General features: G+C 44.2%; 2 protein-coding genes across 2 annotated transcripts; one reads left to right on the forward strand and one right to left on the reverse strand.

Annotated features, from left to right (window-relative positions):
* Nucleotides 1–384: 384 nt before the first annotated feature.
* LOC130114459 (high choriolytic enzyme 1-like) lies at nucleotides 385–4076 on the reverse strand. Its single transcript, XM_056282340.1, has 9 exons — nucleotides 4034–4076; nucleotides 3425–3490; nucleotides 3250–3299; nucleotides 2046–2127; nucleotides 1840–1954; nucleotides 1526–1698; nucleotides 1363–1444; nucleotides 1132–1253; nucleotides 385–389 (listed from the first exon to the last, which is right to left on the reverse strand). Exons 1-9 carry the CDS (start codon nucleotides 4074–4076, stop codon nucleotides 385–387), a joined length of 738 nt encoding a protein of 245 aa, XP_056138315.1.
* Nucleotides 4077–23627: 19551 nt separating this feature from the next.
* Nucleotides 23628–28083, forward strand: zcchc9 (zinc finger, CCHC domain containing 9). The gene is made up of 6 exons (XM_056282150.1): nucleotides 23628–23745; nucleotides 24214–24623; nucleotides 24756–24906; nucleotides 25012–25104; nucleotides 26131–26199; nucleotides 26409–28083. Exons 2-6 carry the CDS (start codon nucleotides 24216–24218, stop codon nucleotides 26519–26521), a joined length of 834 nt encoding a protein of 277 aa, XP_056138125.1. The 5' UTR covers nucleotides 23628–23745; nucleotides 24214–24215; the 3' UTR covers nucleotides 26522–28083.
* The last annotated feature ends 22768 nt before the right edge of the window (nucleotides 28084–50851 follow it).

Consider the following 50851-nt stretch of genomic DNA (forward strand, 5'->3'; position numbering starts at 1 on the left):
TGCCATGCCAGCCACCTGCATGTCCTCCTTTACCACATCCATAAACCTCTTTGGCCTTTCTCTTTTCCCTCTTGCCTGGAAGCTCCATATTCAGCATCCTTCTCCCAATATACCCACCATCTCTCCTACACACATGTCCAAACCATCTCAATCTTGCCTTGCTTGCTTTGTCTCCAAACCGTCCAACCTGAGCTGAATATACTCGTTGCCAATCCTTGAACTATGCCCAAATTATAGTGGAATTTAGTCTTAGAGATAACAATGTGAAGACTCGGGCTCCAATCAAGGGAACATTGTTAAGACCCACATCAAGTGGAGGTTATCATCTGCAACTGAGTTAAATCAGTGATGTGGCAATTTTTTTAATTTAAAAAAATCCTTCCTCTAATCTGTTGAAATTGGAAAATGTTTAGAAATTTCAGGCACATCTTTAAAAGAAAACAACTGGTCAACAATTTAAAACAAGGCCCATTGAAAGGATTTGTATCTGCAGTGTGCCCTTTATTTAGAGGGTAAGAAGACACAGGCTTTGTTTCTTTTCCATTTGTACAGAATTCAGCCAGTAACAGGTTTGAGTAAAAAAAAAAGTCTGAACCTCTTCTAGAGATACATAAAGACTTTTCATAGCTTGACATGCAAAGTCATAACAGCAATGTAACTGGATCCTGGTTGCAGCTCACAATATGATGGCTCCCCTTTAGTATGTTGCTGTGTGATGAGAGACTGTGATAGTATCAGATACTGTGAGGACAACTTTTACCTGAGGATGGACTTCAGGGAGGAGAGCCTGATTTTTTCCAGTGTTCTGAGTGAAAGACTAACTAATAAGTTGTAAAGGAGTCTGGCTAGTTTTCAGTAGCATCCCACTCCATTTCTGGTACATGTTCCTCAGGAAAGGCAAGTCTTTTTCCTTTGTCCTGTTGTCCATCATTGGTAGGTCTTAATTTTGTTGGTTCCCATCTTTAGCCTTACCTTCTTTGGCATCTAGCAGAAGGTAAACAGGTAAAGGATGGAAAGCATTATATATTGCCATGTGGATACAATTATAGCATTGCATGTGGTTAATAGTCTAAATATCCAAGAATACTTAAAACTCAAAATGTAAAAAAAAACAACAGCATTTTGACACACCACAGTTGTACAGGTTGTGGACCCTTTGTATATCCAGCTTTGTCATGTGCGTTCTCTGTCCCATAGCTGGCTCATTTTTGGTGGCTACAATGGTGGGCAAGCCGGTTGCCGAGAAAAAATCACTGTCACAGAAAAAAAAAACACCATTTTACTCTACATATTTACAACAAATTGACAATGAATGTCTTTATTCCTAGTGTGCTACTGGGTTTTATTCTGAGCCGTGTTTACCTTCCATAATGCAGGATAGATGTAAGGTCATAAGGAAGCTGAAATGTGTTACCATTTTTCACTCCGAAGTTTTTCTCCATGCCTGTTAACAGTCAAATATCTCTTTACACCATCCTTGCTGTAAATGTAAGTAGCAACTCTGTCATGAATTACACATCAGTACCTTCCATAATGTTATGAGGAATAATTGTAATGTATTTTTCACGGTCCATCCTTGTGTGTTCATGGTGGAAGCCCAGAGCATGAAGAATTTCATGACAGATATTGCCCATCATGCAAGCTGGCCCAATAAACAGAGGCTGTGCTCCACCAATGCAGCCCACATGTGATGCACAACTAGGAAATTAAGAGTTGGTGCACATTTTCATTACAAGAGTGTGGAATCAAGTTTGTCATTACATATAAAGTGATGAAAAAAATAGCAAGACAACCAACGCAGAATTGAGGACATAATTCATAATTCAAATTAGCTCTTACCCCTTGCCGTTTTTGAAGTACATGTAGTTGGGTTCTGTGGTTCGACTGTGGAAGGACACACAGGTGTGCTCCGACACCATTTTCATGGCTGACAGGATATCATGAGTCTTCTTCACTGAGAAAGGTACACATTTGTATAGTCAAAAAACGGACAAACTATTAAGAAAACGTGATCCACATACACACCATCACCGATTACCTCTTACCTATATCTGAGCTGATGCGATATGGTACTGACACGTGTCCATCCAACTCTGGCCATTTGTTAACCACTGCATTCCTGTCAGACTACAAGAGCGTATGGATCAACACAAAGACTCCTATGGTACATTCAAGCAATCACGCCTCTTAACAGAATGTGCAGCACAGGATCAGTAATGTTAACAGACACTAGAACGACCGGGATTACACTCCTCCCTAAAACGACCATTGGCGGTCAAAATGACCGCCGGCTTTTAAACTCTATATTCTGTCAAAATAAAGACCCAATTGAGATATTAATGCATTGCATATGTTAGTATGTCTGTTAGGAAACGAATGACACCAAAATTAAAAATTTAACAACTATAATACTATTTTTAAACAACGTAAACTTCAGCGACATGGTCGAACTTGAATAGCAAAATTGAAAAGAATTACCTGAAAAACAAAACGGAAAACATATTCCTAATATAACAAACGTAACAAGGCCTATAAAACGTGAAATGTAAAATAATAATAATAATAATAATAACTGAAACGGTCCCAAACAACCACCGGAACTAAAAAACTACCACAACGGTTTTTAAAAACTCTATATTCTGTCAAGATAAAGACCCAATTGGGATGCATTGCACATGTTAGTGTGTCTGTTAAGAAATGACTGACAACAAAATCAATGTTTTAACAACTTTATTATTTTTCAAGCAATTTAAAATGGCCGCTGTCCAACGCCTGTAAATACCGCAACGCCTCGGTGCTAGTCATGGTGCGTCTGTAACCAGACATGTTGGCAATAATCAAAAATCAAGTTTAGACCATTATTCTGCACTGGAGAACTACTGCTACTTATATGATCCGCATATTTGAAGAATATGCGGATCATATTCTCATATTCTTCAAATATGCGGGTGGAGAACTGGAATAGCGTTCTCTAGTGTGTTTCGCGAAGGAAATGACGCGCCAAACACGTCATAAATAGTGACATGACGCGCAATTCACGAGCATCTTTTTTGATCGCTTATGGTCGTTTTAGGTAGATCTTGTTTTTTGTGCAACTGATCTGAAACTCATTTTAATGCAAATATGTGCAACTTTAGGTGCATTCAGTGAGCAGCAGGTCTGCATCCCCCCCCCCCCAATTTATTAAACTCTGAAAATCCAAACCCGTAAAAATGGCGGCCTTGGCGGGTAAAAGGCAGACTCACTCACCGACATTATTATGTCTCCTTCCACGATTGCGACGTCGTGGTTGATTAACTCTGTAGGAAGTATGATGTAAATATTACAGTAAAACACAGTAGATACTACCTTCACCTCACCATTCCACCCACATACTCACAGAAGATGGAAAATAACTTCATGAAACGACAACTTAAAAATGTACCCTCTAAAATCTCTGGGTCGGACTTCATGTACTGCAACGTTTTGAGGAGCCAGTTGTCCTGAGAGTCTGTATCAAATATAATGAACGTTTTACACGACGAGAAACACCCGGGAACAGGCTGATTTAAGGTTTGAAAATTTTAAAAAATATATATCATTCGGTCAGTGGCGAACCTGTTTCAACTCCTCGTACGGGGCCGCAATTCACTGCAACAAAATGGCGATAGCTGAGATCGAATTTCATTGAAATTAAAACCAAATCTTTTTTTTAATTGAGGATCTGCTTACCATTTCTGATCGCTTCTATGAGAACGAGGGTAATCAGCTGCAAATAAAACATGACCAGGCGTCAGCGTACCGAAGCAGCGCGTCTGTGCGGTTGAGAGCCCCTCTGTTAGCCTCGCCTCGCCGCGCTAATTAACGTCACCTGAGAGCCTCTGACTCATCAATGGGCGCCAGACCCGTTGGCGCTGAGAAGCTTGAGCACACCCGATATTTTGCACCCGTCGCCCGCCTTCATCTAGCTATCTAGTTGCATGACACGACAAAGAATTCTGAGAGAATAGGGGTTCAATACAATGGTATTTTTGGACTCCATTAATTGACTCACTTGAATAAGTGATTCGGGCATTGCTGTTGCGTGTTTCTCCCATGGTGCCTATACTAAAGATTGATTCATCGCATCTGAACAGCCGAAGAAATTCGTCTGAGTCAGGAACATTTATTTGTCGCGTACATGAAATGAAACGGAATATCGTCCCCCCCCCCAAGCCCACAGCAGTGCAACACGAAGACAAAAAACACACATCCGGAATCTACAAGAACAGAGTATATCCAAACTACTGTAACCGGTTATTTTCTTGCCCGGTGCGGGATTCAATACGGGGTGTACTGCACCACAAGGCGACATCACTAACCGCTCGGCTAAAGGGTCAGACCCGTTAGCTAGGGGCTAACGTGTCTTATTAGTAGTTTACACTACCAACAAACAAACATAAAAAATCCACTGTCCAAGGGAGCGAACGCTAGCCAGCCAGGATGACTGCCGGTCTGCGTGGGCTAGCAGTTAGTTTAGCCCGTCCCGCTTCCGCTTCCTGTCAGACCGCCCTCGGTGTTTCCACTTCGGGCGCAGCTCAGGGCAGGGCTGTGGTCCCTGGGCCCACCGGATACAGCAGACCAGGCTCCCCCCAGACCAGTGTCGGCGCCAGAACAAATCTGACGGCCTACTGTTTTCACGGGGGGGGGGGAGCATGAGCATTAGGGCTGTCAAATTTACATTCTATATTTGAATATTCTTCTATTGTGACTTTTTTTTTATTAATTATTTGCTAAATTAACCCTCGAATGTGCGCTTAGAATCCTTACTCGTGCTCTGCTCTTTCCCCCCGTTGTTTTCCATTCGCGCACAGACGCTACAAGCAGATCGCGTGAGCTTACTCGCAGCAAACAGTCCTGTGTGTCACACGCAATTACGCCCTGAATGGACAAAATCACACACTGATGTTCCGCTCCGGTGTCCTGCTAACCCCGCTCCTCCACAATCACGAAATTTAAGCATTTTATTTCATTGATTATTATTATTATTGATTATGTATTTAAATGTGCTATGTGCATTAATTAATTTTAATTTTTACATGATGTTTAAGTACTAATTTTCACATCATCACTGGGTAATTGGCGGGGGGGCACAACTTTCATTCGGGGGGGGGGCGAGGCCCGGCCAATGCCCCCCCCCCCCGTAGCGCCAACACTGCCCCAGACGACCCAACGCTACCTCTCCCAACCAGGCACACTCGAGTCGGATTTACCTATAGGCTTGGCAGTCTTAAGCCTAGGGCCTCACAATCTAGGGGGCCTCCGGCAAGGTATGTAATATTTTTGACACTGTCATAGGCCTTTCTTACACATGCTGTCCTAACTCTATGTATCCTCTAAACAACCCTTCAGTCATTTCCTTGCATTCCATTTCAGAATAACTGTCTTAAGTTGATAACTCGACACTAGCATTGATTTCTGTGTTGATTTTGTCCTTGCAGGAAAGCAGGGAGATAGACAAGTTGAAAACACAGCTGTGCAAGTATCTGCAGAGGACGTTGCCATTTTCATCAGCCAGGTTGGTAATAAAACTAAGCTGATTTATAGCGTCTTTGTTAACGATAGGAAAAAGCATACTCGTTTTGTAAACTGTTTTTGGAAGCAGATTTGATTCAGATTTTGCAATGTAATTGTTAATAAGGAACGATTCTTTAAGAAAAGTTGCCCAAATATTTACAGAAAAAAAAGTTAATTTTGTGATTTTTTTTTTTACTTGGCTTGAGTTCTTGGTGAAAAAACCTCTCATCCTCAAACCAGCATCCAACAGGTGGTCTGCCGGCATGCCTTGTGTCACCACAATGGCTCTCGTCTGGAGAGGCAACACATCATATTAATCTACCTTCAACCTCAAAAATGGGTTTGTGAAATTTCTGTCTGTGTAATGAAGCAGCTGGTGAGGGATATTAGGTGACTTAACCCATTCAAATTCTTCCCACCAAGGGTAGAGGTGTCTTCCCAGGAACATTGCTGCCATTACACAGCCAAGGGACCACATGTCTATTGCCTCTGAGATTGGGAGGCCCAAGACAACTTCTGGTGCCCTAAAGGTAGGGAGACAAGGACCAAGCACAGCAAACATTACCAAGGACCCACAGAACAAAATCAGACATTTGTACATGAATTCATCCATCACGTACACCTATAATAAAAGATTGTGTGGGGAAGAGTGAAATTGCTTTTCCTAAGCTTGATATATTTCTATTTTATCCATTTTTATATCTGCTGTGTGTGTGAGCCCTGTGTGATGGCCTGCCGGTCTGTCCAGGGTGTCTCCCCGCCTGCCACCCAATGACTGCTGGGATGGGCTCCAGCATCCCCGCGACCCTGAGAGCAGGATAAGCGGTTCAGATAATGGATGGATGGATGGGTGAAGTGGACCCCATTTTGTGAGAGCACCCCTTCATGTTTTCCTTTCTAATAACTGTTGAAGATTAATTTTACTTTTTATTTTCAGATTCTAATCTGAGCATGAGTAAAAGATTTGAAAGTGGTGCTAGGAAGCGCAAAAGAAAGAGACTTGAAAATAATGTGGTAAAGAAGTTAAGACCAATCACTGCTTCCTTGCATCAGCCACTGACAGAGGCAACAAGTGCCAGCGGTGAAGCAGGTACATTAATACTAACACAAGGAAATCAGTGTGGTGGTGCTGTCCAGCCCACTACTGACATTCAACCAGAAGAAAACCTCCCAAAAACCGAAACAGCTAAGCAGGACACGGAACAGTAAGCTGAGGAAGCAGCCATGATGCCGGCTCAAATGAAAATTTAAAACTAATTCAAGAGGCACTTACTAGACAGGGAGAGGCTAAAGAGCCACAAGAAAATAATGTGGATAGTCAGAATTTTCAGCTCACACCTGGTAAGACGGGCCAAGCCCAACGTCTTCCAGACGCAGATATACAGTGCATCCGGAAAGTACTCATACCCCTTCACTTTCCCCACATTTTGTTATGTTACAGCCTTATTCCAAAATGGATTAAATGCCTTTTTTCTCTCATCAATCTACATACAATACCCCATAATGACAAAGCGAAAAAGGTTTTGTAGAAATTTATTAAAAATAAAAAACTGAAATATTGCATGTACATAAGTATTCACACCCTTTACTCAGTACTTGGTTGAGGCAACCTTGGCAGCGATTACAGCCTCAAGTCTTTTTGGGTATGAAGCTACAAGCTTCGCACACCTATATTTGGGGTATTTCTCCCATTCTTTTCTGCAGATCCTCTCGAGCTCTGGAAGGTTAGATGGGGAGCGTCGCTACACAGCTAGTTTCAGGTCTTTCCAGAGATGTTCAAGTCTGGGCCACTCAAGGACATTCACAGACTTGTCCCGAAGCCACTCCTTCGTTGATTGGCTGTGTGCTTAGGGTCACATTGTCATGTTAAAAGGTAAACCGTCACCCCAGTCTGAGGTCCTGAGCGCTCTGGAGCAGGTTTTCAAGGATCTCTCTGTACTTTGCTCCATTCATCTTTCCCTCGATCTTGACTAGTCTCCCAGTTCCTTCCGCTGAAAAACATCCCCACAGCATGATGCTGCCATCATCATGCTTCACTGTAGGGATGGTATTAGCAAGGTGATGAGAGGTGCCTGGTTTCCTCCAGACGTGATGTTTGGCATTCAGGCCAAAGAGTTCAATCTTGGTTTCATCAGACCAGAGAATCTTGTTTCTCATGGTCTAAGAGTACTTTAGGTGCTTTCTGGCAAACTCCAAGCGGGCTGTCATGTGCCTTTTACTGAGCAGAGGCTTCCGTCTGGCCACTCTACCATAAAGGCCTGATTGGTGGAGTGCTGCGGAGATGGTTGTCCTTCTGGAAGGTTCTCCCATCTCCACAGAGGAACGTTGGAGCTCTGTCAGAGTGACCATCGGGTTCTTGGTCACCTCCCTGACCAAGGCTCTTCTCCCCCGATTGCTCAGTTTGGCTGGGCCGCCAACTCTAGGAAGAATCCTAGTGGATCCAAACTTCTTCCATTTACAAATGATGGAGACCACTGTGCTTTTTGGGACCTTCAAAGCTGTAGAATTTTTTTGTACCCTTCCCCAGATCTGTGCCTCGATACAATCCTGTCTCGGGGGTCCACAGACAATTCCTTTGACTTCATGGCTTGGTTTCTGCTCTGACATGCACTGTCAACAGTGGGACCTTATATAGACAGGTGTGTGCCTTTCCAAATCATGTCCAATCAATTGAATTTACTACAGGTGGACTCCAATCAAGATGTAGAAACATCTCAAGGAGGATCAGTGGAAACAGGATGAACCTGAGCTCAGTTTTGAGTGTCATAGTAAAGGGTGTGAATACTCATGTACATGCAATATTTCAGTTTTTATTTTTAATAAATTTGCAAAAAAATTTTACAAAACCTTTCTCACTTTGTCATTATTGTGTGTAGATTGATGAGGGAAAAAAAGGAATTTAATCCATTTTGGAATAAGGCTGTAACATAAAATGTGGGGAAAGTGAAGGGGTGTGAATACTTTCCAGATGCACTGTATATATATATATATATATATATATATATATATATATATATATACACACACACACACACACACATATACTTAACACAAAAAGTAAGGAAATGTGTGTTTGGTAGATTATTTCTTTGTTGTAACAATGCTTCTTGGCAATAAATCTTATACCGTTGGAAAGCCTGTTTATTTCCGTTTTAAATGGCGCCACATGTGTAAGGGACATGCATTTGTGGGATGAGCAGTAGAGCTGAATATGTGGGCTGCGCCCATGAAAATTTGCTAAATCTTCTCTGCCAATGCCAAACAGCTTATTTTGCTGCTGCTATTAACTCTTGTTTTGAGCTTCTGGTACCCCAGGTGCTGACAATCAGCTGCCTGATATAAGATTTACTGCCAAGAAGCATTGGTACAACAAAGAAATAATCTACCAAACACACATTTCCTTACTTTTTGTGCGAAGTTTATACATATAAAACTTTGTTAAAAGAAATACTCCATGGTAGGGAAAGTGCTCAATAAGAAGCAAAATAATCCAGTGAGTCAAGTAATTTCTTTATGAGACAGTACAAGCCTGTTTCATGCCATAGGCAATCATCAGCTGTCCCGTCCATCAGCTGATGATCGCTGCGGGTGGGCAGCCGGATGTGGGTGTATCCTGGTCGCTGCACTTGTGCCCCCTCTGGTCGGTCGGGGCGCCCCCCGGATCGGCAGAGAGGGGGTGGAGCAGCGACCGGGACGGCTTAGAAAAAGAAAAGAAAAAAAGAGCGGGGTAATTGGCCCAATGCAATTGGGGAGAAAAGGGGGGAAATTGGAAAAAATAAATAAACAAACGGTCATTGACTGAACGGTCTTGTGGCTGTCACAGAAAGCACATAGCTGAGGCCTGAGAAATGAAAAAGAAAAATGCATGTAGTGTGTAATTGTTTGGATGAGTGGTTGTTGAGAAAAACAAGAAAATCGAATGACAGACACAGAGGCTGGAGAAATATGTGTACTGTCTCTTTAACTGCTGGGGCGTGGCAGTGTATAAAAGCGCTCGCCCTCAGTATGCTTCAAGACTTCGAGAGAGCAAGATCGCGTTTTGAAGAGCGGCGTTAAAGATTTGAAGAGCGCAACCTGCATTGTTTTTGAGTTAGACATTGCACTAGTCCTTCACGAAAAGGTATTTGAATGCTACACGTGTTTATGTGTGCGTTTGGGCGGGGCATAACTAACGATGTATCTTAATACTGTGGCGAATTCGGGGGTCAGCCCGGCCGGACCGTCACAGCCGGGCAGCGAACTCGTGTATTCCGCACCGCGGGCGACAACGTTAACCACTCGACTCACGGTCGCACCGTCCCGCTTCTGACACCAATCTAGCCAATTCAGCCAGGACGCGCACCCGTATCTCCTGCATCGCGGGCGACAACGTTAACCAGTCGACTAAAGAGTCCGACTATTCGTGTACGTTACACTTTCCCGAGAGGGGGGGGGGTGTAGTCGAGTGGTTAACGTTGTCGCCCGCGATGCGGGAGATAGGGGCTCGCGCCCCGGCTGTGGCGGCTCCCGCGGCTGCCCCCCTCCCCCCCCCCCAACACGCCGCGCTGGCGTCAGAAGTGGGATGTCGCGACCGTGAGGTCATCGGAAGCGCGTGCGCTCAGAGGCGTGAGGGAGCTGATACGCTGAAGTGCGGGGACGCGCCTCCCGAAAGAGAGAGGGGGTAATGTAACGTACACCAGTGTTTCTCAACCCAGTCCTCAAGGAACCCTTATCCTGCAGATTTTCTTTGCAACCCCGAATAGGTACCTGTTTGTAGTAATTCAGCAGTGAATGTCAGAGTTTGCACACCTTGCATAATTAAGTGCTGTGAGATGATTGGTTAAGTACAAGTAGAGCTATCTATGCAGGGTTACAATGAAAATCTGCAGGATAGGGGGTCCTTGAGGACTGGGTTGAGAAACACTGACCTACACGAATAAGTAGACACGTTAGCCCTTGGCAACGGGTCGGACCCTTCAGTCGAGTGGTAAACGTTGCTCGTGGTGCAGGAAATACCGGTTCGCGTCCCGGCTGTGGCGGTTCCCGCGGGTGCCTCCCTAAATCGCTGCAGTACATGGTGTCAGAACGGAGAAACGAATTAATTTCGTCAATCGCCTGACAGAACGGCGCACAAATGTTCTTTACAATTGTGTGACGTTATGATTACTGTTATGGATTGTAGTTGCATCTGTTGTTGTAAAACCTGATGTAATTGTCTCAGAGATAGTTGAGTTCATTCAGTCGTTAAAAAAAACGATTAAAATGTAATAGTTAAAAGGTGTAAGGTTGATTAATTTTTTTTGAAATATAACAGGGTAAAATATCTTTAGTTAAAAAATGTGCCCTTTATGCAAGGTTTATTTGACGTTAGTGTAACGGGTCACATGACCAGAGTTTCGTTAAGAGCATAGCCGTTGCATTATGGGTCAGAACCAACATAGATGGAGAGGAAAGGCATCTCCGTATACAGCCCCCAAAATAACTATTCTACACGTGGTTCAAGAGGCCCACATGGTAATTGTCCTTCATTTGTTTTGTATTGTAACGTGCACGGATAAGTAGATGTTGGCCCTTGGCTAACGGGTCGGACCTTTTAGTCGACTGGTTAACGTAGTCGCCTGTGGTGCGGTAGACACGGGTTCGCGTCCCGGCTGTGTTGGCGGTTCCCTGGCGGCCCCCCTAATTGGCTACATTGGTCTACAAGTGTAGAAAATCTTAGCCCTGCATATGAAGTTACAAAAGTTGTGTTCACACGGGTGCTGTGTACGTTGTGTTTTTATGATGTAAGGTGTAACATGTCCATATCCATTTTTTTCCAGATGAATTCACCGATGCAGTACTCATCTGGTGGGCAGCCCTCTACCATTCTTCCATCAGACCTCTCTCAGATAGCAAGAGGTGATGTGCTGTGTAGCAGGTCCTCAAATTATCTGGTACAGGACTTGCTGGGGGTCGGCACCTACGGAATGGTTGTCAAGTGTTTAAAGACAGACAGAGACAAAACTGTGGCTGTGAAAATGATCAAGAAGGACCCGGATTCAACCGATCCAGAAAAGCAAGAGGTGAAACAGAATTTGTTTTAAAAGTACAAGCCCTGTTTTTAATCTGGATTTACAACTGTAAGAATCTCTCTTCGACCTCTACTGTATTCCTCAGGTGGCCATGTTAACAAGAGTCAGGTCTTTGGATGCGGAGAAATGTAACATCGCGAGATGGGGTGGCCGTTTCCTCCACCTGAGCTTCGCTTGTCTAGAATTTGAACTGCTGGACATGAGTCTTGAGGACCTCATGAAGAAGAGAGAATATAAACCTTTGCCCATGAAGGAGATTAGTAACATCCTGCATCAGGTCAGCTGTTCTCCTGCTAACATATTGATACAGACGGAGCCTTGTAGGACCGCTAACCTTTGGTTTTCATCCAGAAGGGAAAACTTGAAAAATCAAGTTTTTCTTTTTAGAAGAGTTTTGCTTTTTATTATTCAAATGAAATTTCACTTCACTGTTTCTAATGTTTTTTAAGATTCAATAATGAATCACGTTCAACATTATGCATAGAAATTGCAAAAAACAGATGACACATATAACATATCTGACTGATGAACTGAATGTAATTCTGCATATCTTTTCAGCTGGCCACAGCGTGTCACTATTTAAAAGGCATTGGAGTCATTCATAGTGATATCAAGACTGATAATGTGATGCTGGTAGACCATTTACAAGAGCCGCTGAATGTCAAACTCATAGATTTTGGTCTTTCCTGCCATGTGACCGAGGTGGATATGGACAAGTGTGGTGGTACCCTGTGTTACTGGTGAGTGACAGACAACATGAGGAAGGGAGGTGTGGTTTTAGTTTTCATGACTGATGTACTGATGTGCTGTAATATTCTCTTGTTTCTCTACTCTCAGCTCTCCAGAGATGCTGCTTGGCATCCTCTACGATGAGTGCACTGACATCTGGTCTCTGGGTTGTATAGCTGTGGAGCTGGCCCTGGGGAAGGTGCTGTATCCTGGGAGAAGCGTGTATGACATGGTCAGTGCCTCAGTTAAACAATGCAATAAGTCCATTTTTAAAAAGACATTTAATCTATATGTTGTGTGTTTATAACAAACAAAAATCATAAGTAGAAATGTTTACACTTGTTTTCACCAAAGATAGTTGTTTATTAGATATTTTTTGAAGGAAGTGGCAATGGCATCAAGTCAGACATATCACTTGTCTTATTCACAGATATATGATAAACTGCCAGATTAGCGTCAGTTGTTCATGTTGCATTTCATACATTGTACAGAAATAATTTTTTTGTTTGCAGTGGTTGTCTGATATTTTTTTTTAATTGCATCTATTGTGTTGTTCTTGACAATTGTTATAGTGTGCTAATGTGTTCCAAATGCAATGTTGTGTTTTGTGTGTAGATAAGATACATGGTGGAGATGCAGGGGCAGCCACCTGACAGGCTCCTAAACTCTGCAATAAGATCCTCATGGTTTTTTGTGAAAAACGCCTCCTCCTCCTCCCAGCAAGTGTGGAGATTCAAGGTACCATCACTTACCTTTCTACTCTGATGGAGCTGGTCTCAGACCTAGCAAGCTATCTGCCTGTGTGTCAGTCATACTGTCTGTTGGTCTGCCTGCTTTACTGTATTTAGGAAAGATTTAATGTAGAACATTATCTCTCTGTAGACACCAGAGGAGTATGCAAAGGAGACAGGTGATATGTCTGTGGCCAGAAAGTTCAGCCCTAACTCCCTTGATGAGCTTAAGGATGTAAGTGATCTCTTTTGAACACTAAACATTTAGGATCTGAACATAAGGACATTTTACAAGGATGTGTTACAATCTGAAGAACCTCATGTACTTCTCATTATGTATAACCATTGTCATTTTTTTACCCAGAAGAGTGATTTGAAATATTCTTGACTCTTGTTGCCTAATGAACTTGCAGCTCATTCAACATCAACATCAAGAGGAAGGGCCTTCTGTCGCAACAGGCACTGAGATAGAAAATTTTGTGGACTTGGTGAAGCAAATGTTGGAAATGGATACGAGCATAAGAATAACACCCAGTCAGGTTCTGCAACACCCATTCATCACCATGGACTGCTCTCAGGACAACTTCCCCAACAACTCCCAGTAAGTGTGTTACAGTGCTCTGTGTATCTGTGGGTAGATCTGGGTGGATGCTTGCATTTATCAAGAAGATGGAAGAAACAATGCACATTATAGATGTGCTTCCATTAAAGAGATCAAAAAAGTGTCTAGTAATGTCAGAGAACCCTCTTATATTAACAGTAGGATGTGTTATATTTTATAAACAGTAGGATGACAAGCATTTTGGACTTTGCAGTGTTGCATTTACAACCTCCTCTGAGGGAAAGGCTCTACCGCAGTCAACATGTGTCTCCAACAATGTCACAAACGAAGCCAAGGGAGGCACAGCCTCCGCTGATGACGATGAGGCCACGGGAGCAAGAGACATCCAGCCTGGTCAGTCGGATGTGTAAAGGATCAGAGTCTCCTTGTTTTTAGCTGAAGCACAATACTGACTGACACTGTTTTTATGATTTTTCAGAGGTTGTCGTCAAGGGCCGTATGAGATGCTTCTTCAGGAGGGTGATGAAGGCTCTATGCTGCTGCTGTTCCAGCACAGATGATTAGTCTTGAGACCGTTTTCCCTTCAAACCTGGCACTGAAGACTAACAGCCCCTCACCCGAAATAAAATAATCCATCTCTGGGGATTTTATTTGTATTATCGGTTATTTGTGGTCCTTATTTAAAAGTTTGCACATGAGTCAGAGTGAAGCCATCTTGATTAGCTGAAAAGCTAATGCTACTCATGCCTGTACATTGGAATGAATTTTGTCAATTGCAGGTATCCGTGTAGATGGGTCGATGTCTTGGTGTGCCTTTTTGAAGTTGCATTGAAATAACAAATGTTTTCATATTAGCTTATTTTATCATGTCATACACCATTCTGACAAGGCCCTGTGACGGCCCGGCGGCCTGCCCAGGATATATACCTGCCTGTCGCCCAATACCTGCTGGGATAGGCTCCTGCATCCCCATGACCCTGAGAGCAGAATAAGCGGTTTGGATAATGGAGGGATATATTCATTCGTTCATCTGACTTGATGCCATTGCCAGGACGGAATCCGCATTGTTCCTCCCTGGGTAGACTTTCCCAGGGAGGCTGAGCAATGTGATGCCCCGATAATTGGAGCACATCCTCTGGTCCCTCTCTTTAAATATGCGAATTACCACCCCAGTCTGCCACTCCACAGGTACTGTCCCTGACCTCCATGTGACACTGAAGAGGTGTGTCAACCAAGACAGCCCAACAATGTCCACAGCCTTCAGCATCTCAGGGCGAATCTCATCCACACCCGGCGCCTTGCCACCGAGGAGCTTTTTAAGTACCTCAGAGACCTCTGCCAGGGATATGGGTGGGGCTTTCCCTGAGTCTTCAGACTCTACCTTCTCCTCTGAGGACATGTTAGCCGGGTTCAGGAGCTCCTCAAAATGTTCTTTCCACCGCTTTACAACATCCTCAGTCCGGGTCAACAGTTCCCCTCCCCGGCTGAAAACAGCTTGAGTCGAGCCCTGCTTCCCCTTCCTGAGTCACTGGATGGTTTGCCAGAACTTCCTTGGGGCCAACCAAACATCCTCCCCCATAGCCTTGCCGAAGTCCTCCCACACCCGAGTTTTTGCTTCCGCGACGACCGAAGCTGCAGCCCTTCCGGCCTCCCGGTACCTGTCTACTGCTTCAGGAGACCCCTGGGCCAGAGCCCTAGAAAGAGAGAGTTACGTCAACTCCGTAGACGTCAATGGGCCAATTATTTAACAGCAATGGCGGATCGTGGGAGCCCCGGATAGTTCCAAACAGTGCGCATAGAATGTGTGTCACGTTGGAATATATATCTATATATAAATGTAAAAATCTGAAAATATTGGTTAGTAGTTACCAGAAATCGCGGCTAAGCAGTTCATTTAAATGAGCCGCCAAGCTTCGTTTGGAACTATTCAGCGGCTACATGAACCACGTGACCCTCTCGCGTTCTGACCCCTCGTTGACGTAACACTCTCTTTCTCGGGCTCTGCCCTGGGCCAACCAAGCCTGAAAGGCCTCCTCCTTCAGTCTGACGGCTTCCTTCACCGCTGGTAGGTTGCCGCCTCGACAGGCACCGATGACCTTATGACCACAACTTCTACCTGCCGCATCTGCGATAGAGACTTTGAACGTGGCCCACTCAGGCTCCATGTCCCCAGCCTCCTTTGGGATACACGAGAACTTCTTTTGGAGGTGGGAGTTGAAGACCTCATCGACAAGGGCCTTTGCCAGACATTCCCATTTCACCCTCACTACACGTTTGGGTTTGCCAGGTCTGTCTGGCAGTCTTCCCTGCCATCTGATCCAACTCACCACCAGGTTGTGATCAGTTGACAGCTCTGCTCCTCTCTTCACCCGAGTGTCCAAAACGTACGGCCGCAGACCGTACCACAAATTTTTATCATCGATCTTTGGCCTAAGTTGTTCTGGTACCAAGTAGACTTATGAACTACCTTATGTTCGAACATGGTGTTTGTTATGGTCAATCTATGACTTGCACAGAAGTCCAATAACAAGGCACCACTTGGGTTCAGATGGGTACGCATCCCGTTTGGCCTAACACACACCCCAGCTGCCTTTCAAAGGTGTATGGAAAAAGCCATGGAGGGCATCAGAGATGAATGCTGTTCTCCCTATCTTGATGACATTCTGTGCTTCTCCAAAACTTGCAGTGACCATGTTGAAGATATGAGGTGAGTGCTTCACCAGATGCGCAACCATGGGATCAAACTTGGGCCCAAAAAGTGTGAACTGTTTAAGCAGCAGATCAGGTATGTTGGCAGGATGGTTTCTGGAGAAGACATTCATATTGACCCAAATGAACCAAAAACCGTACGTGAAATGAGAACCCTACTTGGATTCCTCAGCTACTATAAATCCTTTATTCAGGATTTTTCACAGCCGGCCAAGCCATTGTTTTAGCTCCTTCAAAGTCCTGGTTGAAGCGACAGTAACATTGGCATAAAAATCCAGAGCACAGGAAAGAAGGGAAACAAAGCGCAGCTTCCATCCAAAACTCCTATCAAGTGGACTTCCGAACATCAGGCCGTAGTGTCAAGGTTCATGAACATGCTCACTCAGCCACCAATACTGGCCTACCCAGATTTTAACCTCCCGTTTGTCTTACATACCGATGCCTCCAACTAAGGTCTAGGTGCAGTCCTTCACAACATCAGAGTGGCAAGTTGCGTGCATATGGATCGAAAACTCTAACCCCCGCAGAACGCAGCTACCATCTGCACTCAGGAAAACTTTAGTTGTCTTGTTTTAAGAAAATACTATTGACATTTTCTTAAAACAAGATTAAATTGACCAAAATCAAGAAAAAACTTGAAATAAGCAAAATTATCTGCCAGTGGAATAAAATACCTGCACAATTTCTGTACAGGTTACATTAGAGTGGAGCACTCTTCCCACATTTACCCCATTCGACGTCTGCAGGTCTATCAGTCCTAGGTGATCCGTGTATGGTGATTTATTTATTTATTTTTGCTATATAGTATGCTGTTCTAAAAAGTTTTAGTAGAAGAGAGATGTTCCTCCTGTAACCTGAAGAACCTGGAATCTAACTCATTTTCTGCCTTTTTTGTGACAATCTCCTCTGCTAGCTTGTGGCTCTGGGAATCATTGTGTTCATATATTTTCTTTCTTAACAACCTTTGTTATTTTTCCCTTGTGTTACCATATGGAGAAATTTTACAATTTTGCCATTCACAAGAAAATGGGTATCTTTGGGACCCTGTTCTATACACTCCAAGGGACACTGCATCGTTGCTGCTCTGGGGCTGTGCTGCTCGGGGGCTGTGCTGCTCTGGGGCTGTGCTGCTGTGCTGTTCTGGGGTTGTGCTGCTCTGGGGCTGTGCTGCTGTGCTGCTCTGGGGCTGTGCTGTGTGATATTCTTAAAAACAGGAGAGAAAAGAGGTAATTTAACAGTATTAAATTAAGGGGATACATGATGCTGGAGGGTTTACCTAGCTTGTGGTAGTAAAATGAATCATTGGATAACATGCTCCTGTAGCCTTAAGAAACCCAAATATAACTAATTTTCTGCTCTTTTTGTGACAATCTACTCTGCTAGCTTGTGGCTCTGGGAATCATTGTGTTTGTATATTTTCTTTCTTAACGGCCTTTGATATTTTTACAAAAACTAGAAAATTAGTATCTTTGGGATCCTGTTCTATGCACTTCAAGGGACGCTGCATCTTTGCATGTCTTGCATCCCAATTTTTTTGTTACTAACTGTGAGGAATGGAAATGCTTTTTTAAATAACTCTAATAGATTGTTCCAACAGTCTGGCAGGTTTTCCAAACCTGGGTTATCTGTGGCTGCTGTGCTGCTGTGGGTGGGGCTGTGCTGCTCTGCTGTTGTGCTGCTCTGTGGCTGTGCTGTGGGATATTCTTAAAAACAGGAGAGAAAAGAGGTAATTTAACTGTATTAAATCAAGGGGATACATGATACTGCAGGGTTTACCTAGCTTGTGGTAGTAAAATGAATCCTTGGATAGCAAGCTGCAATGCTTCTGAGGCTGGCTGTTCTTAGATGGGTGAAGTTACCCCTATTTGTTCGGTTTTACAGTTTCTCCACAGTTAGCTAGTTTTAGTGGTGGTGAAGCTTATCACTTGCCTACCCTATAATTTACATCCTATTTGCTGTATTACCGTGTCTTTTCCGGCTGCTTTGACACAAAACTATTTTGGCCTCTTGAATGTGAGATACTTACTATATAAAAAAAAGTGGAGTCAGTTCATCTTGATACGTTTATGACAGATACTCACTCATCTAAGTGACCTCTTCAGTCTAAACTCTTGTCAGGTGATGGCTAATCCTTTGACCAACAAATGGTTCCCTGCTCAAAGCATCAGCAACTGTTTTCTGAAGACCCGGAACTAGGGTGACCAGATTTTCAAAATCCCAAACCAGGACCCTAAAAAGGTTACCGCATGTTCATCCATGCACACACGCATATGCCCACGCTCACAAGCTTGTCTGTCTCACCGGACATGATGGGGGATGGATGCTCAAAACCGGGACATTTTACTATTTTACAGATATTTGTCAGGACATCCAGCTTGAAACCGGGACATCTGGTCACCCTATCCGGAACATACTTGATGTCGAACTCATATGTTGCAAGCTTCACCACCCACTGCTGTTCACACGCATCCAACTTTGGCTTTGTCAATATGTGTGTAAGGTGGTTGTGATCAGTTCATGCTGTGAAGTTGTGTCCCTTTAACCAGTGGCTAAACTTGTCGCATACAGCCTACTTAAGATCCATAAACCCCGAGTGATGTGCAGGGTACCTGCTCTGAGCCTTGTTTGGTGACTTGCTTGAGAAAGCAATAGGTCTTCACCAGGAGCCAGCTGAGACAGGACAGTACCGAGACCATCAGAGGAGGCATCTGTAGACAGAATGAAAGGGCGGCTGAAATCGGGTTGGGCCAACATGACCCATACAAGCAGTGCGTCTTTCATTTGAGACATAGATCTCTCACATGCAGGAGTCCAGTCAACAGGGGCCAGCTTTCTGGGAGGTGGGCCTTGCTTCCTACGATTTCTTCTCCCCTTACTGCCAGACGTGAGGTTGAAAATTTGCTAAGCTATCACTGAGCAGTTCTCTATGAACTTTTGATACCACATCACGAGGCCGAGAAAGGGCTGTATCTTCTTCACTGACGGTGTGATGCCATCGGGGCACATAATGTCCCTCGTTGTGATGCTGACAATTGCATTGACCTTGTCAGAGTCTGTCAACACACCCTCCTCAGTGACTCAGCGATCATGTGGCCAAGGAACCGCACAGACCAATGCAGGAAGTGGCACTTCTTTGGGGAGAGCTTGAATTTGTCAGCTCTCAACCTGTTGAACACCATTTCAAGCCTCTGCAGGGCCACCTCTTCAGTTGGAGCAAAAACCATGAGGTCTTCAAGGTACACAAGAAGGGACATGAATTTCTGGTCACCAAAAATTGACATCTTCATTCTGATAAAACTGGCCGGTGAATTGCAAAGGGCCCGTGGCAGCCTGTTATATTCATGCAGCCCAACAGGTGTGGTGAATGCTGCATATGTTTTGTCATCCTCATGCACAGGGATATTGTAGAATCCCGAGGTCAAATCCATAGTACTAAAAAGAGCATTACCACTCAAAGCAGCAAGGCAGTCAACCTGGTGGGGTAAAGGGGAAGCATCTTTAATAGTTATTTGATATTGAGCAGGTGGGATACGTCTGTATGGGAGGTGGAAGGGCTTCTCATCAATGAGATGAATCCTATGTACAAACGTCCTCACCTCACCACAGCCAAGAGCATGTCTGGAAAATATATCCTCATAGCTGATGACAAGGTCACAGAGCCTAGCATTCCACTCACCAGAGACTTCACAGTCCTCAAGGACAAGTTTCTCCAATCCATACAGCATCAAAGTATCGGAAAGAGATCCAAGCATGGCTGCCTGCACATGTTGTTTCACCACACTAGGAGCAGGATCGGGCCCAGGGGTCGGCTCTCTGGTTACATTCTGCGTAGATGGGGTCTGATCAGAGTTAACTGTGTTAGAGTTGGCTGTCCTTGAATGCATCCTCCACATCAAGACAAGGGTAAACGTCTGCAATCTTAGCATTACGTCTCAGGGTTACAGGCCTGTCTGTAGGGTTGATGATCTTTAGTGGCACCCAGCCATCAGCCCAGAGAGGGGCAACCACGCGGTCGACCAGGATGTTTCTTGGGGCAGCGCGTGCATTTGTAGGCTCCACAATCACAGTGCTGCCTAGTGGGCCCCTGGACTTGACTGGTAATTTAACCCAGACCAGGTGTTGCTAGCTGGGAGTGTGACATCTTGATTAAGCTTGACTGTGCTGACTAAGTCAGGGACTGTCTTCGTGCCAACGATGTGTGCCCACCAGCATTACTAGGAAATCATCAATCTCTGTTTGAGTGCCTGGTGGTTTTGAGATTAACTCCCAATACTTGTCAGATTCTTTCAGCTTGTGTGTCACATACTTAATCACATTAGTCCCAAGAATTAAATCATCAACCTGGCCAGGCACGATCATAGTGGGCACCACAAATTCACAGCCATAGATCTCCAATGTCAAATCACAAACACCCTTAGGGACTGCACGACTGCTGCCACAGCCAACCAGTACTATATTTGGGTTCTTCACTACTTTCCCAGTCAGGACACCAGCTGCAATGGGGTTGGTTACTACTGTTTAATTCATCATGCAAGCCATAGAACCAGTGTCTAACATTCCTCTCACGGTAAGCTGTTTATTCACAGTGACAGGTGTATAAAAGAGACTGTCTGTGTCATTAACATGCTGGGTATTCTGACATATGACCCTTGGAGGGCCAGAAGGAAGCTTATTGGGGGTAACCTCATCTACACCTGCACATTCCCTCTCTGAATGCAGGCGCTCGCGTTTCCCTGGCTGGAAGTTGGATGGGCAGGAAAGGAATGGACATTCATTGACTGAACTGACTGCTGAATCGCAGTATGTGGCTGAGCGTTGTGTTGGGTCACTGAGAGAGCTGGGCATTTCACTTTGACATGATCCGGGTCATAGCACCAATTGTAACCCTCTTGTATACTTTCAAGAAATCTCACCAATCTTCTGAATTCTGGGTAGCTGCTGCAGGCCCCCTTTATTTTTGGATTTATGGGAAACGAATATGGGAAATTACAGATAAGAAGGATATAAATGTTTTGAACTCCCAAACTGTTGTTTTTAACCTCTTTTGAGGGTTCCAAGTCTTAATTAAGGGGTTTGCCCCCCTGTAATTCGCACCATGGATTTAACTGTAATTTAGCTACAATATGTTCTGTTGGTTAGGTCAGCAAAACCAGCGTTGTTCTGCCCTCAATGGAATGTAACAACTGGCAAACTGGCACTCCAGATGGAGTGCACATATAGGCTATAGCTAACTGATCCTCTGAGTGACATTCATACAGAGGCTCTGCATCTAGAAATGCATTGGAACTTCCAGAGGAACTTTGGGCTTGTCAATCTGTGTTTCACTGAATGTCCTGCAAATGCCAGCAACACAAGTAGATGGCCGCTGGAGTGTTCACTTGCCATTATTAAAAAGTAAAATGTGTGTTGTACGTAAATGTTGCCAAAATGATTGGTTCCTATCAAAGTTTATCACAGTGTTCCCTCTAATTTTTGTGCAGCTGTGGTACTTTTGAGTGACAATTCTACATTTGTCCTTTATCTGTCTATATTTGGGCCTAAGTTATAATTCAAGTCAAGGTTCTAGTGCTAAAATTATTTTAATTATAATATAATAATTATTTCTTAAACACTGGACTATTTTTGTTTTTAGAAAGTGTTAATTTTAATTTCAAATTTTTCTTGAAATGGTGGTAAATTCCCTTGCTGTGGCAGTGAACCACTGCCAAATTAATACTGAGGACACACGGCTACCAGGAAATTTCATAAAAAGAAAAAAAAGAAAAAAATCTGAACCTCCGTTTTACACATGAACCTTTCTGTTCTTTTGTCATCATCAGGTGTGGTGAACTGGAAAGCATTTTCAGAGGAGTATAGAAGAACCTACAGGACCCCATATCTAATCTCCTGTTGCATTCAGTGCAATTTTCTATACAAAGACTGAACACTACAGGGGATGTGGACAGCGAGGAATAGTGCACGAATATCAGCTTGCAGGATACTGCAGCTTTGACCGTTTTTATTGTACTGAAAGTATATTCAGAAAATAAATTTCATTGTGTTCTCTGAAGCTAGTTGCATTTGCCTCATTGACAGTCATTTACACATACTTTGGCTTATTACCCTCCTGAGCTTGTCTGCATAATATTGACAACATAGCAGGAAGAGCATGATTGTCATACATTTTCAGTATTGCCAATACTGACAGTGACAAATTGTACACACATTCATTATGTGCAGTACATTTATTGTTTTAGCCCACAGCCAGTAACTTCAATGTGTGATTGTGCTATTAATGAGGATTTATCTTCTTTATGGATGAGAAAAGTACCCTGCTGCCCACAGAGGGCATACTCATCCAGATATTTATGACATTTGGAAATTTAAACCAAACAACACTTTCAGTTATTTAGTACTCTGTGGTGGAGGAACTCCATGCACACTGTTCTACACAGTTTTGCCGTTCTCCTTTTGCACCTGCTGAGAAGAATTTTAGGTGTGCAGACACTTCAACTCACCAGTACTATAAGTGGTGAAATGACATAGCAACATTTTGATTAAAACAATTTAAAAAAAAATCCAAGCTAGAATTACACTGATCAATAATGCACTCATCACATTTCTTTTAAGCAGCTGGTGAGCTGGACACAAGAGAACAAAAAAAATACTGTTTCCCTTTATTCAATGATTTGATGGATAATTACCGCCACTGGACATAAATAGAGAAAAGCATTATTATAGAAATAATGACTTTATGAATAATTACCACCACTGCACGTAGGGTACAACGTTATTATAAAAATAATGATTTGATAAACAATCACCACCACTGCACATAGAGCAAAAAATATATAAAATGTATCAATTTAATGTTGTGGTTAAGTATAATTCAATCACATGTTGTTTTGATCTGTAAATACTTATATTCTTCATTCTTTGTGCAAATTCTGCATTTTCAAAGCTCACTGAACCTCAAATCTTATTCTTCGAAGTTAGTTTTTCCTTCACAGTTATTTTTCCTTGTAGTAGCTCATTAAGATAGACTTGGACAGATAAAAGAAAACAAGAACGCCACAAAGACAGAGAAAAGCCAGATGCCCTCGGAAGGTCGTTCAATTTAAGAAAGAGGTGGGCGTGACCTGGAGTGGGCGTGACCTGAAGTGGGCGTAACTTGTAGTCCCGCAGGCTACAGCGGGAATACTCTTGCCGATAAAACTTCCAGGACACGATTAGCGAGCGTCCTCACCGTGGAGCTGTTTGACACCGCCCATATGCAAACTGTCCGCTAGAGGGCGGTGTGATTCTTAGTGACAGTTATTCGTTTTCCTCGCTCACGTCGACAAGTAAGACAAAACACTTCCGAGGTAAACACGGACGCGTGTAGCGCTGGAGTAGGAGTTCTATTGAGAACATGTCTTCTTCACGTTGAAAGGAAGAGGAAACGATAAAGGTAATGAACAGTTTGTTGTCGTTCATGAAATTGTCAGTAGTGTCCCATCACCGCTGCTTGCCAACACGTTAATATTAATAATGATAATAATGGATTAAGCGCTTCGCATTGAAAGTGGGAAACTCATTTCAACCACCGCCGACGTGTAGCACCCACCTAGCTGATGTGTTAGTTATCGATGTATCAGTTAGCAGTAGCATGGCGCTTTAAAACCGTACTGCGGGAAGGCTTTTCGGGGTGGCTGCTGGTGATGAACTAGCACAGCTGAGCTAGCCGTTGTTCTCCTTCACCACCAAGAGCTGTCTCAGATGTGTCGTCACTCGTGATTCATATGATTTTAGCCTGCTGGTCACTGTTGAATTTTGTTTGATTCCTCCTGCCTGGTAAGTATAGTGGCCACCGATTACGTAGCTATTTGTCTATAGCCGTATGTAAGATCGTTTTCTGTAAGCACATTTGATTTTCCAGACATGACAAGGTGGGCCAGAGCCAACAACGTTCACAAACACAAGCCGGCGGACGCTACTCCATGGAATCAGCTTAAAGGAGCAGGTCACCCAGGGTCCGCTGACCGAGGTGCCAGCGGAGACACACAGGACCATGCCAGAGGGGATGGACAAGGGAGCTATTTGAGACGGACCCGGCCCGGGAACTCAGCTGTGAAGAAACCCAAACAAAAGAAAAAGGACTATGACAATGTCGATGTGAATGGGTTTCTGCAGTACCTCCAGCAGAGTGGACAAGATCTGCCCAGAGGAAATGGGAGAGGCAGGGAGAGTGAGCAGGGTTTAAGGGAGGAGATCGAGACTGTCCTTAAAAAAGACAACCGAAGAGAGGATCGAAGGATAAAGAGGCAGATCAACAAGAAGAACAAAATGGTAAATGATTGTCGAATCTTATGGAGACTCTAACAACACATTTTTATACAAGGTCCATTGTCTACTTTCCTTTGTCCTTCTTTCTCACATCTTTCTTGTATTCTTTCTGTGCTGTGCCATCCTTCTTTCCAGCTTTGCTTTAACTGTAGAAAGCCCGGGCATGGTTTGGCAGACTGTCCAGAGGCAGAGCGAGATGAGGAGATGGGCAGAGGCATCTGCTATCGCTGTGGCTCAACTGAACATGAAATTCATAAATGCAGAGCTAAAGTGGACCCTGCGCTTGGTAAGAGCAACCTGAGGTTCACATTTTGGTACAGATTACATGTAGTGGCAAATTATTAAAGAAAAAGTATTGTTCAGTATATGTGATTTCTGTTATCTCTGTCAGGTGATTACCCGTATGCAAAGTGCTTTATCTGTGGAAAGACTGGACACTTGTCACGGTCCTGCCCAGATAATCCTAAAGGACTATATGCTGAAGGTACTGTGGCTGTCTCAATTAAACCAAAAGATGGAAGGACACTGTACTTATTCTAATATTATTTATACAATCACATTAAGGGTGGCACGATGGTGTAGTGGTTAGCACGGTTGCCTCACAGCAAGAAGATCCTGGGTTCGAGCCCCGAGGTAGTCCAACCTTGGGGATCGTCCCGGATCGTCCTGTGTGGAGTTTGCATGTTCTCCCTGTGTCTGCATGGGTTTTCTCCGGGGGCTCCGGTCTCGTCCCACAGTCCAAAGACATGTAGGTCAGGTGAATCGGCCATACTAAACTGTCCCTAGGTATGAATGCGTGTGTGTGTGTGTGTGTGTGTGTGTGTGTGTGTGTGTGTGTGTGTGTGTGTGTGTGTGTGTGTGTGTGTGTGTGTGTGTGTGTGTGTGTGTGTGTGGGCTTTGTGTGATAGTCTGGCGGCCTGTCCAGGGTGTCTCCCCACCTGTTGCCCAATGACTTTTGGGATAGGCTCCAGCATCCCCACGACTCTGAGAGCAGGATAAGCAGTTCGGAAAATGGATGGATGGACAATCTCATTAATAATATTGGCGGCATGGTGGCGCAGTGGTTAGCGCATTTGCCTCACAGCCAGAGGGCCCTGAGTTCGAGCCCCAAGGTAGTCCAACCTTGGGGGTCGTCCCAGGTTGTCCTCTATGTGGAGTTTGCATGGTCTCCCCGTGTCTGCGTGGGTTTCCTCTGGGTGCTCTGGTTTCCTCCCACTGTCCAAAGACATGTAGGTCAGGTGAATTGGCTGTACTAAATTGTCCCTAGTTGTGTGTGTGTGTGGGTGTGTGTGGGCCCTGTGATGGCCTGGCGGCCTGTCCAGGGTGTCTCCCTGCCTGCCGCCTAATGACTGCTGGGATAGACTCCAGCATCCCCGCAACCCTTAGAGCAGGAAAAGCGGTTTGGATAATGGATGGAAAGGATGGATAAATAATATTACACCCACTGGATTAATATTTTCTTGAACCAGGTTTTAGTTTTGCTCATTATTGCTACAAACTTTGTTTTCAGGAGGGTGTTGTAAGGTGTGTGGTTCAGTAGAACACTTCCAGAAGGACTGTCCAGAGCACCAGGCTCACAGTAAGTCTCTCTGTTCTTCCTTCACTTTCATGTCTCTCTAACCTTGTATTATTTCCTGTCTGACTGCTGTTGCATTGTGGCTGGTTTCACTTCATTTTTTATTGTTTTGTTTACTAATAAGTATATAATTTGTTACATTTGAGTATCTGTGCTTTGTTTATATTTGACAAGTTCCTAATGTTTACTTTCTGCCTTTATTATTTTTCTAGCTAACTCTTTGACAGTAGGGTGGCTGTCCAACAACGCAAGTGCTGACCACGAGGAATTTCATGTACCTAAGAAGAAAGCTACTCCCAAACAAACTAAGGTGGTCATGTTCTGATCTGCCAAAAATTACACAGCATACAATTGAACAGTATACCAAACCTCTACCCATCCAACAGTGGACTTTATCAACAGTATCTTTCATTTGTGCCACCCTGTTAAAAATATTACTTTAGAGATGAGAGTTTCTTCTGGCTCTGATCGCTTTCTCAGCCACTAGACTTTGAGTAAGTGGAATAATTGATATCATTTATGTGAAATGGAGTGACAATTTAAATTTCACCATTGTCTAATTTGGATTGTGATGAAACACCATAGTGTAATCATGGGTTCATTTCTGTATTACTTTGTATATATTGAAGTTATAAAGGATTGCTTGTATTTCAAAACAACCATTATCTATCAATTTCATTCATTCTATGGCTGCATTACTATTGTTTTGTTTGAGTTTCAGCAAGTCATTAAAACAATTCACTGTGTAAAACACTGTTGACTTCATGCAGTTGTACAACAGATTACGTAGCCATTTTTATATTGGTTAAAAATATCCAATGGAGTTTTCCTTCACCGTTTCTCGCCAAAACACAGCGTTTGTCCTTTAAGCTTAACAAAAGTTTTAAATGCATTTCCTACCTGCCAAAACATTTGCAAAGCCTTTTTTGACATTTTTTGAATGCTACATCGTTTATATCGGCCTGTAACCCTCTTGTTTTTATCGGTGGATATGGCACATTACCACCACCAACTTCAAAAATTGCCTCACCAATATTCATGTGATTTCTGTCTTTGTCCTTTTGTTTTCTTTGTTCTATATTACAGCCGGGCTTACGGTTCCTTACTTTCATTGCAGAAGTTTCGATTCCTCCATTCTTCTTCTACTTTCTTCATCATCATCATCATGTTTTCTGTTCACAGAAATGCTCAAGGTGTGCATGCATATCCTTGTATGCGTGCTGGGAGAAGTGATATAAACAATACGATGATATACTTTTTACTATGCCCTATAGTGTGATTGATGGCGAAAAACTATGTTGGATACTCGTAAAAAAAGCATGATCTCAAATCATGTGTGCACCTTTTATAGCTTTTGGTGTTGCTTCTTTCACAAGAAACTCAGGCAGCATCTTTACTGTCTCATCAAACCCAACCTACTGAAAACAACTCCACTCATTGGTCCAAAAAGTACTATAGGGTTGGTTTCATCCATAAAGATCAACTTTTCTTGAGAATGCAAAGTTTATTTGGAAGCAGTGCTTTGTATAACACTACCGCTGTGGAACATCCCGATAATGACAGCGACTATGCTCAAAATGCATACTACCTCTACTTTTCCGACCTAAATTAAGTATGTAGTGTGTTTTCACTGTGTAATGTGCCGTTTTGTGTATGCAAGAAGTGCACAGATTTAAATAAATTAGTATAAAAGTCTTGAGTGTGCAACTAATGTTACTAGGTGTACATAAATTACCCATAATATGTTGCCACTGTCCAACAGCCATCACTTGTAGCTTGTTGGTATGGATTCCTTATGAAGGACAAGCAAGCAAGTGTGTACTATATTAGGATTAATGTTTTTACTGCTATTTTTATGGCTGGTCCATGTAAATGAATTTGATCTGCAGTGCATAAATTATTAAATCATAAATATGTATGTCCTGAATTTATGCATCCTTTTCATGAAATTGGTGTTTTTTTATCTTGGAAATATGGATTGAGAAATTCATAGAAATAAGTAACTTTTTATTTGTGAGACAGGAGAGAGTAGGGAATCACTCAACACATTTGTGACGGTCGATCACTCAAAAGATGGGAGTTGGAAAGCCACATAACTTGGCAGGCTTGCAAGTAATATTTACCTCAGGCAAGTCTATACCAACAAATACTCTTCTCTGTCCAAACATACAGCTTGGTAAGAAATCTAGTTAGAAACCAGAGGGTTTTTTTTTTTTGCAAGTGAAATGAAGCAGTACAATTTTAGGCCCACTGCGAATAAATAAAAACGGTGTATTCGAGTCTAATGTTGATCGTACGCTCTGTTGAGTGTGCAGTATGTACTAATTGAGTATGCAGTTTTGAACACAGCTTGTGTGTGTACTGGTATGTCAAATTTTGATGCTTATTAGCGAAATTAAATTTGAAGTCAGTATTTGAAGAAGGTTTTTGATTTTGACTTCTATGTCTGCTATTGACTGTGGCCAGTCAGCCGAGTTTCCTGCTACACAAGGCGACACCCCTGTCGTCCCCTGCTGGGGAGACCGAAGTGTTCAGTAAGAAGTAAGCCAGTGGGACGTAGCATGTCCCATTAAACACTATGTGTAGCCCTTGTGATTTCGGGCTACACAAGCAGAACTGATTTAAACAAGTTCTGCGAATTGGAATTTGCAGTCGTATAAACTTAACACTCATGAAACCTCATAACGTGCACGCATGCTGTTTTACTTTATTCACTTTTTCATATACTTGGCACATAATGGTGAAGAAAAGGCTCAGGGGTGGAGCACCGATAAGAAGTAAGTGCTGCGCGTATCCCACTTGTGACACCAATGTAGCGAATTCGGGGGGCAGTCCGGGAACCGTCACAGCCAGGACGCGAACCCGTATCTCCTGCACCGCAAGCCACAACGTAAACCAGTCGACTAAAGGGTCTGATCCTTTAGTCGAGCGGTCAGCGATGTCTCCCGCGGTGCGGGCGATACGGGTTCGCGTCTCGGCCGCGGCAGTTCCTGTGGTTGCCTCCTGAATTCGCTACATTGGTGTCAGAAGTGGGATACGCGCTTTCCCGAAGGAGGGGGGTAGTGTAACGTGCATGGATAAGTAGACGTTTGCCGCTGGCTGACGGGTCTGACCCTCTAGTGCAGTGTTTCTCAACCGGGGGTCCGCGGACCCCTAGTGGTCCGTGGTGTAATTGCAAGGGGTCCGTGAAAATAAAATATCTTTAATAAAAAAAAAGATCCTATGACATTTATAGAAATAGGATTATTTTACTCAAATGTGACTGAGACCTTTATCTACCTAAACTATAAAGGGTAACAGGACTTTTTTCTCTAATTACATCTGTTTCACAAGTGTAATTTATTGTATTTTGATAAAAGATCTCGCTCCCGTTTGCATTGTTAAAAGTTACTACATAAAAATCCTGTTGTTACATATATCTGAAAGTTACTGAATACATATTCTGTTTTGTTACATATATCTGAAAGTTACTGCGTAAGAATTCTGTTTTGTTAACTATAGCTAAGTTACAACTGAAAGCTCTTATTTTTGCCCCAAAGAGTGAATAAATGCTATAATGCAATTTAAAATGCAGTTTCTACTGTTTCTACAAATTGCAACCCCCCTCCCCCAAGATCAGGTGGAGGGGTCCTCAGGGTAGATCAAAAATACGCAGGGGGTCCAGGACCCCAAAAAGGTTGAGAACCACTGCGTCAAGTGGACTGGTTAACGTTGTCACTTGCAGAGTGGGAGACACGGGTTCGCGTCCCGGCTGTGACGGTTCCCTGACTGCCCCCCCCCCCCGAATTCGTTACAATATAGTGGGAGTGCAGGAATGAGGAGACGGAGAACTCGAGTCGAGTCAATTCCGTTTACTCGCCACACAAAACGACACCGATACAGCACAATCTCTCCTGGCAACCAGCTAACCGCTAGGCTGCTGCAAACATGGCTCCCCCCCGGAAACTCTAAGCAGTGCGCCAGCACTCTGAAGGTCTGCCTTAAAGGAGCAGCAGCCCCTGGCCAATCTACCCTCGATTGTGTATCACCACAATATACTCTTTTAATTGAATTAACTCTCTGAATTATGCCATATACTCTGTTGGCAGGAGCTAATTTCTCTACTCTGAATTTTAGAGCTGTTTGCCCCTTTCCTTTCCTGGAGGGTTTGCCTAGAGGTAACAAGACTTACGAATAATAACACAGACAGACACTTTTGTCATTGTACGTAGTACATACAATGAAATGTGTTTTCTGCATTTAACCCATCCTATACTAGGTCAGCTGCTTTGCACCTTTTATTTGTCTCCTACCACTCAAATTCCCTTATTCCTGCTTTACGCGAATGATGGACTTTGTTAAACATGGAAGATTACGGATGCTTCTCCGTTTGTATATAGCAGGAATTAATTAGTCTGATAATTCTTCAATAAACCCATCTGTAAACTCCAGCCTAAGTAAACTGCAGTCCGTGCTACACATAACCTATAAATGTTTGGATTGTCTTTGGATTCCCTGTAAGACCAGAGGGAGACATAGCCTGTCAGATTTTTCAGGAAATGTTACACTATTTGGCATTCAGGCACTGAAAATATGGAAGTTTTTTGGCCTCTTTAGTCAAATGGCAATGCATTTTGCAACTAGCAATAAAATATGCAAAGTGGCAACGCAATCCTCAATTCAGTGTAGCCGGGTGGTAAATCTGTTAAATATGTTAAATGATTTTCCACTTAAATTTAGTATAGTTTAACTGTTAATATATGTAATTGTTACACTGTCAAGCCATGTAAAATGTCATTTGATGTAGTTAAATTGTGAAGCAGATTGTGAGTGTATTTTTATAGTTTTGGTTGTCATTGCATATTTTGACCAGTAAGTGGCAGTGTTGCGGACTTTTATTGTAACTCCGTGCAAGTTATCCAAGTGAATCTTGGGTATTCTTTCTTTTTTTCTTGTGTGGAGCACCTGAAGATTGCGGTGTGACGGTGCTCTGACTCCGCAGTAAGTAAGGGTAAATATCTTGTGAAATATACCTGTAACATTATTCCAAACAATATTGTATGTCGGTAATTTGACAAGATGGTTTGATTTAGACGCTACTGGAGTTGATGTTCGGTGATTTTGGGCGCGAGCCGTCGACCACTGTTCGCCATTGCAGGCATGACAAGGTAATGTTGGCGTGCATAAAGCCACACCATGCCATTGTATTTGGGATGTAAAGGTTTTATGTGCATTTTAATTCTGTTTAAAGGTAACTGACAGAGTGAGAAGTTGCGCGATCTTCAGGAAGTTCCACATGTCTTTGTTAAACCCTGTTTAACATACATAGTCCACTGCCGTATTTTGCACCGTATGTTGTATGTTGTATTTATTTTCCTTTTAAAATCTTTTCTGTTAAACTTGCCACATCTGTGAACATTTATGAGCTGTTTGCTCGAAAGACACAGGAATTTATGCACTCAGTAAAACGATCTGCATTCGAAGGTTCAAACAATAAAATTAAAGCTACAAGAACCCCGGAAGTAATTGTGTCCTGTGTCCTGTGTGGTATCTAATTCCACGGGCTACATCAGTTTGAATTGATGTTTGTCTCCCCTTGACGTAATCCCACCTCCACCTTGTGTCAATGCTGAACCACAGGCTTGGACTCAAAACGCAGACTCAGTCTCAGTTCACAAAAATCAGTCCTTTTAATAAGAAAGAGGTCGGTACACAGGTGATCAGATAAGAAGGCAACACACAGTGTCCAAATCGGCAGGCGAAAGGCGAGGTCAAACAGGCAAAAAACAGGTCAGGAAACTATAGGGTTTAGGAAGCTCACACAAGGGAAACATGCTGGAACGCTGTCACAAGGCACAAGACGATCTGGCACAGAAGGAAGGGAACACCAAGACTGTACACTCTGGAGGAGGGGAGACAATGAGACACAGGTGCAAAGCATTAGGGCAGGGCAGGTAATCACACAGGAAGGAGACACATGAAGGCAGGAAGTAAAGGACCTGAAACGAGACAAGAGGTGAGTGTCAAAATAAAACAAGAAGTGCAAGACAACAAACACTGGGGGAAACAAAAAGCTAACTTAACTATCCAGACGGGGCGTGACACCATGAACCCATCTGTCTTTCCAACCACACACCTCACCATTGTCACACTTCCCTCATACATATCCTACATACTTCTCTGCCACTCCCGACTTCCTCATACAATACCACACCTCCTCTCTCGGCACCCTGTCATGTGCTTTCTCTAAATCCACAAAGACACAATGTAACTCCTTCTGGCCTTCTCTATACTTCTCCAACATTCTCAAAGCAAACATCACATCTGTGGTGCTCTTTCATGGCATGAAACCATACTGCTGCTCGCTGATCATCACCTCTCCTCTTAGCCTAGCTTCTATTACTCTTTCCCATATCTTCATGCGGTGGCTGATCAACTTTATACCTCTGTAGTTGCTACAGTTCTGTACATCACCCTTGTTCTTGAAAATCGGTACCAGTATGCTTCTTCTCCACTCCTCAGGCATCCTCTCCCTTTCTAAGATTGTGTTAAACAATCTAGTTAAAAACTCTACTGCCATCTCTCCTAAACATCTCCATGCCTCCACAGGTATGTCATCAGGACCACCTGCCTTTCCACTCTTCATCCTCTTCATAGCTTCCCTCACTTCCTCCTTGCTAATCCGCTGTACTTCCTGGTTCACTATCCCCACATCATCCAACATTCTCTCTCTCTCCCATTTTCTTCATTCATCAGCCCCTCAAAGTATTCCTTCCACCTTCTCAACACACTCTGCACTAGTCAGCACATTTCCATCTCTATCCTTGATCGCCCTAACTTGCTGCACATCCTTCCCAGCTCGGTCCCTCTGTCTACCCAATTGGTACAAGTCCTTTTCTCCTTCCTTAGTGTCCAATCTCTCATACAACTCACCATACGCCTTTTCCTTTGCCTTTGCCACCTCTCTCTTCACTTTCGCCACATCTCCTTGTACTCCTGTCTACTTTCTTCTTCTTTCTGAGTATCCCACTTGTTCTTTGCCAAACTCTTCCTCTGTATACTTTCCTGTACTTCTTCATTCCACCACCAAGTCTCCTTGTCTTCCTTCCTCTGTCCAGATGATACAACAAGTACCTTCCTAGCTGTCTCCCTCACTATTTCTGCAGTGGTTGTCCAGCCATCCAGCAACTCTTCACTGCCACCCAGTGCCTGTCTTAACTCCTGCCTGAACTCCACACAACACTCTTCCTTCTTCAACTTCCACCATTTGATCTTCAGCTCTGCCTTCACTCGCTTCCTCTTCTTGGTCTCCAAAGTCATCCTACAGACCACCATCTGATGCTGCCTGACTACGTTCTCCCCTGTCATTACCTTGCAGTCTCCAATCCCTTTCAGATTGCACCTCCTGCATAAAATATAATCCACCTGTGTGCACTTTTCGCCACTCTTGTACGTCACCCTGTGTTCCTCCCTCTTTTTGAAATACATAATCACCACAGCCATTTCCATCCTTTTCACAAAATCCACCACCATCTGTCCTTCACATTCTTCTCCTTGACACCATACCTACCCATCACCTCCTCATCCCCTCTGTTCCCTTCACCAACATGCCCATTGAATTCCGTTCCAATCACACTCTCTCCTCCTTGGGTACCCTCTCCACCACTTCATCCAACTCACTCCAGAATTCTTCTTTCTCTTCCATCTCACACCCAGCTTGCGGGGCATATGCACTGATAACATTCATCATCACACCTTCGATTTCCAGCTTCATACTCATCACTCTGCCTGACACACTCTTTACCTCCAACACATTCTTGACGTACTCTTACTTCAGAATTACCCCTACCCCATTTCTCCTCCCACCCACATCATGGTAGAAGAGTTTGAACCCACCTCCGATGCTCCTGGCCTTACTCCCCTTCCACCTGGTCTCCTGCACACATCGTATACCTACCTTCCTTCTCTCCATCATGTCAGCCAGCTCTCTCCCTTTACCAGTCATAGTGCCAACATTCAAAGTTCAGACTCTCACCTTCACACTCCTACCCTTCCTCCTCTCCTGCTGCCTCTGTACATGCCTTCCTTATTTGTATATTGAGCTATACAAATAAAATTGACTTGACTTGACTTGACTTCCCTCTCTCCTTCTCCTTCGCCCAACAGTAACATAGTTCCCACAGGCACCCCACTGGCCAACAGTACTGGTGGCAGATATCTATCTATCTATCTATCGATCTATCTATCTATCTATCTATCTATCTATCTATCTATCTATCTATCTATCTATCTATCTATCTATCTATCTATCTATCTATCTATCTATCTATTAATACTGATATGGACCTATGTGTCTGAAATAAAGTTAAATTGATTTGAATTTGATAGTACCCCCTCACGGCGAAGCCCCGCCGGTTGCTTGTGGACGTTTTAAATAGTTTTCCCTCTCTTCTCTACCAGCGCCCCACACGAGTGTTTTATTTTCAAAAAATAAACAAGGCCAACTAACTCAAAATGACTGATTCACGTGAACAATATTAGTGTAGGATTATCAACTATGATACAAGTATCACGAGTCTCGTTTTCCTGGTTGTAAAGTGAGTTGTTCAATTTCTGTCTGATCAATTATAATTGACCGCTATGCAGCGTGCCTCTGCTGCCTATGTACGCCCCTCGCTGTCAACAGGATCAAACACTCTACTGCCACCTAGTGTCTATATGTATCAATTGCAGCCCCCCCCCGCATTGCCGCGAAGCGATCACTAACGTAGTGCGGCAGCAATTGAGCCAAATGAATGGAGAGACGTCTGTAATTAACTTTTTGACATTACTGAAAGAAGCACATGTATCCCAATGAGAAAGGACACAAAGTAAATTAGAAACAAAGTTGCTTCTTCCTCGGGGTAGACATCAGTTCTTGTCTGCTTGTTCGGGACAAGCAACAGTTTACATCAGACAAATTGAAAGCCTTTGGCAGTTGTCTGATTAGACAAGTAAAAAATGACCTTAAGTGTCAGCAAATCAACTGACGTCTCTCGTCTTTGAGACACCGTCTGTTGTAACAGCTATATCTGCCTGCTGCCAAGTATACTGCCTTGAGTGACACGTGCTTGTCACTAGAAAGTGGGTCTACTCTCCTTAATACTGCAGTGTGTATCTGAAGCACTCCCACCACTGCGGTGTCCAGGCTGGTGTTACCTGTTGTATTGGATTGGCTGATAAATATCACTGCCTTCTGTTACACCATGCTACAGTCAGTTTCACCGTTACAGTTCACTGGGCGAAAACCACATATCTGCAAAAGATAAAGAGCCAGATCTTTACAGGGAGAGGGGAAAAAAATCCAGTTTTACCATTTTATAACCAAACATTACAATTTCATAGGTGTTATAAGCCACCCTTCATTTGTTCTCGAACAACGGGGCCTTCTCGAGCCTTAAAGGGGTGCATATACATATGGTTTATGCTATAAAAAGAAAATCACCCACATTTGCAATGGCCTAATAGGTATGAGAAGACTCGTCCTGCGTCACATTTCAACTCATTGACTCTTTCAGTTGTATTGAATGTGAATTCATCTTTACGGAAAACAAATAGTGGATTTGAGAAATGATATGAGGTAGTCACTGTGCTATAAGACATCCTCCATGGTCTGGTCAACACCAAAACACTAGATAGGATGTGACATCTGCTTTGTCGACAGTGCTGCAGCTCTCCTGCATGGATTTATTATGAGACAAAGTTAGAATAATAAACTATTAGAGAGCTCTATGGTACAAAAAATTAACTTTTGTAGCCCATGTTTTCCTTTCCAATGGAAATATAAACATTAATTTTCACATTTCACTGACCGGGGATTAATAGATGGCCCACTCACTAATGGCTGTGGAGGAGGAAAGACGGAAAAATAATTACGATGCAAAGAGGCAGAGAAAGTTTATCAGAGCTAGTTTGATGCCTTGATGCTCTCTTATAAAGGACAAGAGGGACTTTGTTTCCCTTGGCGAGTTTCCCAGCAAAGCAGACCATAGTGTCCGCTATTTCAAATTGTATGTTATTGTATTCAAAAAAATCTGACTAATTGCAAAAGTAGAAACGTAAATATTTGCTTTTTTTTAATTTGGGCAATATTTTCCATATCAGACAAGTAATTTCACAGATCAGACAAGTAAACTTTTTGTTTAAAAAAGTCAATGTCAAGTCCAGTGACAAACTGAGCAAACTTCAAAGTTATCCACCATCAGAAGAAATTGACACAGTTAACAACCCAAGCAAGAAATGCCGTACTGTGCATACTTATGACTGTGGAGGGCAGCCGGGCAGAAATATATTAGAAGAAGAGAAGAAGTTGATGGTGATGATAATGATGATCCATCCATCCATCCATTACCCAAACCGCTTATCCTGCTCTCACAGTCAGGGGGATGCTGGAGCCTATCCCAGCAGTCATTGGGCGGCAGGCGAGGAGACACCCTGGGCAGGGTACTTGCGAAATTCTAAAATAATTATTGTGATTTATATCTGTGGATGTATGAAATTGTTATTTATAAATGTTGAAATTATACTTAATAACGTTCATACGGCTACCATATATATAATGTCTTTATATGCTATGATCACCGGCCCCCCTCCACCGGGTCTGTGACCCAATCTGGCTGCCAGATTCAAAATGTTCCAGACATGTCCCTATCGACAGAGAAAGTTGTTCACCACGTCCGAGACAGTGTATCTAATATCGCCGTGTTGGTGTTGTTCCTACGCCATTATAATTAATGTTGCTCCAGGAGCATCATTGCAACTGACCATACACGTTGTTGTAGTGTCGTGCCTTCGTTGGATTAGATTGTAGGATAGCTATCGGTTAAATTAAGGTTAGCTATCAGTTAAGGGTAACGTAAGTGTTAGGTTAAGGTTAGGGTTAGGTTGAGGTTATGTTATGTTAGGTTAACTTTGGTATTTTTCCGGTCTTTTGCCTCGTGTCACAGTGATCACATTCAGTTTTGACATATATACAGGTCATGCAGAAGAAAGAAAAGAAAGGGCTGGAAAATATAGTAGTTACCCTGGATGTAACTCCAGTTCTATGAGTATATGTGCTTGGCCCTCTAACAGCCTTCGCTATTGGTTTACCCTTCGAGGCTCTGCCTCGGCACCTGAGACAGATCTTTTCCCTCACCACCCAATCAAGTGGTAGGAGCCACACAGCGCCCCACCACCTATAAAACCCCAGCGTCTCTGCAGCTCGTTTCCCTTTGAACTCAGCAGCAAAGACTGGGGCTAGCTGGGCTAGAGGTTAGAGGGCTACACACGTACTCATAGAACTGGAGTTACCTCCAGAGTAACTACTTTTTTTGTGTTGTACGTACTCCGCCCTCTAACTGACTTCGCTATTGGTTCACACCAAAATCGAAGGCTGTTCGGGATGAATGTACTGGGCCCGACTGACACTAGTTAGACACCAGCCAACATAACACCCTACACAGCAGCAGTCCAATGGTTGATTACTGCCCTTTCTGAGGGTCTTCATGCCATACTGCACCATAACAGTAGTCCAACGGTCGAGCATTGCCCCACCTGAGGGTTTTGTACCGTACTGCAACAACACTCCAAGGGCTTAGCAGATTTGACTTGACGGTTGACTGAAGATGAGGCCCCCTTTGATTGTGCATCTAGCACCACATGGGGTACCGAGTCAGTAGTCATTTCCCTGAGATATGACTGCACAAAGGTCAAAGTGGAGGACCAGGAAGTCATCAAGCAGATGTCTTCCATTGACACTCCCCGTGTGCCATCGAGAATGCAATGCCCCTAGTATACCAGGGAGGGGCATTGCATATACTAGGGGCCCGAGGCCCATAGGGGTGGGGTAGCCCATAGCATCAATTGTAACTCTTGTGCAATGCATCATAAATGAAGTGGGCCATTGCACCGACAGAAGAGCCCCCTGAGCCCAAACCGCCATGGCAGACTGTTCGTCTACCATTGGCAATTTCCTGACTGTCGCTGAGCACTCCACATTAACAACAAAATGCCCTAACCGGATGCAGGTTGTGGAGGCGCTCCTCCTCCTTGTCAGTGTAAGGAGGAGGAAAGAACACTGTCAGATGGATGACCTTCAACCTGAATGAGGAGGTGATGACCTTCGGACGGAAGGACGGGTTGGGGCGCAATTCCACCGACCCCTTGTCGTCACTGACAGACATGCAGGAGGGATGTACTGACAAGACAAAGATCCTTCACCCTCTTAGCCAAAGTAAGAGCCAAGAGAATAACCATCTTGATAGATAACAACTCCAAGTCCACCTGGCCAAGCGGCTCAAATGGCAGTCCAGACAACCTATCCAGAACTGTCTGCAGGTCCCACTGAGGAACAAGGTGTCCATTCGGGGGCCTCAGCCTAGAGACCCCCCATCAGAAGGCGCTTGACCAAGGGGTGGCTACTGATTGTGAAGTGGCCAAACCCATCATGGCCTGCTGTCATTGCTACTGCAAACAGCCCCGAGGTGAAAGCAGCATGGCCACCATCAAATAGGTCCTGTAAGAACTGCAGAAGATTCTGCATAGGCCAGGAATATGGATTGAAGTCCCTGACGTCACACCAGACTGCAAAAATCCACCAGCACATAGAAAATGCTCTGGAAGGGGAAGGGGCACGCACATTCAGAATAGTTGCGACCACCACCTCAGGGATGCCCAAGTCGCTAAACCTCATCCTCTCAACTTCCAAATCATGAGCCACCATTCCAGAACTGGACACGAGAGGATCTCACGTCCAGTTCTGGATCCTCTGCCTATTGCAGGGCCATGGGCAGGTCTAAGACTGACCATGGACCCGTCATCGTCAGCTGAACCAGGTCCAGAAACCACTTGGCACCCGGGTTCTTCAGCATCACAACTACCACCGATAGATGTTATGTCTGAATCCTGAGAAGCAACTGCATCATCAGCCACAGGGGCAGAAATAAGTACAGCTGTCTAGAAGGCCACGCTTGGTGAGCTAATGCGTCTACCCCCAAGGTAGGTCCCAGGGTTTTGTGTGGGCCGCCGCCTTCTTGCTTGCCGGCACCTGGCTGGCATGGGAGAGGCAGAAGAAGTTGCCACACATCTACCTGTTCTCACGCTCCACCCGGGGGAGAGCAAGGCAGGCAGGGCAGGTCTCGGCTTCCTCCTGGTGACGCCAACAGAAGCAAAAGAAGCAGGCCTGAGACATTTCAGCAGAACAGGAGGAGCAGGTCTTGGTAGGAGAAGGCATAACTGCAATACCCAAGGGTGACAGATAGAGAAAAAATCGTAGCTTTGTAGTCAAAGTGGCTGAGTGAAAAAGGAAGATGAGCTGCAGAGACACTGGGATTTTATAGGTGGTGGGGCACTGGGTGGCTCCTAACATTGATTGAGTGGTGAAAGAAAAGATCTGTCTCAGGTGCCGAGGCAGAGCCTTGAAGGGTAAACCAATAGTGAAGCCTGTTGGAGGGCGGAGTAGGTATGACATAAAACTGTATCCTGTCGTTCATCCTGTCGCTTGTTGTATTAAGTTGACATGCTCATTTTAAGGTCTCGGGGTGTAGCCATGGTAATGGAGCACCATGTTGTTGAGGCGGGGTTATGAAATAAAAAAATAAATGACACGCGTTAGTGAGTCAGAGAGAAGTTGTTCGTCTATGTTTTCTTCCAAATTCCACACTGGTGACCCCGATGTTTGTCTGCTGGACGTTTCCAGGCACAGCTCTTCACGAACATGACGACTGATGCAGTTTCTCTCAAGCTGCCGAATTTTGGGAGTCGTCAGCCTCGGCTTGGTTCGCCCAGACGGAAACCGCCGTTTGCATTGCGGGAAATCACCGTGGACGTCACAAAACACTCGAATGTAGTGTCGGCCCTCGGGAGTTCAGCAGTAACCAGAGTGGTGAGCCTCCTCAAAAATCCTCCGCAGCAGGATAAATGTGAGACACTCAAGGCTCACCGGTTGAAAACTCTTGAACTTTCTGACGCTGAGCGGGCCAGCTGGCTCTTCTCTTTACAAGGCCTCGGTAACAGTAAGCCGTCTGAACTTATGGACAGGGTGCTGGATCTCCTGGGAGAGCGTAAGCCCGACTTCCTCTTTGTCCAACTGTTTCTGCGACAGCTGCCTTCTCTGGTACGGGCTGCTTTGGCCAACACCGCCATCACTGACTGTCGTGTTCTGGCCGAGGAGGCCTGAAATTAAAGCCTGGAATTAAAAGTTCGTTTAGGTTTGCACATTTTCATTTCTAACTAATTAGTGTTCTTGCCCTCTACCTCACCGTTCGACACTTCCGTTCCCTGCTGGAGGCTCGCCAGTTCCCAGCATTTGTGGACCACAAACCACTGCCATGGCCAAGCTGGCTGAGCCGTGGTCCGCCTGCCAGCAGCAACAGCTCTCCTACATTTCGGAGTTCACCACAGATGTACAGCATATTGCTGGCAAAACCAACCTCATTACCGACTCTCACTCGCGGGCCATTACGGGGGCCGTCCACTTGGGACTTGATTATGCCCGCATGGCAGCTGACCAGGCCGTTGACCTGGACATGCAGGCTTTCAGGACGGCTGTCACAGGGCTGCAGTTTGAGGATGTGACCTTCGACGATGCTGGTACCATACTCCTGTGTGACATCTCCACAGGTCAGCCCCGGCCCGTCATTCCCACTGGATGGAGGCGGTGTGTTTTTGATGCTGTCCATGGGCTCTCCCACCTGGGAAAAATGCCATCTCAAAGATTGGTGGCTACCAAGTGCATCTGGCACGGGCTCAAAAAAAATGTGAGAGATTGGGCTGACACCTGCATGGAGTGCCAGCACTCTAAAGTGCAGCGCCACACCAAAGCCCCCCCCCCCCCCCCGGCACAGTTCCCGGTGCCTGAAAGGAGGTTCGACCACATACATGTGGACCTGGTGGGCCCCCTGCCTCCTTCCCACAGTTTTACTTACCTCCTCACAATGGTGGACAGGACCACTCCATGGCCAGAAGCTATCCCACTGTCATTGACAACGTCCACCAAGTAGCCCGGGCACTCATCAGGACCTGGGTCACCCAGTTCAGCACCCCATCTGACCTCTCTTCTGATCAGGGTTCACAGTTTACATCTGAGCTCTGGAATGCAGTCTCAGAGAGCCTAGGGGTGAAGCCCCACTGCATACCAGCCGCAAGCCAACGGGTTGTGTGAGTAGTTTCATCACTCTATGAAGGATGTTCTTCGGGCCAGCCTCAAGGACAGCAGCTGGGTCGATAGGCTCCTGTGAGTCATGCTGGGCCTCAGGACCACCCCTAAGAAGGCCCGCCAGTACTCGTTTGCTGAACTGGATTACGGCCAGCTGCTGCAGGTTCCAGGGGATTTTGCTCCAAACACCACCGCTCCCTAGTCTGCTGCCCACCAATGGACCACACTTCTGGATAAGGCCAGAGGTTTTTGCACCGGTCCCCACTTCTCAACACGGCCTCCCACATTCTCACATTCCCGCAAGTCTGCAGTCGTCAGAATACATTTTCATCCACCACAATGCCCACCGTAGTCCCCTGCAGCCTCTCCATGATGGCCCGTTCCTCGTCTTGGAGACCGGGAACAAGCACTTTGTCATGAACGTTGGTGGCAAGGCGGAGCGCATTTCTCAACCGGCTCACCTGGACTTGGACGACCTATTGGACTGGCCCAGCCCCCACGGCTGGGGCACCCTCCTACCTGGCCCTCACCACCCAACAAGGCCCCCGAGGCCCCTCCACCCCCCACCCTACCCCCACACCACCGCAGGGTCCCTAAGGCCTCTCCAGTGGGAGCCCCAGCCCCCGCCATGTTAACGCTCCCTGTTATGGTGAATTCTGAGGAAACGTGTGTAGTGGACTTATAGACATAAGTCACCGTAGCTTCTTGTTGTATTAAGTTGACGCGCTCACTTTGAGGGCTCGGGGTGTAGCCATGGTAACAGAGTGCTGTGTGGTTGAGGCGGGGTTGTGAAATGGAAAATAAATGACATATGCGTTCATGAGTCAAAGAGAGAAGTTGCTTGTCTACGTTTTCTCCCAATTTCCACAATCCTCAAATTCATAAACCATGCTCTCTGATTTGTAATCCATTCCCTGAAATTCAAAAATTGAATTAGTTTTTCTAGCTTTAAAAACAGGTTGTTTCTATCATTGTGCATTTGAGAAGTAACTGGGTGCATGATGTATGAATTCCAGTGAATAAATAACAAATCTGAGGGCACAGATTTATAAACTGCGCACATTTTGCAAATACAGCTTATGAATTAGAGGGTACATTTTGCATAGCATGTGGATGGATTTTCCGTATTCATTTGTTTTTCCCCCGTGGGGGGGGGTCCCATACATTTATGAGAAATTTTATAGATGAATAAGAAAAAAAATCATCCATTTGATTGGCAACTTTTTTGAGCAATGTAGTGATTTAGTCCTTTATCTTGTGATATATTGTAGGTTACTCAATAGGCAGCTGTGAAAACAGTGTGACGCCAACCAAACAGGTTAGGAAGGCTGACCCACAAATATGATTCAAGACACAGTCAATATAATAGTGTTCTGTCAAACTGTTTTCAAGGATGACACTTGACCAGCTGCTCAAAGCATCAACTACATGATGTCCACAAAAGTGGATCTAAAGGGTGGCCAGGGTTGGTGGAGGTCCTCAGTAATACCTGGCTACTTCTGTTGCCATCCCACTATTTAAACCTGGAAAAAGTGGGTGATTTTATATCAATGATCAGGTCACATGACAATAACATTTTATGGTGTCATTATTGGTCTCGGCGGCATGGTGACGCAGTGGTTAGTGTGCTCGCCTCACAGCAAGAAGGTCCTTGGTTTGAGCCCCGGGGTAGTCCAGCCTTGGGGGTCATCCTGGGTCCTCCTCTGTGTGGAGTTTGCATGTTCTCCCTGTGTCTGCGTGGGTTTCCTCCGGGTACTGCAGTTTCCTCCCACAGTCCAAAAACATTGGCCATACTAAATTGTCCCTAGGTGTGTGTGTGTGTGTGTGTGTGTGTGTGTGTGTGTGTGTGTGTGTGTGTGTGTGTGGGCCCTGTGATGACCTGGCGGCTTGTCCAGGGTGTTGCCCCGCCTGCCGCCCAATGACTGCTGGGACAGGCTCCACCATCCCCGTGACCCTGAGAGCAGGATAAGCGGTTTGGATAATGGATGGATGGATGGCTTATTGGTCTCAGGTCAGCATTCATACAATTCTTACACGATACCTTGTCAGAGTTGTGTGAACAAGGCCCTGTGCTTGTTTATAGACATTTCACTACTCCAACATAGATTTGCATGCAAATACCAAACCTGCAGTGCAGCAATGAGAGAGACTGAAAAGATGGCTTTAACACAATATTTTGTGTTAAATTATCCGTTATCCTCTCTATGACTTGAAACACATTTCTTACTCAACGATATCCAATAGTCATTTGCACTACTTTACCAAATTTTATCTCGCCTTCTTGACTCCACTATATTCCAAATCTCATAAACAATTTGAGTGTACTGCCCCTTTCCAAATATCAACTGGCCTCATTCGGTTAGCCCATTTAAAAAGTTCTGAATGTACCGTATATTGTTCCGTCCTTTCTGGCTTTTACCCCCCCCCCCCAGTATAGGCTCGCGCGCTCATTGTGCTGCAATTCCTGGGTGCGGACGCCAGATGGCAGTGACGAATGGAGACTTTGGAGGGAACGGGCTGACTTCAAGGGGAAAAGGAAGGAAGCGAAGCGAGATTATCAACATCACTCGCCGACGTGAACTTCGGCGTGTAGAGCTACTGTGTGAAACTATCAAGGGACCTTCCAGCCGTGAACAGGGAAGTTGACAGCTGAATCTGTTTTCGCCGCGTTATTCCCCGGTAAGTAGCTGAGGGGCTGTATCTTCGCGGCATTGTTTAAAAGTCTCCTCTCTTACGAGGGGGCTACCAGAGTTGGCTTTGTTTCCCAGAAGACGTGCCAGAGGGCAAGCCTGACATTGTTCCATAGTGTTTCACCCCCTCGGCACGCGGGTGAACAAGCGATCACATGGGCGATGTGTCGTTTTAACTGTTGTCTGGATCTGTGCAACGGAGACAGAGGCGCGTCGCTGTATGGCGTCACAGAAGCTCTCCAACGGTTTACTTCACTTTTATGTGTGATGATGTTTTGCTTTTTTGTTTTGTTTTTACTGATTGCCCAGTTTTTTTTGTTGTTGGTCCAGTGACGTGTTGAGTCTTCGCAATCTTGTAGTTAACTTTTCTCACAATTTGTCACGCAAATGGGCGTTCTGGGAGCCTGAACAGTGAGGATAACGTGTATGCATAATCCAAACAAAAAAGAGAAGGAAAGAAGCTCGACTTATTCATTTTAATTAAAGGTCACGACTGAGCTTTGCTCACAATGGCCGTGTTGCTGGTGGCGCCGTAATCACCTTTCACCCATCAAGTCCCCGCGGGTAGTGGGTGTTCACGCGGGTAGCGGGTGTTCACGCGTCTGTCTGTTGGGGGTGGACAGAAAACACAGGTGAAGATTTCAGTCCACTCCCATTACAAACATTCATTTTATTTTATTTTTTGGACTTAAGTTATTCAATACATGACAATGCAGTTTTAAGGTAACGTCAATGTTATCTGTGCTACCCTGGCCTGGCTTGGCCCAGGGGTCAACAGGAAAAAACAAAACAAATAACTAGTCCTCCTCCCCAGCCAGGAGGCTGGGCGGCGGGCTAGCGGACAACACTTGAGCCCAGACAGTAAATGGCAGTCCTGTGTATCGCGCTCAAGCTAGGCTAGCTGTCTTAATTGCTAGCTGCTGGTGATTTTGGTCGTCGATGTCCACTATTATGACTTTCATGTCAGATTTGTTTTTTTTTTGTTTTTTTTTGCAATGTAAACTCGGCATTGTTTAGAGTGGTCCAGCAGATAGACTCGGTACAAATGAATATAACTGTAAACTACTAATAAGACTCATTAGTCCCTAGCTAACGGGTCTGACCCTTTAGTCGAGTGGTCAGTGATGTCGCCTTGTGGCGCAGTACACCCCGTATCGAATCCCGCACCGGGCAAGAAAATCAATGTAACTGGATATCAGGAAATAACCGCTCGACTAAAGGGTCAGACCTGTTAGCTAGGGGCTAATGTGTCTTATTAGTAGTTTACATAACGATAACCTATCCTGGTCTGTTGCAAACTACTGAGGCATGACAATTCATATTGTAGTCACATCTCGTAAAATCATCTCGTGGCCCTCATGTAGCTCCGTGACCACTTGGGAGTGATGGTGATGACGAGTCACCAATGGGTTAATTTAGGTGCCTTGCTACCTAAAGGTGTATTATTTTGGTCACAATTCACAGTGATGACAACCTTCTGAAATGAGAATAAGCTTGATCGATGAGTTGCTCAGTAGGCTGCATAGCCAGAATTGGTGTGCTTTGTTAGTTTCAGAAGTTTGCACTGCAGAAGAATTCGGCTTGGTGGGATGCTCATATTATTTGAACCAGAGTGTGGCATTCTGAGGGGGGTCAATAAGTTTGATTCTGCTGACATTATCTGTTATAGATAAGCATGGCTAACACCTTGTGTTAAATTTCTCAGTCTATTTAGTCAGTTTACATTATCTATACTAGATAGCCTTGGATAACACCTTGTGTTAAAGTTCTCAGTCTATTTTTATGAATTGGAGGCCCCAGTGTACAGATACTCGCATTCCCATTGCATAGGTTGTCAGTGTGATTACTAAGTCTTGTTTAACGTAAGGATGAATGGTTTTGTTAATGACGTAGCTGTGGAGGTTCCTCCGATAACAAGTTGATCACTTGTCTGGTGTAAACTCTTGTTTTCAAGACAGGTTCGGAGATACTTGATACTAAACTTACATGCAAATGAATCTGCTGTAGGCATTGTGCTTTATGACTTTGTATGTTCTTGTTTGCCATCTTATCAGGGATTTAGTACTAGAAGATAAGAGCTAATGAGCCGTTCCTCCCGTACCATAAACAAAGAGATGGCAGGCTTTCTGGAGCAGATGGCCTCAAAGGTTAAAAGCCTTGTATTGGAACTATTCTGTTGATACTCTGCCCCCTGGTGATGGTGGAGGTGACTCATCCACAGTCAATGGCTGCTAGGGATGTCTAATCAACCCAATCATTTATTCATGGACAATGAAGATGGTAATTAAGTAAGTAACAGTAAGTAGTAGTAGTAGTAGAGAAGATAGTAATTTTATTGATGCAGTGAAGACTAAATAAAGCAAAGGGTGCTTCTCAGGTCCTCGTCATCTTGTCACCATTCACTCTGTCTTCTTTATTTTAATCTGTTTTTCTTATAAATACATTACCAGAAATACAATACAAATACAAAAAACAAAAAAACAAAAAAACAAAACAGAAATACAGTAATCAATCAATGATCAATTGTTTTACCCATCTCGGTCAGGTGTCTGGATTTGAACACAGGTGCTTGTACCTATAATGCAACCATTTAATTATTTTACCTATTAAAAGCAGAGAAGACAGCTATAACTGCAGTGTTCTCTCACAACTCCAGGATGTCAGCAGCACAGTAAAGGTCACATCCCATGCCACATTTCAGGCCTCGGTGGCACCTACAAGGTGTGAAGGTGTACCAGAGTCGGTTTCCAGTTAAAGTTGTGTATTTAAGATTTTGTTTATGTGTTAGTTTTATCTGACCCTGGGCCAGCATGAAGGGCTTCCTCTTTGTTTAGTTCAGCCTGTCGTCGCCCTAGAGCTTAATGATGGAGAGCTATCTTTGGGTAGCATAGCTGGCTCTAGGCCCCTGAAACTTGCTCATCCCCACCCCTGCTGGCCAGCCCCTTGACCCCTTTAAGAAGAGGACATGGCTATTCTGGGTACCAAGGTCATGCGAGGGTCATGTGTGAGACTTGGCTAAGTGAGACATTGCCTGGCACGCCTTCCGTATTGGCGGCACACATGAGGGAAGCTGGCTTATATAGCTGCCATATATGACAGCGGAAAAGGATTTGAATCTGTCCCCGCAGTAATTCAAAGACCGTGAGGCCCGTGGTGCTGGCTTATGAGGCCCCTCAGCGACAGGCTATACAATCTGCTTTTTCCCCTGAAGTCAGCTGTTTGGAGGGGGGGGTGGTGGTGGTGGTGGTGGTGTTTAAGGCTCGGTACTGAGAGCTGTAGGAACCAGTTCTGTCAGTGTCTCGCTTATCATAACTAGTTCTCCTTTTGCATCAGCTGTGTTTTATGGCTCCTTCATTAGTTTTGGCTAAGCTGAGGTTGACTGACATAAGCATTGTCTATCCTATTTGATACTTCTTTGTCTCTTTTATTTTGAGATATCAGATTAGATATCGCCACAGACTTTTCTGACAGGATTGAGCCACCCACTGTATTGTTGCCAAAATACACTTTGTCTTCATATGCCATGGGCAGATTTGCACAAAGATTTAGTGAAACATAAATATTTTCTGTTTGGATTTTTGTGCAAGAGAAATATTTTTCCTAATTATATACCACATCACCAGTACCCCAGTGTGTTGAGTTTTTTTTTTAAAAGTTGTATTAAGAGTCATTAATTTTCTTGCTTTTTCAAGGCATTGTTTGAACCAAGAACCATGTCTCTTTAAAAACGTCATTACTTTCTGTCTCTGTCCTCTTTCAAAATTTTCAGCGTTTTCTTATCTGACAAAAATCTCAATACAATTGAAGCTTGTTGATTGATGGGAAATGAGGCAAATCAAAACATAGAAATATTTGAGATGTTAGACCATGGCATATCTGGAATTAAACTGGTAATCGCAAGTTTTTTTATACAAACAAATGTAGCGAATTCAGGGGGCGACTGGGAACCACAGCCGGGAAGCGAACCCAGGTCACCCGCACCACGGGCGACTGCACTAACCAGTCAACTAAAGGGTCCAACCCATTAGCCAAGGGCTGGCGAGTCTAGTCATCCATGGTCGTTACACTACTCCCCTCCTTTTGGAAGTACGTCCCTGCGCTTCAGCATACCAGCTCCCTCACACCTCTGGGCGCACGTGCTTCCGATGGCTTCACAGTCTCACCATCCCACATCTGACACCAATGTAGCGAATTCAGAGGGCAGCCGGAAACCGCAGCTGGGAAGTGAACCCTGGTCGCCCGCACCACAGACGACTGCGCTAACCAGGCAGCTAAAGAAACCGACCCGTTGGCCAAGCGCTAGCGAGTCTAATCATCCGTGGTTGTTACAGTATTTTCCATTACTCCTATTACCGACACTAATGATTCAGCTCACTCTCAATTCAGGAAAATCTTTGCTTCTGAAATCATTTGCATCTAAAAAAAGCTGTGACGGTCCGGCTGTTACCACAAAAAATCTTAAGCTGCACATATGAACTGACATCCATCCATTATCCAAGCTAGGGAACTGACCTGAACTGACATGTTTTACTTTAGTCGGCAGTGGTCACCAGAGAGGAGAAGGTGGAACTTCTTCTGGACAACGTTAATAATCTAACGTACAGTGGAAATCTTTGAGATTGTCGCTTTATAGAGATGTGCCCGTTCTGTACATGCTAACCTAGTTCAGATATGTTGATGGAAGGATGATGACTAAAGCTTAGATAGCAAGTACAAAAGATACCTCGGTTGGAATAGTAATTGTTTTGGTAGAAGTAGGCCTATTAGTCATAGTAGAAAAAAAATTGTCTAACTGCCAACTTTGCCATCTCTTCTCCAGCAGTCTGTCAGTCTCCTTTCTGCTCTTGCAGAACATTCTTTTATTATTTGACCGTATTTGTTTGCCCTTATTTCTCTGTAAAGCACCATATGATGAACTAGGCTACTTTAAAACACCCTGTAGCCTAGAAAAGTAACTAAAGGTGAAATATTAGTGGCTCTACTAGAGGAAATTTCTTCATTAATCAAATGCAAATAAGACAATCTTTAAAGCCAAACAATAAACCAAAGGAAACCATACAGAAGATGCTGATCACATACATGGAAAAGAATATTGCAACACAGGCTCATTGCTTACATGACTGATAAATCACACAGAGGGTTTGATAAAGGGTTATGTCAAATTCCATCATCTTGATTTCAGAGTATTATCACAGTAAGAATACACATCCTTTAAAACCTCTCTGTGGACTTTCTGTGAAGTGAAAGCCAATCACAACAGTAACTTCATTTTTGTAATGTTGAAAGTGACCGAGCCCTGTTGCCCAGGATGATGAGCAACAACCTGGAAATTCCAGAAAGTCACATGAACAGTAAAATATTTTTTCATTGGTCGGGCCAGTGATGCCCTGTGATGGTCTGGTGGCCTGTCCAGGGTGTCTCCCCGCCTGCTGCCCAATGATTGCTGGGATAGGCTCCAGCATCCCCGTGACCCTGCGAGCAGGAGAAGCGGCTTGGATAATGAATGGATGGATGGATGGTCAGGCCAGTTCGAAGCAGACAGTATTGCTGGTTTTCTATTCTGACAGGTAGTTTATTACATTCACCTGTTGTGTCGGGTCTAATCCCTAATTAGATGGCTGGGTACCTGACAGAATGGGAAAGCAGCAGTACTGTGGGTCCTGAGACTGAAGTTGAGAGCCAGCAGCCCAGAGAAGCGAGATCATGGCCTTTTTAGGTTGTGGGTTGGATTTCCCGAACTTACTGGGGAAAATACTGACAAGTTTTCTCTCCCAAGATGACCCTTGGCAAGGGTCCCTACAGAATGACATTTAACCCTCATCTGCTCCAGTGCAGTAGTTGATCATTGGTAAAAATGTCAATGTTCCCAGATGTGAATGTGTGTAACTAAATTAACTTAAAGCATAGATGCCATGGGGGGAAAAAATGCATGGTTTGGCTGAGCATGCGCCCCTTTTTTCTCTCTCACTATGGTTGTTTACATTACTGGTCTGCCAATATCTTATGGTTTAGCAAATACATCTTTAGTTAACCTGAATTTTAGCTCTTTCGGGCCATCAAGCAACAGTAAAATCAAACTCGAGTTTTCACAAAGAGGAAAATTGACTGTTAGGACGCTCACTTGGGTCACAATAATCCGAAACCAACCACAAACTGTAATCGCAATACCCCAACGAGTGAGTGTTTCTGGTCCCGCTGAATATGCTTTGTGGGCCATATTGAGGAACTGCTTCCCAAATTAAACAAGTAGAATTTTAAGCAGTTTAAGTGGGAAGTTTTAGTATCACGTGGTAGAAATGCTGCGTTTTTGTGTTATTAGTGAGCTAGCTGGAAGTTAGCATACACTTAACGTTCTTCCCAGTATTTATTATCTTCTTTATTTGCCGCAATTTTTTGAACTCTAGCTACTTTTGCATACTTTCAGCTACAGGACCCATTCAAATATCAGCATTAAGCGCTTTAAGGACATGTGTTTTTAGATTCCATAATTTATAAAATATATTTTTTCAGCCAAGTCTTATAATGGAAGTGAATGGAGGGAACGTTCAAATCTTCAAACCCTCCATTTTGAACTTCAACTACTTCCGCATACTTTCGGCTATTGACGCCATTTAAACTTTAAATGGGTAACAATACTTTGAATTATTAAACTTTTATACAGATTTTTGATATCTTACCGTTTTTGAATTATCAGTTTAACATGTCTGTTTAAGTTTTACACTTTTTTTTTTCCTCACAGTTTTTTTTTCTTTTCTGGATTTTTCACCCTTTTTTTCTCCCCAATTGTACCTGGCCAATTACCCCACTCTTT

The sequence above is a fragment of the Lampris incognitus genome, chromosome 6, assembly GCF_029633865.1.
Source record: "Lampris incognitus isolate fLamInc1 chromosome 6, fLamInc1.hap2, whole genome shotgun sequence".
Taxonomy (NCBI): domain Eukaryota; kingdom Metazoa; phylum Chordata; class Actinopteri; order Lampriformes; family Lampridae; genus Lampris; species Lampris incognitus.

Coding starts and splice junctions, on each gene's coding strand:
- LOC130114459 (XM_056282340.1), bottom strand. CDS start 4,076: ATGGGAGAAACACGCAACAGCAATGCCCGAATCACTTATTCAA. Junction 1,699..1,839: donor TACTTCAAAAACGGCAAGGG/GTAAGAGCTAAT, acceptor TTAATTTCCTAG/TTGTGCATCACATGTGGGCT. Junction 1,254..1,362: donor TCTATCCTGCATTATGGAAG/GTAAACACGGCT, acceptor TTTCTGTGACAG/TGATTTTTTCTCGGCAACCG.
- zcchc9 (XM_056282150.1), top strand. CDS start 24,216: ATGACAAGGTGGGCCAGAGCCAACAACGTTCACAAACACAAGCCGGCG. Junction 25,105..26,130: donor TAAAGGACTATATGCTGAAG/GTACTGTGGCTG, acceptor CTTTGTTTTCAG/GAGGGTGTTGTAAGGTGTGT. Junction 26,200..26,408: donor TCCAGAGCACCAGGCTCACA/GTAAGTCTCTCT, acceptor TTATTTTTCTAG/CTAACTCTTTGACAGTAGGG.